Here is a 53,845-nt window from a genome sequence, read left to right as displayed (position 1 = left end):
AACCTGAGAAGCCAACAAGGTGCAGCGGGTCTGGAGGGTGCTGTTGGGCAAGAAGCGGCGATGCCAGGGGGCCCTGCAGGTGGCAGATCTCAGGAAACCATCAGCAAGCTTCACCTTTACAAGGTGAGGGGCTCCTATGGGCAGAGACCTCCTGGGCGCAGATCTGGGAACCAACAGGGCCAGGCATTAGCATCACAGGGGGAGGCAGGGAGATGCAGGGGAGGCAGGTGGGGAGGAAAGGTGAGAAAAATCACAGTCTAGTGGTGGTGACTTTGGGAGGGAATCCCCTTAGAAAGCAGAGGCTTTCCCCTTAGCAGCAGCCACTGTGATTGAGGGAAAGGAAGCAGTTGGAGACAAGAGACTGCCAGAAACAGAATGGGATTGTAGTTTAAATGGGAAAATAAGACTAACCAGGATATTTGGGGGGGGGGGGGCAGCAACGAGGGGTGACTTGCTGCATCATAAAACTTCAGTAATCAAAACAGTGTGCTATCCACACATGGATGGATAGCACAACAATGACTCAGAACAGGAAATCCGGATACGGGCCCTAATATGTTTAGCAAGTGGTAAGTAGGCATCTCAGATTAGTCACAATAATGGGCTTTTTAAAATGTGATGGGAGGGTGTCTGGTGGCTCAGTCAGGAGAGCATGAAACTCTTTATCTCAGGGTCATGTGTTTAGGCCCCACATAGGGTGTAGCGATTACTAAATAAATAAACAAACATACAAAAAACTTAAAGAAATGGTGATGGGAGGAGTGCCTGCGTGGCTCAGGCCTTCAGCTCAGATCATGATCTCCGGATCCTGGGATCAAGGCCCATGTCCAGCTCCCTACTCAATGGAGAGCCTGCTTCTCTCTCTCCCTCTGCACAACTACCCCCAACACTTCTGTGCTCTCTCCCTCTCTCTCTCTCTAAATAAAATCTTAAAAAAAAAAAAAAAAAACAGTGATAGGAAAACTGAATAGACAATGGGGAAAAGAAGTTGGACCATACTTTCTGCCTACACTGGGTTAAGCATCAAATGAGTTAGACATTGCAATATAAGACATGCACACACGTTTGGGGGGAGGAAGGGGAACACCTTTATAGCTGTGGAGAAAATCTTTTTAACAAAAAAGAAAATCAATATTCGTTTTTTAAAATGGTTGAAAAATTAAATTATATAAAGATAAAATATTTTGGCATGGCAGGAAAAAAGCCTACTAAAGTCAAATGACAAATTGGTGTAAAAATGTAAGGTTAACACTCAATAGCTAAGACCTCAATGGACAGTTCTGTTGGTGGTCATGTGATCACCGATTCGCAAAGCAAACTGCCAATCTCATGCAGGCCCGGGTGAGAGTATTGATTGTGTTGGCAAGGGTTTACTGGCAGCAGACCCCCGCTGATTAGCTGACTTCCAAAGCATAGGGCTGCCACGGATTGGTTGGCTTTCAGAGGTGTGGTCAATGAGCCAAGGGTGTCGTTGATTGATTAGACAGGTTTATAACCTCCTCTGGTAAGGTTACTTGTTACCATGGCTATGGAACAATCAATCTTTCTCTCAGAGTGTGTGTGGGGGGGACTGTCGTATTCCCGTTGGGAAATTTTCTTTGTAACTTATTACAGAGAAAGAGTCAATCTTCCCAATACATAAAGAGCCCCTAGAAATTGAGAAGAAAAATCCAACAGTTCAATAGAAAAATAAGAATGCAAACAAAAAATACTGTTCTTAGAACATTAAAATGAAAAAAAGAAAACCCGTCTCGACCTCATTCAAAATAAGTGTTTTCTATAGTAACTTCTCTTCAGACTCTGGAGAAAAATGCAAACCACATTCCATAAAATGAAGGTAAAATGTCAAAATAACTTTTTTCTCTCCCTCAATCAAAATAACTTTTTGACATTTAAAAACAATTTAATGCAAAAGCCACCAAACTTAGAATAAATGGGACGCCTGGGTGGCTCAGCATCTGCCTTTGACTCAGGGCATGATCTCAGGGTCCTGGAATCGAGTCCCTCATACGACTCCCCGCAGTGACCCTGCTTCTCCCTCTGCCTGCGTCTCTGCCTCTCTGTGTCTCATGAATAAATAAATAAAATCTTTCTTTTTTTTTTTTTTTTTATGATAGTCACAGAGAGAGACAGAGAGAGAGAGAGAGAGAGAGAGAGACAGGCAGAGGGAGAAGCAGGCTCCATGCACCGGGAGCCCGACGTGGGATTCGATCCCAGGTCTCCAGGATCGCGCCCCGGGCCAAAGGCAGGCGCCAAACCGCTGCGCCACCCAGGGATCCCGATAAATAAAATCTTAAAAAAAAAAAAAAACTTAGAATAAATGTTTCGGGAAAATATATGATACTCAAAGATGTTTAAGGATTTTTTTTTTTTAAGATTTTGATAGAGAGAGGGATAGTGACAGAGATAGTGAGAGCAGGCTCCTGATGTGGGGCCGGATCCCAGGACCCTGGGATCATGACCTGAACCAAAGGCAAAAACTTAACTGAGCTACCCAGGCGCCCCAAGAATTTTTTAAGCCAAGGAAAAGTGGTATGGTTGGGTTCAGCTCTGATTCTTTTTGTTTCTTGTGCTATTATGTAGCATTAAAATTGCTGCTTCTCTTCCCTCCCTGCCCCTCGCCCCCGCCCAAGACTTAGGTAATTAGGCCTCATCTATTTTTTGGTTTGTGACCTGCTCTTATCAGCAGCCGCCCCCCCCCCCCGCAAATCTCTCTCTCTCTCTTTTTTTTTTAAGATTTTATTTATTTATTCATGAGAAAGACACACACAGAGAGAGAGGCAGAGACACAGGCAGAGGGAGAAGCAGGCTCCTCCTCGCAGAGAGCCTGATGTGGGACTCGATCCTGGGTCTTCAGGATCATGCCCTGGGCTACAGGCGGTGCTAAACCGGGGCGCCACCGGGGCTGCCCAAATCTCCTATTTTTGTAAGCCAGTTACATTAATGTAATTTTTAGCTTTATGCAAATAAAAGCTTTAAATAAGCAGTTTGCTAAGCATTTGCCAATAGAAGGAATCAAGTAATCTTTTTGTCTACAAGATGCTTTTGCTAACAGTCATTCTTGAAATCCTGAGATTTTTTAAGTTTCCAATTCAGTAAATTCAGAATACGGTTGTATAAGCCACAGCAGTCCTAGCTCTTTGGAAGTGGAACAATTCTCTCACACATTAAAACCAAATTGATCTAGTATTCTCTTAGTGCCTCTTGCTAAAATTATACAATTCCTCTGTCATCGGACTTTTTTGTAATCTAGGTTTACTCTGGAGAGTTACTTCATTATGATCTACTTCAATTACTGAAATGCCCTCCTTTCAATTTTGTCCACATGTTCTAACGCTATTATTTCTGAGATGTACCCAGAAATACATTCCAAGGAGTTCTGGGGATTTAGTGATGATGCCCGAGGTCTTAATTTTCCAGACAAGAAACCTTAGAGCTGGGTTCTCAGCATCCTGTAGGCGAGGACCGGGGAGGCCTGCAGGGAGTCAGGACACTGGGGCCTTTAGGTGCGTAATTTTCTGAACCATCAACTCTGATCGAGATGGGGACGACGTTAGGGGGGCAACAGAGACTGAACAGGTGGTTCAGTAGGTGGAACAGGTTACTTCTGTAGATCCTTTTTTTTTTTTTTTTAATTTTTATTTATTTATGATAGTCACACAGAGAGAGAGAGAGAGGCAGAGACACAGGCAGAGGGAGAAGCAGGCTCCATGCACCGGAAGCCCGATGTGGGATTCGATCCCGGGTCTCCAGGATCGCGCCCTGGGCCAAAGGCAGGCGCTAAACTGCTGCGCCACCCAGGGATCCCTACTTCTTTTTTTTTTTTTTTTTAATTTTTATTTATTTATGATAGTCACACAGAGAGAGAGAGGCAGAGAGAGAAGCAGGCTCCATGCACCAGGAGCCCGACGTGGGATTCGATCCCGGGTCTCCAGGATCGCGCCCTGGGCCAAAGGCAGGCGCCAAACCACTGCGCCACCCAGGGGGATCCCTACTTCTGTAGATCCTTAACACAGTTCTGCTTCTGCTTATTTCTGCTTATCTCAGCATCATTTCCCACACTTACTCTATCTTGTCAGGGTAAGAGCTTCCCATGGTTTGGCCTTAGAAACTTCAAGGCATCTTAGTCCCAAAACCCACTGAGGGACACCGGGTCTGGTGTGGTTCTCCCCGCTTCTCTCAGCCCCAAGCCCACTGTCCCAAACTCTGCAGGTCCCTACAAGATGCCTCCCGGGGCTCTACTCGGCTCCTCTGTCAGCGAGCTTGCCCCTGGGCTCTATCCTAAGTACTGGGAAGAAAGGGGATCCCTGTGGTATTACAGCAATGGCACTTGGCTCCAGCTTCCAAATTCCTTCAACTCTTCTAGGATTAGACTCACTGGACCCCTCAGAGCACCAGCAGCATCTAAGAGGTTTCTTCCTCAAAGGTCTGAACACCAACTCTGCATGGCTCACACTCCTCCACCTCCTAAGTGCCCCATTTTGTGACCCAAACTCTTTCCTCCTGTTTGCCTCTTTGAAGGCAGTAGCCACTTCCTGCAGTTGCCCTCTTTGGGTTATCTCAGGGGCTCCTTCTCTTTGGCTCTAACACCTGCCTAACCCATTCCCTACCCTGTACGCCCTCTGTTGAAATACTGATTGCGGGTTTTTTTATAACTGGACCTTGATCACTACACATCGGTCCAGTAGAAACTGAGCAGTGGGTGCGGTTCTCCTCCTCGGCCTGGGACTCAGGAAAGTGTGCGGCCAGTCAGTCTAACCTGCAGTAGAAAGCAGACACACAAACTTAGAGGGACTGAAGAGATGGGAGAGGAGTGACACAAAAAGTGAAGACCCAGTGTATGATCCCCAGCTGACAGTCTCCTGAATTGAACTGGTTCCAGGGACAGAGCCTAACTGTGGCAATCTGGGACGACAAAAGCAAAGTTGAAGAGAAAGGTTAAAATAAGTAAAATGTAGAGTCCCCTCAGCTGGAACTCAAGGTTCATGTTGCTCCAAGTCCTGCCAAGACAAGGCGAGATATTCTGGGGGAAAAGAAGTCAGACTCAAAATTTAGTCCTAATTTTTTATTAAGACTTTTATGCAGGAATAATGGGTACAGTAGTTGCTCAACTCTCAGCTTTTCTGTCTCAAAGTTTTTAGTGTTTCTCACACCCTTATCCACTCCAACTGTGAGCAGGGATTTGCAGAAGCCACTAGGGATTTCTGAGGATTAGTTTCCTCTGGGGCGAAGGGTTCTTGTGACCTCAGGGCCTTACAGGCAGAGGTCTCTTGCGATAGAGCTACAGACACACTGGGCAGAGGCGAGTGGAGTCTTCAGCAGTAGACAGATAATTGCAGCTTATTGGACGGCACATCTGGAGACTTGTGGGAGCGCAAAAATCACTGGATGAAGTGAGACTCTTCCAGAAGTGAGACTGTAGAGTAGTGGGGGCAGACAACAGCCAGGGGGAGGAACCATCACTTACTCTGGTTCTTTTTAATGAAGGCCTGTGCCAGGTGCTTACCTCTTGAGAGCAACAGGGTTGGTAATGTTGATTCCCATTTACAAAGTAAGAAAGGGAGGTATTGATGGGGCACCCGGGTGGCTCGGCGGTTGAGCGTCTGCCTTCAGCCCAGGGCGTGATCCTGGAGACCCGGGATCGAGTCCCATGTCGGGCTCCCTGCATGGAGCCTGCTTCTCCCTCTGCCTGTGTCTCTGCCTCTCATGAATAAATAAACAATAAAATCTTAAAAAGGGGGGGAGGGGAGTAATGAAAGGTTAAGTAGTTCACCTAAGATCATGCAAGTAGAGACCAAATTAAGTAGGCAATCTAGAAGTGCATGCGTGGTTCAGTCTGGTAAGTGTCCAGCTCTTGATCTCAGGTCTTGATCTCGGGGTCCTGAGTTCAAGCCCTGTGCTGGGCTCCACACTGGTGTGGAGACTACTTAAAAGACAAAAAACAAAAAACAAAAACAAAACAAAAACAACCCTAACATTCTTAGCCCACAAGCCTTATGAAAACAGGCAGTATGCAGATTTGGCACCTGGGATGTACTTTACGGAACCCTGTGCTGGAGCTCAGCAGGCTCCCTTCCCCTGGTAGGTCATGAATGCTTTGGTCTCCTCAGCAGCGTGAGCCTGATGACAACTCCCTGCTCTGCAGTTTTTCAGCCTTTTAGCCTCTGCCCTGAGCAGTTTCAATACTCTGCCATTATCTTGATGGGAAAATTGGCCTTGTGTCCAATATCGTCATTCCAATTCATCAGAAGGCCAAAGCACACCACTTGCTGCTCACTGGCAGCAACCCTGACTCTTGGCCTGCATTCAGAACAGGCAAAACTACCAGCAAAACCACGTTTTGGCTGCAAATATCAGTTCACTTTTCATAGACTCCCTTCTCTAGAATCTTAGCCCCAATTTTAGTCTTCACTGTTTCAGGAGCTCTCTGGTGCTGTTCAGTCGGCAATCTTTATTTTTATCAGGCTTTTCTCGTTGCTTTTAGCCAGAAATGTAGCTGCAATGCTACCTAGAAAGCATAAATCTTGCTTTTTAAATAATTTAAAAATAGTACCTTAAAGCTAAATACATTAAAATCAACTCACAATGCTGTGTTTTTTTCCACATTGAAAAAAACCTCCCTTCCTGAATTATGATTTAAAAAAAATTTTTTTAAAGATTTTATTTATTTACTCAGGAGAGACACACAGAGAGAGGGAGGCAGAGACACAGGCAGAGGGAGAAGCAGGCTCCATGCAGGGAACCCGATGTGGGACTCGATCCTGGGTCTCCAGGATCAGGCCCTGGGCCCAATGCGGCGCTAAACCGCTGAGCTACCCGGGTTGCCCATGATTAAAATTTAAAGGCAAAAGATGCCCTTTAGAGTGGTGCAGATTGAGAATAATAAGCTCCTTTTATCTTGCAATATATTTTTTAGGTTTTTTTTTTCTTTTCTTTCTTTCTTTTTTTTAAGTAATCTCTAATATCTAGTGTGGAGCTCAAACTCAACCCCAAGATCAAGTCTCACATTCTTCCACTGAACAAATTAGGTGTCCCTATCCTGCAACATTAAAGAAAAAAAAAAAGGATTTGTTGATTTGAGAGTGTGAGGGTGGAGATAGAGGCAGAGGGAGGGAAAATCCCAAGCCCACTCCCTGTTGAGCACAGGGCCCATTGCAGGGCTTGATCCCAAGAACCCAAGATCATAACGAGAGATAAAATCAAAAGTTGGTTGTTCAACCAACTGAGCCATCCAGGCGCTCTTATCTTGCAACATTTTAAAAACATTTAAATTTTGGGATGCCCAGGTGGCTCAGTGGTTGGGCGCCTTCCTTTTGTTCCAGGGTGGGATCCTGAAGTCCCAGGATCGAGTCCCACATTGGGCTCCCTGCATGGAGCCTGCTTCTCCCTCTGCCTGTCTCTAATGAATAAACAAAATTTAAAAAGGATAAGTTTTAGAAACAATGTGTTCTGATAAATTATGTGCTGATTTCAAGACTTAAAAAAAAATATAGGGATGCCTGGGTGGCTCAATGGTTGGGTGCCTGCTCTCGGCTCAGGTAGTGATCCTGGGATCCAGGATCGAGTCCTGCATCGGGCTCCCTACATGGAACCTGCTTCTCCCTCTGCCTGTGTCTCTTGTGAATAAACAAATAAAATCTTAAAAAAATTAAATTTTGACTAGATAATATATTCAATATGATTGAAAATTCAAAAAGGATAAAAGAAAATTGAGTGAAAAGTCATTACTCCACCCCTATCTTCTAGCTGTGCAGTGTCTCTCCGTGCTGGCAACATTTACTCCTTCTCTTTCTAGACATTTTATTGCAAATACATGTGTTTATCTTTTCATATCAGTAAAGTGGTTTTGTTGTAACTGTTAAGTGCTATATAGTACCATTCACTGTACCATCATTTATTATCTATTGATGTGACAATAACGTTGTTTCTAAGCTTATGATTATAAACAATGCCATACAAAAAATGTCTTGTACCTGTCATTCTACACACATGTAAAGACAGTTTTAGGAAATTCCTAGAGATAGAACTGCCAAATTGGGAAGTGGGATTTTAAATTTTCTATTGATACCAAGCAACAGTCCATATTTCCCCACACTCTTGCCAAGATTGAAACATACCTACAAAAAAAAAAAAAAAAAAATACCTACATACACAAAAACGAAACAAAAAAGCGGCTTACTTTAACTAATTTGAAGGAGAGAAAAATTTATAAACATTAGTATAAGTCACATTATGCATCTTTTCACATATTTTTCCTTTCCTGGGAACTATGTTTCTTGAAAACATTTCTAATTTTCCTTTTGAATTATTAGTCATTTTCATAATGTATCAGCATATACTTTAAAGGAAACGAGCTCTTTGTGATTAATTGCTTCTACATCTCCACGGCCCGCCCTTCATTTGCCATGTGCCATGTCTCCCAATTTTCCATTATGGTAGTAGTTCTTGTTATACAGAACTTTTTATTTTCATGTAGTTAATTTTTATTTTTTAATTGTGGTAAAATACATGTAGTAGGCCATTTTAATTTTTATTATTTTAATTTTCAGATTCTCAACCTCTGCTCAGTTTCAGTGCTCCCTGAGAAGTTAAACATTCTCATCTCCCTCCACAAAAATGAGAGGAAAAAGTAGCAATACACTCTTAACGACTGACACAAAGCATTTATTAGTTTCTAACAATAAGGCATATAAGCTAAGACTATCAGAAAAACTAATAGGGAAATTAAAATTTATCTTGAGGTCAGGAAAATTTCTTCACAGACAATTAAGTGGTTAAATGTGTAAATTCTATACGTCACACTATTTTTTTCCTCCTTTTTGGTCAAGGACTATTCCAGGAAATTTTAATTATACAACTGTTGAGGAGTTCCAACAGTGTCTACTCTAAAATATAAAGTGAAATCGCTCTGAGAATAATACTGGTTTGATGAGAAGACAGATTTTATTGTATTTTGAACAAATTTGGTTAGTTTCTGACTAGATTTCAATCATTATTCAAAGGGCAATCACCTTTTTTTTTTGAGAAAGGGCAAATTAAACTTTAAATTAGCATCAGAATTCTACCCATAATTACCAAATCAATATTGAAATAGATGCCATTAAGTATGCAAACACTAACAGAATTTCAGTTACAAAATTTGGAGGAAAAAAATCTTAATAATGTACAAAAATATTGACAAATTTAAGCTAGAATTAGCTCTAGGACATTTTATTTTTATCTTAAAAGGATGGATAACTAGAGATCAGCAGAAATGTTGTTAAAACCGCTATTTGCCTAAAGTTGTTCATATTAATGAAAAAAAGATTAATAGTCTCTAAGTTACATTTCACTAAATGAAATCACTGCCTTCTGATTTAACTTTCAGGGGTAACACGGCAAAACCCAAGCATCAGACTTTGTTTTTCTGTACATAAACACGTATAAAAGTATCTATACAAATGATAATGTAAGGAAATAAATACATGGTTATATTTCAGGTCCTACAACAAAAGATATATTTAACTCTCCTACAGTAAAGTCCCATTTTTTTTTCCTGGAATAGCAGATTAACAGAAATGTCAAATTCCCAAATTTCATGCAATTTAGTAATTGATTTTGATTTTGACACCAGTTACTATGGTGTGAAAAGCTATAAAACCCAAACGTTTTCCATGTCATTTAGCAAAGAAAGGATGGAGAACCCTCTACCAAACTTTACCTGCTCCTCTGTCCTGGACCCAGTTTCTGATCATGCAGTCAGTTCCAATGCTTCCAAATCGTCAATTTGGTGCAACTTAACTCCTAACTCCTTTCGCGTCAAGAGCCTAGTTTCCTGTCAACTAATTCCTAATTTTCCAGGAAACTGATTTTTCTGATTTCACACTGATCATAAACCATTTTATATAAAAGAAAATGCTATAACAGCTATAATAATTAAAGTGGAGATGAAAACTAGATTATTTTAGTGTCATGCAGGATGCATTTCAAGTGCTCTGCAAATATATGAGAAAGTAGCATGAAAAATTACCCTGCCTGGATTCTTAACTACTCGGTACACTATGATCTTGCTTTGATTACTACTAGTTAGGACAAAAGGGAAGCAAAGGTCATAAAACATGCATTTTTTGGAAACAGAATGGCACTTGAAGATTTCTTGGGAGTTCAACCAAGGCATTTTTATATCCATAAGGATTGTCAAACTTAGTACTTCACAGTTATTAAAAAAGGAAAGGATTGGGACTCCTGCTTACTGAGTTTGGCAGAAATATATTTATATTCCTCCCTTGTGATCACACAGTCCTTTATAGATGATGAGTTTAACAATTATAAAGATTCTATGATAAAGAAGAGAGCTTCATAATCCGGCTTTACTAGATTATAAAATACTCCCTCTTCCCCATGAATTACTTTGTATACCTCTGGAACATCTGAAAAATACTTTTCTGTGACTTACTAGGCTGTAGGGAATGAGTACTTTTAGATACATTACAATTATCTCTAGAAGAATTTGGCATCTTTCTTCCATTAACTGAATGTTTCAACTGGATCTTGAAAGATGCCTGCCAATTTTCATTTTTGGAGCCTCTCCGAGATTTTGAATGCTCTAGATCAGTCTGTTTTTTGAAGTTCCTAGTTTTGGAATTCTTCCTCTGTCCATTTAGCAATTTGTCTGGAGGTGAAGATGTAGGACGTAACTGATACTCATCTGGGGATCCTTTTTGCCGGTTTGGCTTCATTTGTTCTTTATCTACTTCTTTCTGAAGCTGTAACGCTAATAACCTGTCCTGTTCTTCTTGTTTATGTCTCTCAAAAAGTAAGCGTTCCAAATCTATCAGTTTTTGGGTAAAGTTGATTTCTGTTTCCTCTTGGTCTGAGGAAGCTTTGGGGAACTTTTTTCTTCTTTTTGCAGAAACGCATGGATCCCTGGCTGCTTCAGATAAAGATTCCTGTTTTTTTCTTTTGGAAATATCTTTACTGATCGGTAGGCAAGACTCTTCATTTTCTGTCTCAACTGTATTACTTCCAATTATTTGTGTCATACCTGATATAGTGCACCCACTCTCTGTTTTGCCATAAGGCTTAACTGCAGTTTCTCCAGAGCAAGGAACTCTGGCTTCAGGTCCCTCATGATTTAGGACATGTAACTCTTTATCATGATTGGTTGTACTCATTTGGACTTTTCCTTCAAGGCACCATTCTCTACCATTGGCACGTAACTGAGGCATAGGTGACTCTAAAGACTTTTCACCCTGTTCTTGCATTTCAATGCGTATTTGTGGAGAAAGTGTTGGCATATCTTCCTCAATTTCTGTATCTTGCTGTGTAGGGCTTTTTACAACACTACTATCAGTTTCCTATAGAAAACAGAAAGAGACTGCATGAACCATGGGAAAAACAGCAAGTCATAATACAGAAGTCAAATTACAGTGATACTCTGACTTTTCACTATAGCCAGCATCACTACTAATAACTAATATTAATTCCTAATAGTTATTTTTATTCTGTGTGCCAACTTAGATTAAGGAATTCCTTCCTTTTAACTCCCACGGAAACCTATAGGTTAAAGCCCACAAACTGGATTCTATGTATGGCAACAAAGCGGGCACCAGGACCTGACCTCTCTTTCACCTTATAAACTTCCCCTAGCCGAGTTTTTTTTTTTTTTTTTTAAGATTTTATTATTTATTCATGAGAGAGACACACACACACACACACACACACACACACACAGAGGCAGAGACACGGGCAGAGGGAGACCTCTTCTGAATATTTTAAGATATAAAAATAAATATGTAGGATCACAAAGGGAATAATTTATCTTTTTAAAGATTTTATTTAGGGGATCCCTGGGTGGCGCAACGGTTTGGTGCCTGCCTTTGGCCCAGGGCGCGATCCTGGAGACCCGGGATCGAGTCCCACATCGGGCTCCTGGTGCATGGAGCCTGCTTCTCCCTCTGCCTGTGTCTCTGCCTCTCTCTCTCTCTCTCTCTGTGTGACTATCATAAATAAATAAAAATTAAAAAAAAAAAAAAAAAGATTTTATTTATTCATAAGAGACAGACAGACACACACACACACAGAGAGAGAGAGAAGGAGAAAGAGAGAGAGAGAGAGAGAGAAGCAGGCTCCACGCAGGGAGCCTGATGTGGGATTCCATCCTGGGACTCCAGGTCATGCCCTGGCCCTGAAGGCAGGTGCTAAACCACTGAGCCACTCAGGGATTCCTGGGAATAATTTATTAATAGCAACCCCATTATTAAATGTTATTAAAATTATTAAAATGTTATCCCCCAGGCAGGGGATGCCTGGGTGGCTCAGTGGTTTAGCGCCTGCCTTCAGCCCAGGGTGTGATCCTGGAGTCCCAGGATCGGGTACCACATTGGGCTTCCTGCGTGGAGCCTGCTTCTCCCTCTACCTGAGTCTCTCATGAATAAATAAATAAAATCTTTAAAAAATAAAATTTTATGTTGTAATATACATCTATTAATACATTAAATAATAAGATATAGTGGGACAAGTCTAATAACTTGTAATACTGAAGTAGGGATGAGTACCAATGATATTTGAAGAGACCTGCCACAAACTAATTGTGATAAAAATCTGTGATTCCCAATGCCTGGGTGGCTCAGCGGTTGAGTGTCTGCCTTTGGCTCAGGTTGTGATCCCGGAGTCCTAGGATCAAGTCCTGTACCAGGCTTCCTGCAGGGAGCCTGCTTCTCCCTCTCCCTGTGTCTCAGCCTCTCTCTGTGTGTCTCTCATTAATAAATAAAAATCTTTAAAAACAAAACAAAACAAAACAAAAAACTGCTTTCCACTGATTATCAAAGGCACAGCTTTTGCTAACAGTATTATGATTTGATACCTACATTCGTGCCTGCTTTGGCAGCACATATACTAAAATTAGAGCGATACAGAGAAGATTAGCATAGCCCCTGTGCAAGAATGATACATACATTCATAATTAAAGGAGAGGTTAGGTGAAAGTAAAGATAAACCTCTTCCTCCATTTAAGTTCATATGTACTCTCTGGATTCTAACCACAGATCTAGACCTTAGGTTAAGAATCCTTGCTTTAAAAAAAAAAATTAAAAAAAAAAAAAAAAAAAAAAAGCAAGCTAAGAAAAAAAAAAGAATCCCGGCTTTGGCCCGTGTATTTTTCTTGTCACTTAATAGGTCTTAGGTTAAGTAAAGACCTACTATTAGTTTTCATCATACAAAAGCCTTAAGAAAGGCTTTGGTGAAAATTTGCCTCAGAACAAAAATTACTCCTTGTTGTTAGAGACCTTAAATATGTTATTTTACCTATATCCTTGCATTTATCATTTTTTATAGCATTTCTTGGGAGTCAGTCCAGTTTGGACTGGATAAATTCCAGTTTGCCCACCTAGCTTTGCTGTGAATATGAACACCACAGTAGGACAAATACCCCACCCTACAATGCCTTGTTCATCCTCAGTTCTAGTATGAGCCAGACCATCTGGATTTGAATCTTCCCTCTATCATCTCTTTTTAAGGGACTGTGTGCAAGTCTCTTATCTGCATGTGCCTTAGTTAATTCTTAACTGTAAAATGGGCACAAGAATGAATACCTACCTTATAGAATTGGTGCTTGTGAGATTGAAGGAAATAATACATAATCTGGCATATGGTAAATGTCAATTAAATGATAGGTTTTAAACTACCTAGCAGAGTTTTTAAAAATCTAGGAACCTCTTAGTAAAGGGTTAATAAAACTTCTCTGTAAGAAATCAACCTTGGTGTCAGCTCACATTTCCTAGTTCTATTTTCCTGGAAACTTGATAAAGGTGAAATGTCACCTGTGTTACTAGGCCACATAGCTTATGGTAAAAATGACCTTATTGGTGAATTACATCTATACAAGCAGAACCATGAATGAGTGATCTATAAGCACCCAATGGGAAACCAAATCTAGGGACTTCTGTGGCTTATAACTCTTTTGACTTGATGTGTTCCTTACCAGGATCCCTGGAAGGTACACCCATGGCTTGTTACAATAACTCTTATGCGGCATAGGGTCTCTAAGCCAGGATGGTTACCACACTCCACATTGTTTCATTTCCAGGCGGTGACTTAGCTCTCCTGTGAAGACTCTCGCTGCACTGATATGCCTGATGCTACCCTATTAGCATGCTTTGTTTCTCATCCTGTAATTTTCACATAAAGTGAAGCCGGTACCAGGGGTAGCCTATTTGATTTTGCGAGTTTGAACGCCTAGGGCAGGGATCCACAAAACCATGACCCATGAACCAAATTCAGCCTGCTTCCTTTCATAGTTTGACTTGATCAAAGAGAAGCCCATTTGTTTACATAGGGTCTACGAATCCTTTCACAGGAAAACAGTGTAACAGTTGTGACAGAGACCATATGGCCACAAAGAGAAGTTTGTTGACTCCTAGTCTAGGTGAGCCGAATATGACTAAGAAAGGGTATTCCATATATTACTAAAAAAAAAAACAAAAAACAAAAAATAAAACAAAAAACCCAGAAGTTAGGAAATGCCAAGTATTCAATCTCTAGCCTTAGGAATTCTAGTAAAAATTAGTAAAAACTAAGAACATCTTTAGCACCCACATACCTTAGACATGGAGTTTTCCCTGCTTTCTTGTACAACTTCAGACTGTGATGCTGACCCAAACTGAGGTTTAGGTGACAAATACCTTAAAAAAAAAAAAAAAAAAGCTTACCAAAGTTTGAATGCTTTAACAGACAAGTAGCATGTAACCAATATTATTAAACCAGATTAGCTATTTATATGAAGGTTGCCTGGTCTGCTGCTTGGATGATTGATCAGAGTGTGTTTCATCTCTCGGTCTCAGGAATTTTGGCCAAATTCCAGAGCAAAACTTAAAAGGTTGAATTTTGAAATTTTATGGAAAACAATAGGAAAGGAAGTAAAAGTCAAATCTAAACATTTAATTCTAAAAAAAAAAAAAAATTCAAAAGGTAGATAAGCGTCAAGACAAGATTATAAAGTCTTTCCAAAAGTCATGGAAATGACATTTTAAATCAAGACAAGATGTTAGTTTCTTTTTAATTTTTGTTGTTGCTGTTGTTAGTTTCTTTTTAATGTCAGATCTGGCTGTTTACTATATTTTTAATATCTACCATTGGGAAAGAGTTCACGATTAGATTCTCTACCACTATGTATAGAGATTTTGTTAGATACACATTTTGTACCAACTGTCTGCCTGTAGAAATAGAGATATATCAAGACATCAGCATAAGAGCCTATCTCTAAACTTCTAAGCACCATTAATAGGCTGTATGCCACTGAAAACACGAAACTTGTAATATGATGAAAAATGCTATAAGAAAATGGGAGGAATGCCTGGGTAGCTCAGTAGTTGAGCAGCTGCTTTAGGTTCAGGTCGTGACCCAGGGGTCCTGGGATCGAGTCCCACATCAGTCTCCCTGTGGGGGAGCCTGCTTCCCCCTCTGCCTGTGTCTCTGCTTCTCTGTGTGTGTAAGAAAGAAAGAAAGAAAGAAAAGAAAGAGAAAGAAAGAAAGAAAGAAAGAAAGAAAGAAAGAAAGAAAGAAAGAAAGAGAGAGAGAGAGAGAGAGAGGGAGGGAGGGAGGGAGGGAGGGAGGGAGGGAGGGAGGGAATAAAAGGACTAGTAATGAGAGAATATATTTAACAAACTGTAAAAAATCCAAATACACATAGAGAGAGAGAACATATGCACACATCCGTGCAGGTGAGAAGGGCAGAGGGAGAGACAGAACGCAAGCAAGTTCCATGCCCAGCACAGAGCCCAAAGTGTAGGACATGTGGCTCGATCCCACAACCCTGAGATCATGACCTGAGTCAAATTAAGACTTGGATGCTCAGGGATGCCTGGGTGGCTCAGTGGCTGGGCACCTGCCTTCGGCCCAGGGCGTGATCCTGGAGACCTAGGATCGAGTCCCACATCGGGCTCCTTGCATGGAGCCTGCTTCTCCCTCTGCCTCTCTCTCTGTGTCTCTTAGTATAAATAAAAATAAAATCTTTAAAAATATAAAAATAAAAAACCACCCACGTATACTTACCACCTGGTTTATTTATTTTTTTTTTTTTAAGATTTTATCTATTTATTCATAGAGTCAGAGAGAGAGAGAGAGGCAGAGACACAGGCAGAGGGAGAAGCAGGCATCATACAGAGAGCCCGATGTGGGACTCGATCCAGGGTCTCCAGGATCATGCCCTGGGCTGCAGGCGGCGCTAAACTGCTGCGCCACCAGGGCTGCCCTTACCACCTGGTTTAAAGGTGGGGGAAAGATCATTGATTTTAAAATCCCTTATGGGCCCTCCTCTTTGTCACCCAGCTCAGACAATCACTATCCTGAGTTTTCTATTTCTTTTTTTTTTTTTTTCTATTTCTTACTTTTAAAAAGTTTTACCATACATTTGTATCCCTAAGTATGTGTTGCTTCAACTGCATGATTTTGACTTTTACATATACAGAATCATACTACATGTATTCTACAACTTTTTTTCTTCACCCATTTTCATGATTCATGCATGCTGTCCTCAGCTAGATTCACTTGGACTGCTGGGATAGTATTTAGTTCTACTTTTGGACAGCTGGTCGCTTTCACTCTTTACTATTATGAATAGCACTGTTGGGAACATGCCTGTACATATCATCTGGGGTTGCTCTGCCATCTACAGCTAAAGTAGATGTAGAGTCCAAGAATATCAACCTTTTATATTCCCGCTGAACACGTAAATGCTCCTTATCATATACAACACTGAATACTTCTAGATAGCTTAATTTTTCCAATAGGATGAGTATGAAATGCTATCTCACTGTTATTTGGTGTTTCCTTAACCACTAATAAGGTTCAATATCCTTTCAAAAATATATTAACTTTCAGGTTTCATTTTATATAGTCAAAATTTACCTATTTTTCTACTAGTCATTTTCTTACTCAGCAGTGGGTATTTCTTTAATAGTACATTACCTTTTTTTCAGTTAAACAAGTTATACTATCTTCTTCTTTTTTTAAGTAGGGTCCACACCCAGCATAGAACCCAACTCGGGCCTGAACTCAGTCATGAGATCAAAACCTGAGCTGAGGTGAGGGGCAGCAGGAGGGGCTCAGTGGTTTAATGCTGCCGTCAGCCCAGGGCCTGATCCTGGAGACCCGGGATCGAGTCCCGCAATCGGGCTCCCTGCATGGAGCCTGCTTCTCCCTCTGCCTGTGTCTCTGCCTTTCTCTCTATGTCTATCATGAATGAATAAGTAAGTACAATCTTAAAAAAAAAATTTTTTTTTAAGTTAATAAGTTTAACATTAAATCATCTTCTAATAGTAAGCTAGCAATCTATTCCTGGAATTGTCATTTTAGATAATATTCGTGGGGCACCTACGTGGCTCAATCGGTTAAGTGCCAGATTCTTGCTTTTGGCTCAAGTCATGATCTCAGTGCCCTGAGATAGGGCCAGGCATGGGGCTTTGTGCTGAGTGAGGAATCTGCTTGGGATTCTTTACTGTCCCGCTCCCTCTCTCTAAAATAAATAATAAAACCTTTTTAAAAAAGACATGTAAACCATTAATTAATTCATTAATTTTCAGACTTTCTCCCTTTTTTCTGATTTGGCATTTTCTTTCCTTTTTTTAAAAGATTTTATTTATTCATGAGAGGCACGGGGTCGGGGAGGCAGAGACATGGCAGGGGGAGAAGCAGGCTCCATGCAGGAAGCCCGATGTGGGACTCAATCTCGGGTCTCCAGGATCACTCCCTGGGCTGAAGGCGGCGCTAAACCACTGAACCACCAGGGTTGCCCAGATTTGGCATTTTCTGATATGGCACTTTAGCCACCTCCCAAAGTTTTAATGTATAATACTTTTAGTTCTATTATTTCCATCAAGATTTATTCCTTAACCATTAAGTTACTTAAGAGTTTTTCTTGATTTTCAAGCACTTGAGTAGTCTTTTCATTAATCATTTTAAATTTGAGATGAAAACCATATAACATAAAATTAACCATTCTAAAATGGACAATTCAGTGGCACTTTAGTATGTTCTTAAAGTTGTACAACCATCACCTCTATTTAGTTCCAAAACATTTTCATCATCCCTGAAGGAAACCAGGCGTATGTTAAGGAGTAACTCCCCCATTCCCACCTTTCCCCAGCCAGGAGCAACTACTAATTGCTTCCTGTCTTTATAGATTTAACTACTTCAGCTATTTCATAATAAATTTAATTCACAAATAAATCGTATACTTGACAACTCTTTTTGTCTGGCTTCTTTCAGTTGGCATGTTTCTGAGGTATGTATGTATGTATGTATGTATGTATGTATGTATGTATTTATTTATTTATTTATGATAGGCACACAGTGAGAGAGACAGGCAGAGACACAGGCAGAGGAAGAAGCAGGCTCCATGCACCGGGAGCCTGACGTGGGATTCGATCCCGGGTCTCCAGGATCGCGCCCTGGGCCAAAGGCAGGCGCTAAACCGCTGCGCCACCCAGGGATCCCGGTTTCTGAGGTTCATTTACGTTACAGCATGTATCAGTATGTCACTCCTTTTTAGGGCTAATATTCTGTTGTATGGATCATACCACATTTTGTTTATCTATTCTTCCTTCAACAAACATTTGTGCTTATCCATCCTTTGGCTGTCTGAAGTGCTGACACAAACATCTGTGTACAAGTATTTGTTTGAATTCCTGTTTTCAAATTTTCTGAGTAGATGGGCAGGAGTGGAATTGCTGGGTCATATGGAATTCTGTTTAACATTCTGAGGAACTACCAAATTGCACTATTTTATATTCCCACTAGTAATCAATGCAAGATTCCAATTTCTCGGAATCCCTGGGTGGCGCAGCGGTTTGGCGCCTGCCTTTGGCCCGGGGCGCAAACCTGGAGACCCGGGATCGAATCCCACGTTGGGCTCCCAGCATGGAGCCTGCTTCTCCCTCTGCCTGTGTCTCTGCCTCTCTGTCTCTCTCTGTGTGACTATCATGAATAAATAAATAAAATCTTTAATAAAAAAAAAAAAAAAGATTCCAATTTCTCCAATCTTTGCCAACACTTGTTATTTTCCTTTTTTTGGATTAAAGACATCCTAGATGTAAAATGGTATCTCATTGTGGTTTTGATTTGCATTTCCTTAATGACTAATGAAACTGGGCATCTTTTCATATGTACATCAGTGGAGAAATGTCTGTTTATGTCCTTCGCTCATTTTGAAATTGGATAGGAATTTTTCATATGTTCCAGAGATTAGACGTTAACTCTTTTTAACTTTGCTTTCACTTTAATCTACTAGTTTCTCAATTTCTATTTTTAAATTCATCTGTCCATTTTTATATTTCTAATAAATTTTTATCTTCAGACATTTCAAAATATATATTTAGATACATGAAGATTCAAGATAGTTACATCCTTTATATGGAAGAGTAATAGATCAATGTGAAATATCTCTGCTTGTCTTTTAATGGTTTTTCTCTTGATTTCTACTTGGCATAATATCAACATTAACAATATTGATACTAAGTCATCTATTTTTTTCTTTTAATAACAATCTCATTTAACTGCCCCCCAAATTGCCCTCCTCCTGCCCGCAAACAAAAATTTCTATGAGTTTTGAAAGGTGGTAAATTACCTGCATGTATTTACTCAATTGAAACCAAAAGCCCTTACATATTTTCATTAATTTATTTTTGAAATAGGCTACATGCCCAACATGGGACTTGAACTCATGATCCTGAGATTAAGAGTTGCATGCTCTACCAACTAAGCCAGCCAGGTGCCCCTATTTTTAAACTCTAGGTGGTTCTTAAACTTTCCCAACTGTTAATGCTATGAGAAAGCTTATATCCTCATAAAATCATCAACTCTACCTGCTGTTGGAGGGACATTGCGAGGAGTCTAAATCACTCCAGTACTGACTACCTAACATGTGCTTTTTGTATAGCAGAGAAGAAATATAAACTGAGGAAAAAAAAGATGAGGGAATGACCTAGATGCCAAGTTATAAGCTCCTTTATAGGATGACTCTCAATGGGACTAGCTTTTCTAATTTGAATCTAAACCAAGAGAAAAAGAAATCCAATTGGCTAATTCTGAGAAAATGGGAACATGAAAATCCTGAGGCATCAAGATAGAAAAACTTCAGGGACACCTAGGTGACTCAATTGGTTAAGTATCTGACTCTTGATTTTGGCTTAGGTTACAACCTCAAGGTTATGAGATTGAGCCCTGTACCCTACTTAGCATGGAGCCTGCTCGGGATTCTCTTCTCCCCTCTTTCCCTCTGCCTACCCCTTCCCCACTTTCTCTCTCCATCTCTCTTAAAACTAAACAAGACTTTGTATCTCTCTTCATGATAACCAGACATCTAAGCCATGTGAGTAGCATCCTTATTTTCACTTTTCACTCAGCTCAGACCATCTCAGACCATCTGGAGACTTTTCATGCAAAGTCCTTGGACCAAATTTTGACAATCAGTGGACCATATGAGCAAAAACACCAGCATCCAGTAAGTAATCAATAAATAATTGATAGAGGCGCCTGGGTGGTTCAGTTGGTTAAGCATCTGACTCTGGATTTTGGATCAGGTCATGATCTCAGGGTTGTGAGACTGAGCCTTACATCAGGCTCTGTTCTGGGCATGGAGCCTGCTTAAGATTCTCTCTCTTTCTCTTCCTCTCTGGCCCTCCCCAAAGCCACTGCTATCCCAACCTGGTCTGTGCACACACATTCTGTCTCTTCCTCTCTCAATCAATCAATCAATCAATCAACATGTCCACTTACTTATGAATATCTCCAGTGTTTGTTTGTTTGTTCTTACTTTTCTTTTGGGACTTGGTTGTGACTGTATCAGATTTTCTGGAATTCAAGGGAGAAGCCAAGACATTTCCATCACAGGAATTGTTCTTCAATAACAGAAAAAAGCATAACAGACATTAATAAAAACAATTATAATAAAATAAGCTATTATTTTGACTAATTCAGAATCCACAACAGAATTTTTCAGGTCTTATACTCACATATAAATTCTATACATCCTTTGAATAATACTGACTCTGCAAAAATTATTATAAGTAGGATTAAGTCCATCCAAGTTGGTCTACATTAATGACATTTTTAGTCTACGTTATAAATCAAAGGGCATGATGATACTAACAATCATTTTGTTAATGAATGGCTTCATGTAATTTTAACTACCTTAATCTACAGGGAAAAATTCAAAAGAGTTGTGGCTATATCTGGAATAAAAAGTAATTTTGGGTAGAAATAATTTAACCTACAGATTAAAGAGAATACCAGTATCATAAATATTTACTTGCTGTACCAGTCTCATAAGTTTCTCACTATACTACCAGAAGAATTAATATACTTGGTGGTGGCAGACATTTGGCTTTGGACTGCCTAACTTTCTCAAGTAAACCAAGTATTCTAAAATATCAACAGATCTACTCTTTTAATCCCTATTAAAAACAAGAAGGATTAGAACAAGACTCTTTACAGGCAGAGATGACCCCAGATTCTCCTCTCTGGTGTATTTTTTTTACTTATGTCATTTGTTATTCTATTGATCAATGTCTTAAATTTCCTGATTGTGTACCTTTTTAAAACTATTCCACTAAAATTTTAAAAAGAAGAAATATATTAAAAAGGGCAAGGGTGGGGCGCCTGGGTGGCTCAACTGGTTAAACATCTGCCCTCGGCTCAGGGGTCCTAGGATTGAGCCCCGTGTTGGGCTCCCTGCTCAGAGGGGAGTCTGCTTCTCCTTCTGCCTCTCCCCCTGACTTGTGCTCTCTCAAATAAATAAATAATAAATATTTTTTTTAAAAAAGGGCAGGGGTGCCAGGATGGCTCAGTTGGTTAAGTTTCTGACTCTTTACTTCACAAAGGTCATGATCTCTGGGTTGTGTGCTGGGTGTGAAGCTTAAGATTCTCTCTCCCCTCTCTGACCCACTTTCCCCTCTTGAAAAAAAAAAAGGGGGGGGGATATATAATCTAAAACTTGGGTACACTATGAATAGTAGGCCTCTCCAAAAAAAAAAAAAAAACTCAATTCTAGATATATTTTGTTTTGTTAAGTATATTTTAAGATATTTATTGTTTATAAACAGGAATTGTTTTTAGATACTCTCAAACTTGAGTGCACACCAGGCTTCCCTAGATGCCTCTGGGAAAGGTATTCCGAGAATCCCACCCCCAGAGAATCTGATACAGTAGACTTAGAACAGGTATGGGGGGCACCTAGGTGGTCAGGTGCTCAGGGTGTGACTCCGGATCGAGTCCCGCATCAGCTCCCTGCAGGGAGCCTGCTTCTTCCTCTGCCTGCGTCTCAGCCTCTTGTCTGTCTCTCGGGATTACATAAATAAAATTAAATAAAAAAAAAAAGAAAAAGTATGGGAATTTGTATTTTAAAAGAACCTTTGGTGATTCTGTCAGGATCGCACTGTACCCTCAGGACTCAAAGTATGGTTTTATCATCCTTCTATTCATCTTTCCCAAGGCAGTAATTTAACTACACAGCAAAATAATAAAATCCAGGTCTAGCGTATTACTTAAAAATTTAATGTGCTTCACTTCCATTTCTTTTTAAGATTTTATTTAATGTGCTTCACTTTCAAAAAGTGATTTGCATCCATATAATTTAATGTTTTTGCCACTCTTAAAAAGATTTAGATAAGACTGTGTAGCTACAGGAACAATCTCTAGGATATACCAAGTGAAAACAGGCAAGAAAAAAACGGAGTGTGACTGATACATTATTTTTAGGTGAATAAGAAAAATTAAGGAACTGTTTAGTGCTAACCTTTGGGGAGACTGAGGTAATGGAAAAGGAATGAGAATATGGAGGTGGGAGGGGACAGAGGAAGCTTTCACTGTGAATAACTTTCCTACAGACTCTGAATTTACTAAAATACTTAGGATTTTTTTCACATGTACTTCAGAGCAAATACATAACATGCAAAAAATGTAATAATACGCAAAAAATTTTGTTTTAATTAGAACATATATGTCAAAAATCGCTTCTAGTAGGGGATTCCTGGGTGGCTCAGCGGTTTGGCACCTGCCTTTGGCCCAGGGTGCAATCCTGGGGTCCCGGGATCGAGTCCACGTTGGGCTCCCGGCGTGGATCCTGCTTCTCCCTCCTCCTGTGTGTCTCTGCCTGCCTCTCTCTCTCTCTCTGTCTATCATAAATAAATAAATAAATCTTTAAAAATCACTTCTACTCATGGTGAACTTCCTCAGATCTTTGAAACCCACGTAGTTTCACGGTTGTGAGATGGAGCCCCAGGTTGGGCTCCACCCTCAGTGTGGAGTCTGCTGGAGTCTCTCTCCCCCTCTGCCCCTCCTGCTTGTGTTCTCTTTCTCTCTAAAATAAATAAGTAAATCCTAAAGAAAAAAAGAGAAGAAAGAGAAGAAAGAGAAGAAGGAAGGAAGGAAGGAAGGAAGGAAGGAAGGAAGGAAGGCAGGCAGGCAAAAACCATGTAGTCAAAGCAATAGGAACATCAATACTTCACGGTTCTCTCCTAAAACTTACGATATTAACGCTTAGCTTTCTTGCTAGTTCCTCATCACTTTTCAGTTGCTCTTCCATCTCTCTTCGCCTTTTTTCTGCCTGTCGTTTTTCCTCCTCTTCCTCCTCTGCTAATAATCTCTGTATGTATTCTTCACTGGCTTTGTTTTCTTCTTCTTCACTAGCTCGTCGCTCTGCCTCCACCTTAAAAATGATTAATAAAGAACAATTCTCTGAACTTTTAAATATTTAATATATTTAACTTTTTTTTTAAGTAGGCTCCACATCCAGTATGGAGCCCAACACAGGGCTTGAACTCATGACCCTGAGATCAAGACCTGAGCAGAGATCAAGAGTCGGATGCTTAACCAAACAAGCCACTAAGGTGCTCCTATACTTGCAACGTTTCTTGAGAAGAACAGCAAAAGTAATAAAAAAAGAAAAAATTGGCAGGAATTACAATGTTTCAAATGATGTACAAATATGAAAGCAAATTCCTACAAAACAGGAAGCCTTCCCCAGTCAGCCCTATGAAATCTTCATCAAACCTCCACTCCTCTTCACCTACCACACCTTCAACTACACTGTTATCCTGAAGTTAGGAGGAAGCCCCCAGGCACAGTGGGTGGGACTGGAGTGGTTGCTGAAGAAGCAACCACAATGGTGATTATGTGATTTACAGATGAGCAGACAGAAAAGCAAGTAACTTTTTTTTTAAAGGTTCTTTTAAAAAAGATTTTTATTTATTCATGACAGACACAGAGAGAGGCAGAGACACAGGCAGAAGAAGCAGGCTCCATGCAGGGAGCCCAATATGAGACTCGATCCCTGATCTCCAGGATTACACCCTGGGCTGAAGGCTAAACCGCTGGGCCACCACGGCTGCCTGCAAATAACTTTCTGAGCTCATGGCAGAGTAGAGACTCCAGCTCAAATTCTAAGACTCGAGGCCATGTTTGTGGTAATTTAAACTGTACTTCCTGGGGCACCTGGGTGGCTCCGTGGTTGAACATCTGCCTTCGGCTCAGGGTGTTCAGGATGTGATCCCGGAGTCCTGGGATCGAGTCCTGCCTCCGGCTCCCCACAGGGAGCTTACTTCTCCCTCTGCCTGTGTCTCTGCCTCTGTTTCTCATGAATAAATAAAATCTTTTTTTAAAAAAAGAAGAAATATGAGGGAAATAATCTCTTCCTCTGCCATGTGAGGACACAAGGAATAGGCAGTGGTCAAGCCAGGATAGCAAGTCCTCATCCAACAGATCTGCCTGTGTCTCAATCTTTGACTTCCCAGACCCAGAATTCTGAGAAATAAATGCTTTTTGTTTACCCACCCAGTTTACAGTATTTTTGTTATGGCAGCCCCAATGGAAGAAGATACCCATAATCTACCACCTTTTTTCCATGCTTTAAACTCAAAGCTTCAGGGAAATAAAAAAAAACCTTTCACAATTAAATGCTTAATAATTGCTATCACAAAAACTAATTCAATGAACAATTCACAAGCTCGCAAGATATAAAATTAATATGCAAAACTCAATTGCATCCACATACAGAAATAATAACCAGTTAGAAGTTTTAACAGATGAGAAGACAAAAATGATAAAAAAATTGGCAGAAGACACAGAAAGTTCATCACCCCCAAATTATAAAAATGTCCCTTAGTTATATGAAATACAATCTTTCTCATAATAAGAGAAATACCAAGTAAAACTACGCAGAGATAGGACTTCCAGCCACTAATAATGATAGAGTAAAACACTGGTGGAAGACCTCTTCCAACAGAAAACAAGTTTAAAACCTGGACATTATACAATAAGCAACTACCAAAGGAGATAGAGTGAACATAATCAGACCAACTGCTCCTCCTGGCTTTAAGCCTGGAGCTAACATAACCTAACACCTGTGGAAGCTAACACACACTTCCGGTCCCTTGATATTCTAAGGTTCACAGGCAGGGATGCCTGGGTGGCTCAGCGGTTGATCCTCTGCCTTCAGCTCAGGAAGTGATCCTGGGGCCCTGGGATCCAGTACCACATCGGGCTCCCTGTGGAGAGCCTGAGTCTCCCTCTGCCTGTGTCTCTGCCTCTCTCTCTCTGTGTGTCTCTCATGAATAAATAAAATCCTAAATAAATAAATAAATAGTTTACAGACAATTTACTGGGGAAAAGACGCTCATTATAATACATGGGGATAAAATAAGGGAATATTTGTATGAAATTAAAAAAAAAAAATCAACCTCAACCCCTACCTCATGTCATAGTCAAAAACTAACTGAATGGATTATCAATCTAAACATAACTAAAACAAATTCTAGAAGAAACTTTTTGTGACTTTTGGGTTAAGCAAAGTTATCAAAATTTATAGCTAAGATCAGTGAATTTTCCTATATTGAACCTTACCATAGATAAATTCTACCTCAACAAAGCTTTCTTTTTTTTTTTTAAAGAAAAACTATGCCAATACCATTTTTCAACCATCAGATTAGCAATAATGCAAAAGTCTGCGAGTACTCTGTTGGCAAGAGTATTTTGAAATAGGCATTCTCAACAGAAATGCAAAATGGTATCCCTACGAAGGAGAATTTGGCAGTTCTAAGAAATCTACAGTATCATTTATGCTTCAACCTGGCAATATCATGTCTAGCAATTACTCAGAAGGTATACTTATAATATTAAAATATGTATGCACAGTATTATTTGTAGTTAGAAAATACTGGAAACTATTTTTCTTTCTCTTGAGTGATATGGAGTGATTTCCAGGAAATATTACCAAGGAAAAAAAAGGAAGGTTCAAAAGAGCATATAATATTACATATTATATGTAATATGTAATTACATATAAGTCCAGGGGTGCTTGCCTTGTTTATCTCTACAAAAAACACAAAAGGAAGGATAAACTACACAGAGATAAAACTGGTTATCTACAATGTGGTGGGCACAGGGTAGGTAAGATACCGGAGGGAGTATCCTCTCTGACAATAACTTTTTATATAATTTTTACTTTTGGATGCATATTAAAATCCTACACATTCAAAAATATACAAAGAAATCCATAAAGATGGGATGGGAAAATAGAAAAAAAAAATCACTATTACATAAGGGCACCAATTATATATAAATAAATTAAAGCTAGTTTGTAACTATTGTGAACACATGTAAAAAATAGAGTCTTTGTAAAGTACATTTTTAATTTATATTTCAATATATATTATTTATACAGGCATATATATGGCACCTTGGTGGCTCCGGCAGATAAACCTCCGACTTCTTAATTTTGGCTCAGATCCCACAACCCCTTAATTTTGGGGTTGTGGGATCAAGCCCCTCGAGAAGCACCATGCTGAGTGCTGAGTATGGAGACTGCTTAAGACTCTCTCCCTCCCTCTGCATCTCACCCCAACCCCTGGCACATGCATACTATCTCTAAAAATAAATAAATAAAAATAAATAAATAAAAATAAATATTTTTAAAAACCCCACAAAACTGTAAGCAAAATCTGAAATCGAAAACTGAAGAATGTTCCCCAAAAAGAATAACTATTTAGTACCTACCTTGCTTATCTCCTCTTCATATTCTCTTCTCAATTCCCCAGGTTTACTTAATAAGCGAACTGGCTGATAGTCATCAACTGTTTCAGATCAAGAAAGAAAATATTATTACAGATAATACAGAATTTTAAGGCTGGCTTTGGTCTTTCATTAAATCTATGTTGGGGCAGACCCAGTGGCGCAGCGGTTTAGTGCAGCCTGCAGCCCAGGGCTTGATCCTGGAGACCCTGGATCAAGTCCCAGGTCAGGCTCTCTGCATGGTGCCTGCTTCTCCCTCTGCCTGTGTCTCTGCCTCCCTCTCTCTGTGTCTCTATGAATAAATAAATAAAGCCTTTAAAAAAAAAATAAAGTTTAAAAAAATAAATAAATAAACCTATATTGGCCTGATCCCAGATTGCCAGGATCAAGTCCCACATTGGGCTCCCTGCATGGAGCCTGCTTCTCCCTCTGCCTATGTCTCTGCCTCTCTCTCTTTCTGTGTCTCTCATGAATAAATAAAATCTTAAAAAAAAAAAAAAAAGGTAATCTCTACATTCAACATAGGGCTTGAACTTTCAACCCAAAAATCAACAGTCACACTTTCTACTATGGCCAGCCATGCGCCTGCCTATGGAATTCCATTTTATTTTTTAAAGATTTATTTTTAACTTGAGAGAGAAAGAGAGCATGAGCAGGGGAAGGAAGGGGCAGAGGCAGAGGGAGAAGACTAGACTCCACTCAACTCAGGGCTCAATCCCAGAACCCCAGGCCAAGATCATGACCCAAACCCAAGCAATGACTGAGCCACCCAGGAGCCCCTGGAATTCCATTCATTTATTTATTTAGATTTTATTTGAGAAAGAGAGAGAGAGAGCACAAACTAGGGGGAAAGGGAGAAGCAGGCCTCCCACTGAGCAGGGAGCCCAATGTGGGGCTTGATCCCAGGCCACGGATCATGACCTGGGCCAAAGGCAGCTGCTTAATCATATGAGCCCCCAGGTATCCTGGAATTCCATTTTATTTTTTTTTAATTTTTTTAAAATTTTTATTTATTTATGATAGTCACACAGAGAGAGAGAGAATGAGAGAGGCAGAGACACAGGGAGAGGGAGAAGCAGGCTTCATGCACTGGGAGCCCGACGTGGGATTCGATCCCAGGTCTCCAGGATCGCGCCCTGGGCCAAAGGCGGGCACCAAACTGCTGTGTCACCCAGGGATCCCTGGAATTCCATTTTAAAAGAAAGTCCAGGGGTGCTTGCCTTGTTCGGTCAATAAAGCATGGGACTCTTGGATGTTGGGGTCATGAGTTTGAGCCCCATGTTGGGTTAAGTTTAATAAAAAAACTTAAAAAGAATGAAAGAAAAATAGAAAGTCCAGAGGTTTTCTGGTTCAAAACGGCACATGAATACATATACTTAACTCATGTTCTACAATCTATTAAAATAACAGTAAAGGAAATTTTAAACAGTCATCTTACAACAGCAAAGAGATTAGGGGAAGGGTCAATCGGTAAACAAGAAACAAATTTGGGGACACCTGAGTGGCTCAGCGGTTAAGTATCTGCCTTTGGCCCAGGGTGTGACCCTGGGGTCTTGGAATCAAGTCCCACATCAGGCTCCCTGCATGGAGCCTGCTTCTCCCTCTGCCTGTGTCTCTGTCTTTCTCTTTCTCTCATGATTAAATAAATAAAATCTTAAAAAAAAAAAAGATTTATCGATTATCGATGTATTTATTAGAGGAGAGAGAGTACGTGTACATACCACTGCGCACAGGAGCAGAGGGAGGGCAGACGCAGACTCCCCATTGAATGTGGAGCTGACCAGGGGCTCAATCTTATAACCCTCAGATCATGACCTGAGTCAAAATCAGGAGTCGGACGCCTGACCCACTAAGCCACCTAGGTGCCCCTCAAAAGTCATTTTTTTAAAGAAACTGAATTGTCTGGACAGAGCCAGCACAGCTAATATGAGAGGTGATGGCCTGTAAGCCTTCTAAAATCTGGCACTTAAGGGTGGGAAAGCATAAATGCCAAACATAACCTCAAACTGTCCACCAGTCACCAATGCCAATGTATGCACAAGGACTGTTATTCTAGGGCCTCAGTTTGATTTGACTGATTGATTGAAGGGCCTCATTTTTAAATATAAAAGCAAAACCAAGGATCATCAGACATTTAAAACAAATCTATAGCATTAAAGAAACACTAAGCCACAAAGAGGGGAATAAAACCATCTTGAGTTAAATTCAGAAAAAACACAACTGCTTGTTTATAGGGACAGCTATTACTAAACTCCAGCTGACTACTGCCACCAGGAAACTTAGGTCTGTCCTTGCCATATTTTCTGATTTTTTCAAGACAATTCAGAAATCCATTTTAATGTGAAATCTCCCAATTTTAAATGTTGGCACTGAATGGGTCACAGAAAACAAAACATGTCTGTGGGCTTTGTATGGTTTGCAGCCAGTAGTTTGCAAATTCATAGAGTAACTAAAAACAGTAATATAACTCTATAGTAGGTAGTAGGTAGCAGTGAAATACACTAAATTCTCATTTTAGCTCTTGAGGATTCATTTGAGGCAATACAGTGAGAAATACAGTGTAAAGCTCCTGAGAAAAAAGCACAGGCTCGAAACAAAGCGAAGACAGGAGAAACAGCACTTCAACTATAGCACTACTAATAAAGGAGGATAGGGTATGTATAGAAAGGTAGTGTAATATCAGATGTGACAGCTTATGGGGTGGCAAATTTTTCCTATAAAGGGCAAAATAATAAATATTTTTTGTGGGTGAGGTGGTCTTTACTGCAATGACTCAACTCTTGCCATTGTAAGCACAAAAGCAGCCATTGATATAGATGAGTGCCTCCATTCCAATAACACGTCATTTACAAAAAAAGATGAAGGTCAAATTTGGCCTCTGGACCCCAAAGTTCTCAGAAATTATGTGTTATGTGTGTATACATGTGTAGTGGTATGGTGAACATTAAAAAATTACAGGCATTGAAAAGGGAAATTTTTGCTTATTTTACCCTTAAAGAGTTTGCTTATTAGTAAAAAATAAAAATAGCTAAGGGTACCTGGGTGGCTCAGTGGTAAAGCCTCTGCCTTTGGCTCAGGTCATGATCCTGGGGTCCTGGGATCAAGTGCCACATCAGGCTCCCCACAAGGAGCCTGCTTCTCCCTTGGCCTGTGTCTCTGCCTCTCTTTCTGCGTCTCTCATGAATAAACAAATTAAAATCTTAAATAAATAAAAAACAGCTAAAATATTACGAAAATTAAAAGACAACCCACAGGAGGAAAATACTTGCAAATAATTTATCTGATAAGGCATTAATATCAAGAACATATAAAGAACTCCAACAACTCAACAACAAAAAACAAACCCAATTAAAAAAATGGGTAAAGGGGCAGCCCGGGTGGCTCAGCAGTTTAGTGCCCACTTTCAGCCCAGGGCACGATCCTGGAGACCCGGGATTGAATCCCACATCGGGCTCCCGGTGCATGGAGCCTGCTTCTCCCTCTGCCTATGTCTCTGCCTCTCTCTCTCTCTCTCTATCATAAATAAATAAAAATTTAAAAAAATAAAATAAAATAAAAATCTTAAAAAAAGAAAAGGTAAAAAAATAATAAAAAAATGGGTAAAGGATTCAAACATTTTTCAAAAAAAGCGACATAAGTGGCCAACAAGCACATAAGAAGATGTTAATATCACTAGTCATTAGGGAAATGCAAATCAAAACAACAAAGAGATACCACTTCATAACCATTAAGATGGTTATTATAAAACAAAACTTTTTAAGATTTTTTTTTTAAAGATTTTATTTATTCAGTCACATGGGGGGGGGGGGGCAGAGACACAGGCAGAGGGAGAAGCAGGCTCCATGCAGGAAGCCCGATGTGGGAATCGATCCCAGGTCTCCAAGATCGTACCCTGGGCCAAAGGCAGGCGCCAAACCACTGTGCCACCCAGGGATCCCTATAAAACAAAACTTAAGTGTTGACAAGGAGATGGAGAAACTGAAATCCTTATGCACTGTTCATAAAAGTGTAAAATGGTGCAGCAGCTATGGAAAACAATATAGTGGTTGCACAAATAATTAAAGAGAATTACCATATGACCCAGCAATTCCCTTCTGGGTACATACAGCCAAAAGGTGGAAGTAATCCAAGTGTTTATCAGCAGATAAATGAATAAAATGTGGTAAATACAGCGGAATATTATTCAGTTATAAAATGGGATGAAAATAAATAAATAAAATGGAATGAAATTCTTGGTTTTTTTCTAAAAGATTTTTAAAAATTAATTTATTTGAGAGAGAGAAAACATGTGGGGAAGGGTAGAGGGCAAAGCAGCCCAAAGAAGGGCTGAATCTCAGGACCCCAGGATCATGACCTGAGTCAAAGGCAGACGCTTAACCAACTGAGCCAACCACGTACCCCATGAAATTCTGACATACTGTATAACAATAATTAACCTTGAAGATATTATGCTAAGTGAAAAAAGTCAGACACAAAAGAACTAATACCTATTATGATTCTACTTATATGAAGGTACCTATAGTAGTCAAATTTGACAGAAAGTAGAATGGTGGTTGCCAGGGGTTACGGGAAGGAGGAATTGGGGAGTTATTGTGTAATGGCTATAGTTTTAATTGTGGAGAATGAAAAGTTCTGGAGATGGATGGTGGTGATGGCTGCACATCAATGTGACTGCACTCCATGCCACTGAACTGTATACTTAGAAACAATTAAAATGGGGACACCTGGGTTGGCTAAGCGTCCAACTCCGATTTCAGCTCAGGTCATCATCTCAGTGTTGCAAGATGGAACGCTGCTTGAAGCTCCATACTCAGAGGACAGTCTGCTTGAGATCTCTCTCTTTCTCTCTCTGGCTCCTATCCCAAGTCACTCTCTCTAAAATAAACAAAATCTTAAAAAAAATCAAAATGGCAAATTTTCTGTTAAATGTATTTTGCCACCATAAAAAAACAACAAAAATCAAAACTTGTTATAAAGAAAACTACATAAAATAAAAAATAAATAAATAAGAAATAATAAAAATAAAAAACAATAAATAAATAAATAAATAAATAAATAAATAAATAAATAAATAAATAAATAAATAAAAATTTAAAAAGGGATCCCTGGGTGGCGCAGCGGTTTGGCGCCTGCCTTTGGCCCAGGGCGCGATCCTGGAGACCCGGGATCGAATCCCACGTCGGGCTCCCGGTGCATGGAGCCTGCTTCTCCCTCTGCCTGTGTCTCTGACTCTCTCTCTCTCTCTCTCTGTGTGTGTGTGACTATCAAAAAATAAATAAATAAAAAGAAAACTACAGGAGGATGGCTTGTTTCCTTCCCCTTAGAGAGTAGCATACTCTTTGTGGTCATTTTTTTTTTTTTTTAAAGGTTTTATCTATTTATTCATAGTCACAGAGAGAAAGAGGCAGAGACAGAGGCAGAGAGAGAAGAAGCAGGCTCCATGCTGGAGCCCGATGTGGGACTCGATCCTGGATCCCCAGGATCACACCCCAGGTTGCAGGAGGCGCCAAACCGCTGCGCCACCAGGGCTGCCCTCTTTGTGGTCATTTTGTAGAAAAAAAGCCACCGTGGATCATCACCCATGGTTAATTCCTTGGGTGGCAACACTGGATTTTCATTTGACGATTTAAAATGGCTTTGGAATAAACATTAAAAAAGAAAAGAAAAAAGAAAACCACAGGGCTAAAATGGAGACACTTAAGGCTCCACATAAGTAAATGAAGATTTAATATCTAAACTAACTTTAGGGGCATCTGGGTGGCTCAGCTGGTTAATTGCCATCTGCCTTTGGCTCAGGTCATGATCTCAGGGTCCCATGATCGAGCTCTACATGGGGATCCCTGCTCATCAAGGAGTCAGCTTCTCCTTTTCCTTCCAAGTTAATCAAAGAATTGAATGTCCAAATACTGGACCAAAATAAAAGATCACAATAAACCTAACTTGAGCAATTAAGTCATTCATAAAATTACATTACTTTCATCACTCAATTTGATTCTGCTTGTATCATGCCAGAAATAGTTTTCTTCTTCCAATTAAATTTGCTCACCCAATAATGAAAAAAAAAAAATTTGCTCATCCAATCTTCCTCTGAAGCCTGAAGTAGGGTTCCTTGATTCTTCTAGTTTCTGGTGGTTTACCAGCAATCTTTGGTGTTCACTGGTTTGTAGGTGCATTACTCTAACCCTCTGTCTTCACATAGTGTTCCCACTACGGGTTTTCTTATCATTCTCCTTCTGTGTGTCTGTCTCTGTTCAAATTTTCCATTTATGAGGACACCAGTCATAATGGATTAAGAACCACAACACTAACAACCTAAAATTGACTACCTCTGTAAAGATCTTATTTCCAAAAAAATATCTTATTTCCAAATAAGGTATGAAGTATAGAAGTTAGGAGTTAAACATTTCTTTTCCAAGGAGACACAATTCAACATATAACAACGTGTAATTGGTCTTCACTGAAAAACTATAAAACATTATTGAGGGAAATTGAAGATTTAAATCAATGGAGAGAAAGACTGTTTTCACAGGTACAAGGGCTCTATGGTGTTAACATATCAATTCTCCCCCAAATTGATCCAAAGATCCAACACAACCCAAATCAACTCCTACTACACTTTTGGTAGAAAGTGGCAGGTTGACTTAAAAATCTACACGAGGGGGACGCTTGGGTGGCTCAGCGGTTGAGCATCTGCCTTTGGCTCAGGGCATGATCCCGGGTTCTCGGGAAACCCACAGGTTTCCTGCATGGAGCCTGCTTCTCCCTCTGCCTGTGTCTCTCATGAATAAATAAAATTAAATTAAATTTAAAAATCTACATGAGGGAAGCCTTGGTGGTTCAGCTGTGTAGCACCGCCTCTGGCCCAGGGCATGATCCTGGAGACCAGGATCGAGTCCCACATCGGGCTTCCTGCATGGAGCCTGCTTCTCCCTCTGCCTGTGTCTCTGCCTCTGTGTGTATGTGTCTCTCATGAATAAATAAATAAAATCTTAAAAAAAAAAAAAATCGGGATCCCTGGGTGGCGCAGCGGTTTGGCGTCTGCCTTTGGCCCAGGGCGCGATCCTGGAGACCCGGGATCGAACCCCACATCGGGCTCCCGGTGCATGGAGCCTGCTTCTCCCTCTGCCTGTGTCTCTGCCTCTCTCTCTCTCTCTCTCTCTCTCTCTGTGACTATCATAAATAAATAAAAATTAAAAAAAAAAAAAAACTGCCAAAAAAAAAAAAAAAAAAAAAATCTACATGAAAATACAAAGGACCTAGAATACCCAGAACAAACATGAATAATAATAATAAAACTGGAGATCTATTACTATGTGACTTCAAGATTTTCTGTAAAGCCACAGGAATCAACAGTATGATTTTAACATTAAAATCAACAAATCGGGCAGCCTGGGTGGGTCAGCCGTTTGGCGCCGCCTTCAGCCCAGGGTGTGATCCTGGAGACCCGGGATCGAGTCCCGCATCGGGCTTCCTGCATAGAGCTTGCTTCTCCCTCTGCCTGTGTCTCTGCCTCTCTCTCTCTCTGTCTCTCTCATGAATAAATAAATAAAATCTTAAAAAAAATAATAAACAAATATCCCTGTAAATTGTCCTAGGAACATATAGCAAATGAAGAAATATTTCCCAAAAAATTTACTAAATCTCAGTAAGAAAAATGAGAATCTGTAGCACTTGAACCACAACCTTCTCCCCACCTTCCCCAAGCCAAATAAGAAGTTGGTTCCATTTCAAGTGGGGTGGCCAACTAATGATGTTGGCTACGATAGTTTGTACTTGTTTTTTGATGTTTCTATGGAGGGTTGACAGCTTGGAGCTGCCTGCCATTTTTCTGACAGCACTCTATCAGCCTTCTTTTAAGTACTTACCACTAAAATTGGCATCATTTTCAAGAATGCCCTTATGCTTGGACTTCTCTACAGTCTATTGTAAATAAAGCCATTTTCTTTGCAGGAGATCTTTGGAGCTCTCAGTTCTTATGGTCTGCCTCTTTCCCTGGGCAAAATCTGAGTTACTGCTCTAGAGCTGGAAGGCAAAGACTATGGCTTACTTCTTTCCTTATGAACAGGTCATTAGGCAGGCATAGTAGCCTCCACAGTCTTCTTGGCTTTCCTGCTCTAGAACCTTTGCCCTATGAGTGAGCTGTGATGAAGGCAAGGGGACCCTAATATTCTCTACCTGCTTTGCCGAGGTAACGAACGCTTCCTTTCTCTGAGTATGAAATGGATGGAGGGGGATCCCTGGGTGGCACAGGGGTTTGGCGCCTGCCTTTGGCCCAGGGCCCGATCCGGGAGACCCTGGATCGATTCCCACGTCGGGCTCCCAGTGCATGGAGCCTGCTTCTCCTTCTGCCTGTGTCTCTGCCTCTCTCTCTCTCTGTGACTATCATAAATAAATAAAAATTAATAAAAAAAAAATTTGAAATGGATGGAGAAAGGGAACCCATAGTTTCTCAGGTCCACTCATCTGGAATTGAGCCTCTGCAACAGTGAGCTGGAAGGGATAAGACATGCTGGCAGTTTGTTCTTCCCAGAGGGATGCTACAGTCCTTTACCAGGAGCTGGAGAGACAGGGAGTCCTGGCTTGGCTACCTCACTTGAAATGGAGGCTCCTTATTATTTAGCTGGGTAGTGGGACGTTAGAACTCTAGAAAACGATCAAAGGTTTACAACAACCAAGAAAATGGCAAATCAGGAAAAAAAAGCAACTTCAAAATAGTAGGAAAGTTTTGTGGCACTTTTGCTCTTGCCTCACGTCCTCAGTGTAGTGGTAGTCTTGAACAAGGATATCCACATTCTCAGAATGGGACACTGGTTCCTGGTTCTGGAGGGGGTGGAACATACCCAGGGCAAGACACATGCAACAAGACCCCAAACTTTCACTGATCCCTAGGCTCAGTGCAAGCCTGGCTAACTGCTGAAGAACTGCCTCCACACTGAGCCAATGTTTCAAGACAAAAAGGTGCTTTCTTGTTTTGTTTCTTTAGCTCCTGACATTAAAGGACATCTGTCAAAATGCTAACTGAACAGAAGCTAAGGCACAGAGACTCAGGTGACCACACACAACAAGGCATACAGTCTTTGCAAAAATAGTTTGGTAAAGTTAGTAAACAAACGGACTATTATTCAACAATCGAAGAAAATGGTAAACTCTGGGGAAAGGAAGAAATCTGATTTCCAGTGTCACCACATTGTAACATTCAAATGTCCAATTTTCTCAAAAAAAAAAAAAAGTCACAGGGCATACAAAGAAACAAGGAAGCATGGACAATTCAAAGGAATAAAATAAATTAACAAACTATTTTTGAGGAAGTCCAGACATCAGACTTCCTACTAAAAACCTTAAAACCGTCATCATCAACAAAGGGCACTGACAAAACTGGATATTCACATATAAAAAAAAAAGAAATTGGACCCTTACCCCACACCATACTAAACAAATTAGATCAAAATGGATAAAAGACTCAAGAATAAGACCTGAAACTATAGAATTCCTGTAAGAAAACAGGAAAAAGCTTCATGACATTGAAGTTTAGCAATAATTTCTTGGTATGACACCAAAACCACAAGTACAAAAAGCAAAAATAGATAAACAGGACTATAGCAAACTTAATAACTTCTGTGCATCAAAGTACATAATCAGTAGAGTGAAATAGCAACCCATGGAATGGGAGAAAATATTTGCAAATCTTATCTGATAAGGAGTTAACATCTAGAATATAGGGATCCCTGGGTGGCTCAGCAGTTTGGCGCCTGCCTTTGGCCCAGGGCGCGATCCTGGAGACCCGGGATCAAATCCCACGTCGGGCTCCCAGTGCATGGAGCCTGCTTCTCCCTCTGCCTGTGTGTCTGCCTCTCTCTCTCTGTGTGACTATCATAAAAAAAAAAAAAAAAAAAAAAAAAATCTAGAATATATAAACACCAACAACTAAACAACAAAAAAATCTGATTTTAAAACTAGCAAAAGACTTGAATAAACAATTCTCCAAAGATATACAAACAACCAAAAAAATACATGAAAAGATGTTCAAAATTATTAGTCATTAGGGAAATGCAAACCAAAACCACAATGAGACAGCATCTCATACTCATTAAGATGGTTTTATTTATTTATTTTTAAATGCCTTATTTATTCATGAGAAACAGAGAGAGCAGACACAGGCAGGGAGAGAAGCAGGCTCCATGCAGGGAGCCCGACGTGGGACTCAATCCCAGGTCTCCAGCATCATGCCCTGGAATGAAGGCGGCGCTAAACCGGAGCCACCTGGACTGCCCAGGATGGCTTTATTAAAAAAAAACCCAAAAGTAAGAAAGTAACAAGTGCTGACAACGATATGGAAAAATGGGGAGTCCTTGCACATTGCTAGTGGAAATGTAAAAGAGTGCAACTGCTATGGAAGAGTACTGCAATTCCACAAAAACAAAAAACCAAACCAAACCAACAAAAAACACCCACAGAAATAACATGATCCAGCAATTTCTTTCTGGGTACATATTCAAAGGAGTTGAAAGCTGGAACTCAAAAACATACTTGCCCGCCACCATTCATAGCAGCATTATTCACAACAGCCAAAAGGCAGAAGTGACCCAAGTGTCCACTGACAAACAAAATGTGGTAAATACCTCCAATGGAGTATTATTCAGCCATAGAAAGGAATAAAATTCTTTTTTTTTCTTTAAGTAGGCTCCATGCTGGCCATGGAGCCCAGTGAGGGGCTTGAACTCCTGACCCTGAGATTAAGACCTGAGCTGAGATCGAGAGCCAAACATTTAACTTCAGAAAGGAATGAAATTCTAACTACAATACGGAAGATCCTTGAAGACACTAAGTGAAATAAATAAGCCAGATACAAAAGGACAAATATTTTGATTCTACTTATATGAGATACCTAAAGTGATCAAATTCATAGAAGCCCGAAGTAGCATGATGGTTAAAAGGGCTGGAGGGAGAGGGAACTGGGGAGTTATTGTTTAATGGGTATGGCGTTTCAGTTTGGGAAGATGAAAGAGTTCAGGAGGATGGTGGTGATGGTTGCACACCAGAGTGACTATCCTTAAGGCCACCGAACTGTATAGTCAAAAATGGTGGAAATTATAAATTTTTATGCATGCTTGACCACAATTAAAAGACACAGATACTAAGATACCACTTCACATCTACTAGAATGACTATTTAATACGCGCACACACACCGGGCAGCGTCGGTAGCTAAGCGGTTTAGCGCCACCTTCAACCCAGGGCGTGATCCCGGGGTCCTGGGATCGACCTCGGAGCCTCCCACATCAGGCTCCCTGTATGGAGCCTGCTTCTCCTTCTGGCTCTCTGTGTCTCCCATGAATAAATAAATAAAATCTATTTTTTTCTATTTATTTATTCATGAGAGACAGAGAGAGAGAGAGAGAGAGGGGCAGAGGGAGAAGCAGGCTCCACGCAGGGAGCCTGATGTGGGACTTGATCCCGGGACTCCAGGATCATGCCCTGGGCCAAAGGCAGGCCCTCAACCACTGAGCCACCCAGGCTTCCCAAAAAAATAAAATCTTTAAAAAAAAAAAAAATGCACACACACCAAAAAAAAAAAAAAAACAGAAAATAACAAGTGTTGGTGAGGATGCGGAGAAACTGGAACCATTATACGTTGTAGGTGGGAATGCAGAATGGCAAAGCCCTGTGGAAAAATTTGGCAGTTCCTTAAAAAGCTAAACAGAGAACTACCGTATAAATTGAGCACTTCCAATCCTAGGTACATATACAAAAGTACTGGAAACATTCTAATACTTTATATATGAATATTCATATCAGCACTACTCAAATAGGCAAAAGATGGAAACAACTCAAATGTTCATCCATAAATGAAAGGATAAACAAAATATAATAATACAATCCATAAAATACTATTTAGTTCTACAAAGGAAGGAAGTACTGATACTTAACTGTGTATAATCTTGAAACATAAGTGAAAGCCAGACACAACAGATCACATATTGTAGGAATACACTTGTATGAAATACCTAGAACAAGCAAATACATAGAGACAAAGTAGACAGAAACATGGGGAGGACCCCTTCTGCTCAGGGTGTGATCCTGAGGTCCTGGGATGGAGTCCCACATCGGGCTCCCTGTGAGGAGCCTGCTTCTCTGCCTCTCTCTCGAATAAATATATAAAAATCAGAAAAAGAAAGAAAGAAAGAAAGAAAGAAAGAAAGAAAGAAAGAAAGAAAGAAAGAAAGAAAGAAAGAAAGAAAGAAAGAAAGAAAGAGAAAGAAAGGGAAAGAGAGAAGAAGAAAGAAGGAAGGAAGGAAGGAAGGAAGGAAGGAAGGAAGGAAGGAAGGAAGGAAGGAAGGAAAAGAAAGAAAAGAAAGAGAAACACAGGAGTAAAGAGTGGGAAAACAGAAGAATGGAGAACCATTGCCTAATAGCTAAAGAATTTGGGGTGAGGAAAAAGTTTTGGAAACAGTGCTGAAAGTTGTACACCGTGAATATAATTAATGCCATTAGGCAGCCCGGGTGGCTCAGTTTAGCGCCTTCAGCCCAGGGTGTTCCTGAAGACCCAGGATCCAGTCCCACGTCTGGCTCCCTGCATGGAGTCTGCTTTTCTCCCTCTGCTTGTGTCTCTGCCTCTCTCGCTCTCTCTCTCTGTGCGATTATCATAAAAAAAAATTAAATTAAATTAAAAAATGCCATTAATACGCTTTAACAAACTTAAAATGGTTAAAATGGCCAATGTTATGCTTTATAGATTTCACCACGATTTTGAAAAAGAAAAAAAAAACAAAACAAAACAAAAAAACCTCATGATGTAAAATACCAAAGCCACTGAACTGTGAACTTCACATGTATCCATTTGTGGGATGCCTGGGTGGCTCAGTGGTTGAACAGCTGCCTTCGGCTCAGGGTCCTGGGATCCGGTCCTGCATTGGGGTCCTCAGAGGGAGCCTTGCTTCTCCCTCTATCTCTCATGAATAAATAAATAAAATCTTTAAAATAAAGAATGACTGAACTAGGGGCCCTTGGGTGGCTCAATGGTGGAGCATCTGCGTTCAGTTCAGGTCAGGATCTTGGGGTGCTGGGATGAGTCCAGCATCCGGCTCCCTGCATGGAACCTGCTTCTCCCTCTGCCTGTGTTTCTCCACACACACACACACACACACACACACCGGTGTCTCTGATGAATAACTAAATAAAATCTGCAAAAAAAAAAAAAAAAAAATCACTGAACTAAATGGAAACGGTCACTGAAAGCTATTTTTAGGTTCACTGCATGCTTAAGAATTAAATGAATGGAGATGCACAGCCAGGTAAGTTTCTGTATTTCCGGTGCTGCTGCTGCTCCGCGGACTACTGCTCATCTGTCAATATTTATGTCACCTTCACAAAACGGAAAGCTCCATGTGGGCCATTCTTGGGGTGTTGGTTGTTTCTTAACTTTTCATTTTTAACCCAACTGAACAGTAGCCTGGGCATTATAACAATGGACAAAATCTTAACCGTCGACCTCGACATTTTGGGATCCATAAAACCCAAACCCTCGAGGAAAAAAAAATCTAGACATGTATCAACTGGTTTCTAGTGTGTGGAACACAAATGGATGTTCACTTTTTGTTTTGTTTTGAAGATTTTTGTAAGTTATTCATTCATGACAGACACAGAGAGAGAGAGGCCCAGACACAGGCAGAAGGGGAAGCAGGCTCCACGCAGGGAGCCCGACGCGGGACTCGATCCGGGGACCCCCGGGGTCACGCCCTGGGCCGCAGGCGGCGCTAACCGCTGAGCCACCGGGGGGGGGGGGGGCCCAGGGATTCACTTTTTAAAGGGTTTTTATTTTTTTCTCTCTTCCCGGCAGACTCCACACACGCCGGGTGTGACTCACCGACGTCCTCCGGCTCCTGCCCCGAGGCTCTGCGCTTGCACTCCCTGGCGTAGTGTTTCTGGATGACGGCCCACAGCTCGGCGTTGACCAGGGAATTCCTTCGGGTGTGGTACCGGGTCCACGAAGAGACCCGGCGGCGGCAGAACGGGCAGCACAGACTCGCCTTCTCCACAGTCGCCTGGAAGCACGGACTGCACAGCGTGTGGCCGCACGGCAGCGTGATGGGCTCGACGAGGATGTCCACGCAGATGCGGCACTGGCACTCCGACAGGGAGGGGACGGCGCGTCGGGCGGCCGCCATTTCCGGAAGCTAGCCGGGGCCCCCCCGCCATCGACCCCTGCAAGACAAAGGCGCTCGTGGCGGGCCCCACCGCGGCGGACGCCGCCCTGCAGCCGTTGAGGCGTCCCGCCCGGCAGCCGGCGCCGCGGGATTCACACCCGCGCCCTGAGGCCGACCGCGGGCGCGCAGCCGCACGGAGCCGCCGGGGGAGCCAGGCTGCGGGGTCACCACAGCCGCGGCGGCAGGGCGGGCGGGACGCGCCGACGGCCCCGCCCCCCCCTCACCCGCCGGGCGCCCCAGGCCGCGCAGGCGGGAAGCGCGGCGGCAGCACTTCCGTCTTACCGCTGTCGCAGGCGCACCCCGCGAGCCCCCGTTCGGGCTTCCGCGCGCCTCCAGCGGCTCCCGGCGCAGGACACCGCGCTCCCCTTCCTCTCGTCAGCCGCAAACGCTCGTCGGGGCGGTGCTGCCGCAGCGACGCGGCAGGGGCTGTGACGTCACAGCCGCAGGCCCGCCCCCGGGCCGCGCGGCGGCGGGGCGGGACTTCCGGGTCCTGGGGGCTTCCGGAGCCTCGCCCGCGGGGGCTCGGTCCCGTGGCGCCGCAGCTGTCGCTCGGCTCGGGCTGCGGCCGGTCTTCCCCGCGTGGCTGCTGCTCGCGGGTCCTGCGGAAGCCCGGGAGGGTCGCGAGCGTGGGCTGCGGCACAGAAAGGGAAACCTCGACCCAACAGGGGGCAGCCCGGGTGGCTCAGCCGCTTAGCGCCGCCTGCAGCCCAGGGCGTGACCCCGGGTCGCGGGATCGAGCCCCACCTTGGGCTCCCTGCAAGGCGCCTGCTTCTCCCTCGGCCTCTCTCTGTGTCTCTCATGAATAAATAAATAAAATATTTTTAAAAATAAAATAAAAATAAAGACCCAACAGGAGGCAGCCCAGGTGGCTCAGCGGTTTAGCGCCGCCTGCAGCCCAGGGCGTGACCCCGGGTCGCAGGATCCGCTCCTTGAGCTCCCTGCAGGAGCCTGCTTCTCCCTCTGCCTGTGTCTCTGTTGTCTCTGCCTCTCTCTCTCTCTCTCTCTCTCTGTCTCTCATGAATAAATAAATAAAATCTTAAAAGAAAAAAGAAAGACTCAACAGTCATTTTAAAAATGCTTCCCGAGGCCCCTGGGTGGCTCAGCAGTTGAGCATCTGCCTTGGCTCAGGTCGTGATCCCGGGTCCTGGGATCGAGTTCTGCATCCAGCTCCCTGCAGGGGGGTGGGGGTCTTCATAGGGAATTACCGGATCAGGGCGGTTTCCCCGGGAATCCAGTGTGAGCTGCCCTGCAAGGCCCTGGATCTCTAGCCTCCAGCCTCAGGACCAGCGCTGCCACCGGCCACCCAAGACTTTTTTTTTTTTTTTTTTTTTTTTTGCATCCAAGTCTTGTTACTATCAACGTCCGTACCCAATTTTTGGAAAAGAGATTCTTGGAAAAGGGAAAGGGAGGGAGAGGCCTCAAGAATGAGGAAGAGAAAAATTTGTTCAGTTCAAAGTCAAGATTTGATGAACCATTACTGTGTCCGTCTTCAGTTCCATCCATTTCTATGGAGGTTTCATAGGACTTGGGAAGACAAACTACAGGATTGCCTCGATTCTGGGGCTTAGCTGTCACATGCATCATTTGTAATGTACTCCTGTACTATTAAATTCCAATCTAGAGCAACCAAAACTACGAAAGAAGTAAAAAAATATTTTAGTATTTTGTGCACTCTGAAATGAGTTTTCCACTTTGATACTAAATTCTTGTGCTGATAGGGATCCCTGGGTGGTGCAGTGGTTTGGCGCCTGCCTTTGGCCCAGGGCGCGGTCCTGGAGACCCAGGATCGAGTCCCACGTCGGGCTCCTGGTGCATGGAGCCTGCTTCTCCCTCTGCCTATGTCTCTGCCTCTCTCTCTCTGTGTGACTATCATAAAAAAAAAATATAAATAAATAAATAAATAAATTCTTGTGCTGACAACTGATCCTACTGTTTTGAATTCTATGAAAAAAGTAGGTTATGGGGATGCCTGGCTGGCTGCCTGGTTGGTAAAGCATGCAACTCTTAATCCCATTTGAGCTTGAGCCCCACACTGGATGTAGAAATTACTTAAAAAAAATTTTTTTTTATTTTAAAAAAAGTAGGTTTGGGCTAGAGAAAATACAGGGATTAAATAGACTCACCCCTAGCACTTACTAAAGCCCAGAGACAGAGTTACTGTTTAATGGTTACAGAGTTTATTTTCAGACAGACTGTAGTGATGGTTGCACAGTGTTATGAATGTATCTAATACGCTGAACTGTCCACTTAAAATGATTAAGATGGTAAATTTTATGCATATTTTACCGCAATAAGAAAAATTTTTGAAAAACAACCAAAACTAAATAAAAAGAAAAGCAATAAAAGTCAGGCTTGAGGGATCCCTGGGTGGCCCAGCGGTTTAGCGCCTGCCTTTGGCCCAGGGCGTGATCCTGGAGAACCGGGATTAAATCCCACGTCGGGCTCCCGGTGCATGGAGCCTGCTTCTCCCTCTGCCTGTGTCTCTGCCTCTCTCTATCTCTGTGACTATAATAAAAAAAAAAAAAGGCAGGCTTGAGTTCTTGAGGAAATGTTGCATAGATGTGGAGGTAGAGAAAAATATCACTGTGCATGAATACAATCTTTGAGGTGTTTTGGGTTTGCTAAGCCATTCAGGTTGGCTGCATGGTTTCCAGAGGGAGCCAAAGCAAGGAGGCATGGGCCCTTGATAGAGAGCTTTGGGAACTTTTGTTTTAATGTGAATTCAGAAATCTTTGGTTGTCATCCACTTGTCCATGATATCAACACCTCAGCCTAAAATTGCAGGCTCCTTAATATGGTCCCAACCTGCTTTTCCCTGTGGAATCTCCCATTATCCATTTTTTTTTAAGATTTATTTATTTATTAGAGAGAGGTGGGAGAGAGAGAGGTGCATGCGCCTGTGTGCATGGTGGGGGAGGGGCACAGAGAGTGAGATAAACTCCAGCCAACTGTGCTCAGTGTGGAACCCGTTTCAGAGCTGTATCCCATGACCCTGAGATCATGTCCTGAGCCAAAACCAAGAGATGGACACCCAACCAACTGAGCCACCCAGGTGCCCCTCTCCCATTATTCTTTTAAAGATTGAACTATGATCTAGTTGCTGGCGTCCAAATCTTGTGCTTTCAGACCATTGTCTGAAATCTTAATTCATTTTAATGAATTACTTTGTTGCTTTGCCTACTTGAAGGATCAACTCATTGTACTTCCTCCAGGAAATATTCCTTAACCACACAGTGACCTCCTCTGAACTCACCCAATCATATATTGCCTAGTGATAGTGGTTTTTATTATAGTCTTATCTTCTAAGATTTGCATTTTGATTTCTGTGTTCAGGTATTTATGTGTATTTATGTCTGTGTAGTAGATCCATATTATGTGTTTCCTCAGGTTTCCTTGGCGTTGTTTACTTTCTGAACCCACAGTCCCTGTTCTGCCTGGGGCTGACCTGTTACATTTCTAGAATCTCTGGCTCTTCCTATCACTTCTGGACTCCAATGAAACACTGCGCTGAGCAATGCAGGCACTGGATTTCCACTGACTGGGAGGGCTTAGATGATGCATCTTGGAAGTATGGTGGGAGGGTCACTCCCCGTAGAACAAACTTTGGCCCACTGGAAACCGTAGACTAAGCGAGCATGACAGAGAAATTCCCTTTCCATCTACCTTCCAAGGCATGTTTTCTCTAAACAGTGTGCCTGGAGAGGACAAGACAGTGAGTAGATTTTTTTTTTTTAAGATTTTATTCTAAAAATCTTAAGTAATCTCTGCACCCAACATGGGGGTCGAACCTACAACCTTGAGGTTAAGGGTCAAATACTCTACCAAGTGAGCCAGCCAGGTGCTCCAAGACTGGGTACACTTATCTGCCAAACATGCTCCTGTGTCTCCTGTTACCTCATTTTGGTTGATCTGAATTTGTACCTCCCAAATAAAACACGCACGCACTTAACCTTTACCTAGAAGACAGGGTCCACATTTTTAAATGTTTCTGTTATTCTCAGCACCTAGCACCTGGAATTGGTGTTCAATAAATATATCTTCTTGGGATCCCTGGGTGGCGCAGAGGTTTGGCGCCTGCCTTTGGCCCAGGGCGCGATCCTGGAGACCCGGGATCGAATCCCACATCGGGCTCCCGGTGCATGGAGCCTGCTTCTCCCTCTGCCTGTGTCTCTGCCTCTCTCTCTCTCTCTCTCTGTGACTATCATAAATAAATAAAAATTTTTAAAAAAATAAATAAATATATCTTCTTAATTTTTTAAGATTTTATTTTTAAGTAATCTCTGTACCCAACATGGGGCTCAAACCTACAGCCCTGAGATCAAGAATCACATGCTCTATCAAATGAGCCAGCCAGGGGCCCCAATAAATATTTTCATATATAGTCAGTGTCTAAGAGTTCCCTTTCCAGTGTAAAATAACTGTGGTAGTGTACCAGAGTGAAAATGCACAATATACAATATATATTAGGTGTCTTTATTGTTTTTTTTTTTTGCCTTTTAATATATAGTACATTCACATGGTTCAAAATTCAAAATGTACAAAAGGGATTGAGAGTGAGAATTTCTCCTACCTTTGACCTCTAGCCTCTTCATTTTTCTCCCTGTGACAACCAATGTTCTTACTTTGTAACATATCTCTCCAGAAGCAGCTTATGAAATTTATGGATATATTAGCTGTGTGTGTGTGTGTGTGTGTGTATTTATTTTTGCCCTCTTTTTCCACTTAACAATATATCGGAAATATTTTAAAATAACGCATCTTGGTGATAGCTCCACATCATTCTCTTCATTCTCTTATATTGCTACACAGAAAGTATCCACTATATCAATTTATCATATTTTGTTTGGGCTCCCCTCACTTTTGCTATAAAAATGAACCTGTAATACATTGTACATACATCGTCTTCCCCTGTTTACAAGATAAACTACTAGAAAAAGAATCTCTTGGTCATCAAAGTTAGTTTTTGACAGATGGTATCAACTCTTTCAGGGAGGACTTCGGCTCTTCGGGAGCACTCACTGCTTTCCCCTTCTCAATGACCTGAACAGCCCTCAGCAAACCGCCCTGCAGAGACTGGTTCTTTACCATGTTAGTGATCAGGACGCTGACATCTCTGATATACATGTGCCTCACCTTAGCAACATAGTATTCCGTCTTGTTACCATGTGCAATAAAGAAGGTGCAAAGCGCCCTGATATCTCCTTCCTGCAGCCCGCACTCCTCCAGGACAGACTCCCACACAGCTCTAATGCGCCCGTTCTTGACTTTTCGTCTTAGGACAGAGGCCAAGGTGGGAAGACCTCTCACCAGGTCTGGCAGCTTCTCAACCACATGGGTGTGCAAGCAGACGAGTACATCAATAACGTAGCTGTGTAAAATATTCAGTTCCATTGAAGTGAATCTACAAAAAATGTGGAGAGCTGCTCAATCAGTAGGACTCTTTATGTACAAACATACAGTGAATTCCATCAGGATACAAACCCACTACAAGAACCAGTTGTTGTATTTTGGAAAATACTTACTTTAGAAAGAGCCTACACTATGCTGGATAGCTTAGTTCTCAGGCCACTCACACTACACATTTCTCAGCGGCAGAGGAGTTACGTCAACCATCTCTGTGTTAGTAAGCTATTGGCAAACAAGAGACACTGATGAAATGCATATGGCAGTGCTGGCGTAGCTACAGGTGCTCAAATTAATCTTTTTTGAATCGATTAACATAAGGAAATAGGATTTCTTCACAATCCATTGAAATTCAAGATTAGCATGACCACTGCAAGCTCTCATGAAGCCACAAAATTCCACTGATTTCTCATTGGATACTCACTTGGGTGCCAGAACTGCTGTCCACAGCTCATCTTGGGCTGCCTGGCTTGCCAAAGCCTTGCTATGATGTTCAAATTTCTGTGTCAAACTATCCTTGATGAAGTCCAGTTCTTTAAACTGTGCTTCTAAAGCTTGGAGTTTGTGGTCTACTCTATAGATGAAAGAATCAAGGGGTACTTTAGGACAAGGGACAAAGCTAAGGTTTTGTCTAAGATAAGACTCTAATACATTGTTTATAACCACTATTAATTTGGGTAGTGAGGGCCCCTGGGTGGCTCAGCGGTTGAGCAACTGCCTTGAGCTCAACTCATGATCCCAGAATCCGGGAATCGAGTCCTATGTCGGGCTCCCTGCATGGAGCCTGCTTCTCCCTCTGCCTGTGTCTCTGCCTCTCTCTCTGTGTCTCTCATGGATAAATAAATAAAATCCTTAAAAAAAATTGGGGTAGCTATTTAAATTTAAGATTATGAGCAGATGTTCCTATTTGCCATTCTCTCTAGCCATCATCCTAGTTCTTATATTCCTTATATTGCCAATTGTCTTATATTGAATTGTCTAATTACTTGAATTATCTGCCACGACTTGATTTTGTGTTGTACTTTATACTTTACATAGTATGTTAGGGGCACCTGGCTGGCTGAGTCAGTGGAACATGCAACTCTCAATCTCAGAGGTCTTGAGTTCAAGCCCCACATTGGGCTTGGAGCCTACATTAAAAAAAAAAAAAAAGGACTTTAAATACAAGCATTACTTTGATTCTCACAACAACCAGAAGAAGTGAAGCAGTCATTTTTATCATGTTGCAGGTAAAGGAATTGAGGGGCACCTGGTTGGCTCAGTCGGAAGAGCATGGGATTTTTGATCTCAAGGTAATAGTTAAAGCCCTACATTGGGTGTAGAGATTATTTTTTTTAATTTTTATTAAATTTTTTATTCATGAGAGACACGGAGAGGGGGGAGAGAGAGAGAGAGAGAGAGAGAGAGAGGCAGAGACACAGGCAGAGGGAGAAGCAGGCTTCATGCAGGGAGCCCAATGTGGGGCTCGATCCTGGGACTCAGGATCATGCCCTGGGCTGAAGACAGTGCTAAACCACTGAGCCACCTGGGCTGCCCCCAAGATTATTTTTAAAAATAGACTTCATAGATAAAGAAATTGAGTCTCCAAAAGATTGAGACCTAATGTCATGCTAGCTAGGTGCTGGGACCAGTATTTAATAAGGTGCACTTCTCTGGTCTGACTTCTGGAATCCTCTCCCACCTTCAAGGATAAGCTCATTTTCCACTATTCTCTTGAATCTACTAGACTTTAAGCCTGGAGATCACCCTGCCTACTTAATTTTCAGAGGGATCTCCTCCACTACCTGTCACTCCCTACCTCCTGCTTTATTTTTATTTAATTATTTTAGAGATTTTATTTATTTGCTTGACAGAGAGAAAGCAAAAGCAGAGGGAGCAGCAAGCAATGGGGAGAGGGAGAAGCAGGCTTTCCTGCTGAGGAGAGAGCCCTACATGGAGCTGGATCCCAGGACCCTGGGATTATAACCTGAGCCAAAGGCAGATGCTTAACCAGTGAGCCACTCAGGCCCCCTCTGCTTTATTTTTAGGGTTACCGTTTCATGAATGAATTGTGAGCTGTTGGAGGGAATCAGAGACTATTTCTTGGCCATCCTTATACCTGTCTCCCAATACCTAGCAAAGGTCTTAGACAGAAGTAATAAAATATGTCTCATATGATCAACATCTATAATGTGAATGAGATGCCAAGCTGTGTAACCCAACATGGGCATTTGGATAGCTCTGAACAGGCTTAATCATCAGACGGTGCTGTGACACCAGAATTATGTCAAACTGAATCACAAAGAACTGAAACAACACAACTCACTTGCCTGAATTGTTTTTCATGAAAGTGGTATACAAATACACATACCACTTTCTTGAGCTTCTATGTCCTCAGGGACCTGAATGCTGTTGTGGCTGCCCAGGTTCTGTCTTTGGCCATCTTCTCTTCTTGCTCCTCACTTTATCTCAAGGCTAATTTAGTTTCAGGTACCAGCTCTCTCCTAAGCACTAGACCTGTATCTTTATGTTTTGTGCATCTCCACCTGGATGGAGGTGTCAAACTCTCCTGTCTTAAACTGAACCTACTATCTCTCTCCCTCTCTCATCTTCAGAAATTACTATGGTGGTATTTACTCACTGTTTTGGGTATTTTGTTTACATATAGATAAGGCCCACTACGAAATGTGTCGTGTTTCATAGGAGTGTAAGCCTGCATGACCTAACATGCCAACAATCTCTGTTTACATGTCAAAACAATGTCATCTGGCATACTGCTTGTGTTAACTTTGACATCTTTAAGACTATATTGCTTATAGGTCATCTCTAGCTTGAACTCTAGAGAGGAGCTTTAGTTTCTCAGTCAGTATATGAGTTCACAATTGTTAACAGTTCTTTGGAAGGCTCTGACCAAAAGACATTCCCACACCATTCCAAATCCTAAACAACATGTCTGCAAATCCAAGTCTGTTTTCTACTATAATTTCCCAGGTTTGTTAGTGGACATCACCATCAATTGCTTTAAACTAGAGATCTCAGAATAATTTTGACATTTGTTTTCTTCCTCTCCATTAATGCTTCTAAACTATCCCTTCCTCTCCATCACCACTAAACCAGGTAATAACTATCTTTCATTTTGACCTAGGATTACAAATCCTTGCTTTCAATTTCTGCTACCTCTAATCCATCCTCTAGAAATATGCTTCTAAAACACAATTCTGGGACGCCTGGGTGGCTCAGCGGTTGAGCGTCTGCCTTCAGCTCAAGGCATGATCCCAGGATCTGGGATCGAGTCCCACATCAGGCTCCTTGCAGGGAGCCTGCTTCTCCCTCTGCCTGTGTCTCTGCCTCTCTCTCTGTGTCTCTCATGGATAAATAAAATCTTTTTATTTTTTATTTTTTTAAATAAAATCTTTTTAAAAAATAAAATAAAACACAATTCTGATCATGTAACTCAACTGATTATCTATGTTATCCACTGATAGTTAGAGCCAAACTAGATATCCTCAGGAAGATAAACATAAAGCCCTTAGCCCTTTGCTCCCATCTTTTGCCACTCATCTCGTATCCTTTTTTTAAAATTTTATTTATTTATTCATGAAAGAGAGAGAGAGAGGCTGAGACACAGGCAGAGGGAGAAGCAGGCTCCATGCAGGGAGCCCAATGTGGGTCTTGATCCTAGGACTCCAGGATCATGTCCTGGGCCAAAGGCAGACGCCAAACCGCTGAGCCACCCAGGGATCCCTCATCTCGTATCTTTTTTTTTTTTTTTCATCTCGTATCCTAATCACGAATCACGAGAGACATCTAGCAGCGCACTGAACACAGCATACGATTCCAGGCTTCTGTGGCTTCCATATAGTATGTACAGTTCCTCAGCCTAGAATTCCTTCCCATATTTCTCTTTCTCATAACCTGTTATTCACACTTTAAGATTCAGCTTAATTCTCTCTCTGGGAAGGGTTCCTTTTCCTAGTGTACAAGGCAAATTTAATTGATCCTCTCTTCATGCTCTCATGGCCCTTTAGGAATATCACCATCATGTCAATCACATTAAATTCTAACTATTTTTGAATACTTCTGTTATCCCTATAGGCTTTGAGCTCCTCAAGGACAGAAACCTATTTTACTTATTTTGTATACCTAGAATATAGCACATGCATTAATTGAATGGAATTCACCTGGGAGTAATTTTTTTAGATTATTACTTTATATATATTTTTAACCTGGAAGACTTAAACCACTTTAAACAGAGACAGAATTCTGATCAGCATGCCTGTAATTCTTTGCCTAGTTTTATTCTTTATTTTTCTCTTACCCATCTTCCCAAAAAAGCAGACCTATGCTTGTTCCCACCCTGTAGCCCTTAGAAACCTTTTCATTGCCTTCTTCAAGGATATCAGGGTTGTGGTTTCATTGTTCATCTTCTTAAAGCAAAATGAAAGAAAACAAAACAAGGAAAACAAAAACCTAAGGGAGGTTTGAATCCAGGGTTTTCTGCTGTCTTCCACTCAGCAACAGGCAGCAGTAGTATGAGTATTTGATCTAAATTCTGCCTGAAAGGTCACTCAGTGCAAGAAGCTTTTAATAGCTTGTACATCCAAATATAGTTTCAAAGAACTGATCATGTGAACACAGGTGTCCTAGGACGCACTATAATATTTTTTTCTTTTTTTTCGCACTATAATATTTGCTTTTGTAAAGTGAACTGTAAGTACATCAACATAGCAAAACAATCAGATATAATCATGGCTCTATATGTATTCTGATAAATGTATATATGGATATATAAATATATACATATACTAGGATTAAATTTGATGAAAAATTACTCAACCTAGTCATCCTTAGAAACTAGCAAATATTTATTGAGAGCTTCTGCTATTAGATTAAGTATTGAAAGTAACAGACGGGGGGCACCTGGGTGGCTCAGGCTATTAGGTATCCTACTCTTGATTTTGGCTCAGGTCATGATCAGTTGTGAGATCGAGCCTAGAGCTGGGTGTGGGGCCTCCTTAAGATTCTGTCTCTTGGGGGATCCCTGGGTGGCGCAGCGGTTTGGCGCCTGCCTTTGGCCCAGGGTGCGATCCTGGAGACCCGGGATCGAATCCCACGTTGGGCTCCCGGTGCATGGAGCCTGCTTCTCCTTCTGCCTATGTCTTTGCCTCTCTCTCTCTGTGACTATCATGAATAAATAAAAATTAAAAAAAAAAAGATTCTCTCTCTCTCTCTCTAAAAATACATACATACATACATACATACATACATACATAAGAAAATAAAAACAGACATAAAACAAGTCTCCTGGGCCAGCCCAGGTGGCTCAGTGGTTTAGCACTGCCTTCAGCCCAGGGTGTGATCCTGGAGATCCCGGATCAAGTCCCATATGGGGCTCCCTGCAGGGAGCCTGCTTCTCCCTCTGCCTGTGTCTCTGTCTCTCTGTATGTCTCTCATGAATAAATAAATAAAACCTTTAAAAAGAAATAAAAATATGGAAAGAGGATGTGGAAGTGGTATCTGCACTCCTTACAGCATTACTCACCATAGGCAAGATATGGAAATGGCCTAACTGTCCAGAAAGAAGGAAATTCTGCTGTTGTATCAATACGGATGGACTTTGAGGGCGTTATGCTAAATGAAATGAGCCCAACAGAGAAAAACAAATACTGCAGCCTATCACTTATTATATGTGGAATCTAAATAAAAAGTCAAACCCAGAAACAGAAAAGTAGAAAAGTGGTTGCCAGGGGTTGTGAGTGGGGGAAATAGGGAGAGTCTGGCAAAAGGGTAAGGAAAAAAAATTCAAAACAAAACAAAAACTTGTCACCAAAGTAACCTCCCCTAGAATCATTCCATTGCTGGTGTACTTATTGTAAGGAGTAACTTTGCCTTATTGATTAAGCCTTTTGCAGTTGGGCTTCTCTCTCTTTTTTTTTTTTTTTAAGATTTTATTTATTTATTCATGACCGACAGAGAGAGAGAGAGAGGCAAAGACACAGGCAGAGGGAGAAGCAGGCTCCACGCAGGGAGCCCGATGCAGGACTTGATCCCAGGTCTCCAGGATCACACCTCGGGCCCAAGGCAGTGCTAAACTGCTGGGCCACCAGGTGCCCAAGTTGGGCTTCTCTTAAGGAGTTAACAGTTCAGTGAAGGATACGTTATATATCAGGTTCCTCGTTGCTGAGATTTCTCCTGAAACCCTTCATTAGTTTTCTTATGGGTAGATCAGTGGCCAGAACCTTGACAAGAAAATAAAACAGAGAAGGAAGGAGAGAATGCTGAACACTCATTTAACCTGGTATCTCAGAATAAGGCACCGGGGACCCTGCCCCCAGAAAAATGTTGCGAGCAGGGCAAAGCGTAAAAAGTTCTGCTTGGGGTAAGAACCTACCAACTGGGACCCCCGGGTGGCTCAGCAGTTGAACGTTCACCTTTGGCTCAGGGCGTGATCCCGGGTTCCCGGATTCGAGTCCCACATGGGGCTCCTAGCATGGACAAGGAGCCCGCTTCTCCTTCTTCCTATGTCTCTGCCTCTCTGTGTATGTGTGTCTCATGAATAAATAAATAAAAATAAAATCTTAAAAAAAAAAAAAAGAGCCTACCAATTCCACCCGCCAGTGTTGTTTCCTCTAGGGGCTGCCTGCCTATGGAGATCCAGTGTTTGTTCCCTTCTCCCCGCTTGCACTTGTCTATGCAGACCTGAACAGTACCTGCTGATCACTCCATCTTTGATTGCCTGATTTCCTTTTCTCTGTCCAAACTCGTAATTTCTTGATCTCATCTGCCAGGCTCATCTTTCAGACCCTCCCCTGTCATACTGCCTTCCAAACTTTTTTTTTTTAAATAGTGAACTTTATTTTTTAGAGCAGTTTTAGGTAAAAGTACAGAAGGTATATCCCTGCCCTCATAGAGGCCCCACCTCCCCAGCTACAGACATCCTGCACCACAGTGGTTACATTAGTTATTTCTGATAAACTACACTGTCTTGTCATTATCACCCAAAGTGCACAGTTTACGTTAGGGTTCACTCTTGGCTTTGTCCATGCTACGGGCTTTGACAAATGTATAATAACGTGTATCCACCATTGTAGTATCACACAGAAGAGTTTCACTGTCCTAAAAATACTCTATGCTCTGTGGATTCATTTCCCCTGTCTGCCTCCCCCCACCCCCAACCTCTGGTAACCACTGATCATTTCACGGCCTCCATAGTCTTGCCTT

General features: G+C 41.6%; 2 protein-coding genes and 1 non-coding gene across 5 annotated transcripts; 1 reads left to right on the top strand and 2 right to left on the bottom strand.

Annotated features, from left to right (window-relative positions):
* Window positions 1-8,643: 8,643 nt before the first annotated feature.
* On the bottom strand, window positions 8,644-41,684 carry RNF168 (ring finger protein 168). Of its 3 annotated transcripts, XM_077884247.1 has the most exons (7): window positions 41,525-41,677; window positions 40,903-41,240; window positions 27,025-27,101; window positions 23,501-23,680; window positions 20,752-20,873; window positions 14,579-14,660; window positions 8,644-11,336 (listed from the first exon to the last, which is right to left on the bottom strand). In XM_077884247.1, exons 2-7 carry the CDS (start codon window positions 41,201-41,203, stop codon window positions 10,386-10,388), a joined length of 1,713 nt encoding a protein of 570 aa, XP_077740373.1. In that variant the 5' UTR covers window positions 41,204-41,240; window positions 41,525-41,677; the 3' UTR covers window positions 8,644-10,385. The 3 variants fall into 3 exon arrangements, with proteins under 3 accessions (XP_077740373.1, XP_077740374.1, XP_077740375.1); XM_077884248.1 differs by lacking the exons at window positions 8,644-11,336; window positions 20,752-20,873 and having other exon boundaries at window positions 14,578-14,660; window positions 41,525-41,680; XM_077884249.1 differs by lacking the exons at window positions 8,644-11,336; window positions 14,579-14,660; window positions 20,752-20,873 and adding an exon at window positions 38,967-39,043 and having other exon boundaries at window positions 23,632-23,680; window positions 41,525-41,684.
* LOC144305648 (U6 spliceosomal RNA) lies at window positions 12,853-12,959 on the top strand. Its single transcript, XR_013372666.1, has one exon. It is a non-coding gene; the product is annotated as a U6 spliceosomal RNA (small nuclear RNA).
* Window positions 41,685-45,694: 4,010 nt separating the features above from the next.
* SMCO1 (single-pass membrane protein with coiled-coil domains 1) lies at window positions 45,695-51,204 on the bottom strand. Its single transcript, XM_077884261.1, has 3 exons — window positions 50,999-51,204; window positions 47,070-47,219; window positions 45,695-46,643 (listed from the first exon to the last, which is right to left on the bottom strand). Exons 1-3 carry the CDS (start codon window positions 51,046-51,048, stop codon window positions 46,199-46,201), a joined length of 645 nt encoding a protein of 214 aa, XP_077740387.1. The 5' UTR covers window positions 51,049-51,204; the 3' UTR covers window positions 45,695-46,198.
* Between the last annotated feature and the right edge of the window lie 2,641 nt (window positions 51,205-53,845).

This window comes from Canis aureus, chromosome 35 (genome assembly GCF_053574225.1).
Source record: "Canis aureus isolate CA01 chromosome 35, VMU_Caureus_v.1.0, whole genome shotgun sequence".
Taxonomy (NCBI): Eukaryota; Metazoa; Chordata; class Mammalia; order Carnivora; family Canidae; genus Canis; species Canis aureus.
The sequence above is the reverse complement of the archived record's forward strand: the minus strand, read 5'-3'. Positions and strand labels throughout refer to the sequence as shown.

Excerpts from the sequence above, each read along its gene's own strand:
- SMCO1 (XM_077884261.1), bottom strand. The coding sequence starts at position 51,048 with ATGAACAATGAAACCACAACCCTGATATCCTTGAAGAAGGCAATGAAA. Across the intron at positions 47,220-50,998 it reads TTGAAGAAGGCAATGAAAAG|AGTAGACCACAAACTCCAAG; the intron begins GTTTCTAAGGGC and ends TTTCATCTATAG. Across the intron at positions 46,644-47,069 it reads ACAGCAGTTCTGGCACCCAA|ATTCACTTCAATGGAACTGA; the intron begins GTGAGTATCCAA and ends CATTTTTTGTAG.
- RNF168 (XM_077884247.1), bottom strand. The coding sequence starts at position 41,203 with ATGGCGGCCGCCCGACGCGCCGTCCCCTCCCTGTCGGAGTGCCAGTGC. Across the intron at positions 23,681-27,024 it reads ATGAAGAGGAGATAAGCAAG|GTGGAGGCAGAGCGACGAGC; the intron begins GTAGGTACTAAA and ends ATCATTTTTAAG. Across the intron at positions 20,874-23,500 it reads GAAAGCTAAGCGTTAATATC|AACAATTCCTGTGATGGAAA; the intron begins GTAAGTTTTAGG and ends CTGTTATTGAAG.